Here is a 72,089-nt window from a genome sequence, read left to right as displayed (position 1 = left end):
AATGGCAGTTGTGTAGTAACATTGTGTGACTCTACTCACTGCCTGGCAGGTGAACTGGATTCTGTCTTGGTTGGCAGGTAAAGCAGAGGTAGCCCCTGGAACAAGGTGGTGGTTAAAATAGTAAAGTTCTAATGATCAGTGATGACCAGGAAAAATGACTCAGTGGAGGAGAATGCTGTGTATATGAAGGATGCAATTATAACAACTCAAACCTTGAAAAATTTTGGGAGCATAATTCCTATAAAGACAATGGATTTGGGTGGTCATTGTTAAGATGTACTGAATCACTGCAGAAGGATAATGAATGAGGGCTTTTAGTTCTGTGGCTAAGTATTAAAGCCAGAGTATCTCTCACAGTGGAAGAAAAAAAACACACTTGAGCAGCAGGCTGAAGGGCTAATTGTTAGAGTTCAAAAACTTCTGAGATATTTGAATGCTCACCGAGTTAAATTTGTTATGCAAAAGTTCTGATCCCCTGTCAGGGAAGACTGGGATATTGGAACACGAGACAAGTATACCTCGACAGATGTCGAGGGTGTTGACACCACAACTCCCCTGGATCCTCTGGGCTTGCAGAAGTATCTTGCTTTTTCCTAGTAATAGCTAGCACTTCCACTGTGTTGGAAGATATTGCAGAAGCCTCTATCCTGCAAGGCAACTGGTTTTCCCCGCTCAGGACTTGCTCCCACATCTTATTTTGGCTGCTGGGCTAATAGCTAATATTAAATTCCGGCATGGTCTGGCTAGATGTGCTAAGCCTGGTAAGGGAGGAAAGAGAATATACACCTAAGAATTGCAAGAATTAGCTTGCATTTACCAAGGACTGATAAACACTCCTGGCCTTGGATTTTGAAGGTTCTTTATCAAAGGAGACTAGAATATAAGATTAGATATACAGAATTCATTGGTTTGAGGGTACTTTCTCAGGACAAGGAACTCAACATCCTAGCAAGGACCCAGGAAATGGGATAAACTCACTGCTGCATAGATCTTAGAAGTATAAAGAAAATGTTAACATCCATGGGGATGATGGGTCTCTAAGTAATAGAAGCCAAGAGGCTACAATTGCCATAATGACCAGTAAAACTTATATGTATCCCTTGCATTTGGGGGCTGAGTAGACTGATGTCTTGCTCCTCATTGAAAAAGTCTAAATGACAAGAGAATGGCTGACTAGGATCCGATGAATAAGCTGAAGGAGAGGTGACTTAATTGGACAGGCTGCAAAACTAGATCTTGTCACAACAATAAAACATGGGTGTTTTCTGGGAACTAGATGAGGACCCCCTGTAAGAGACATAGCCAGAGCTTGCCTCAGGTCCTGGCCAACAGAGAACACGAGACTTCAGCGGACAGAAGCTGAAGTGCATTTCCACTTGTCCAAAGAATGTGGAAAGGAGAAGTGGTACTCCAGAAAAGAAAGGCATTCACCCAGGCCAAGGGAACTTTAGACTCCCAAGGATAAAAGGAAGTCTCTACAACACATACAATAGTGGCAATTCAGCTTTAGTATCTTCTAGAATTCTTACCTTCAGGAGGCCTGAGCTGGAAAAGAGGAAAGGCGTCAAAGTTCAGACAATCACAAGATTTCATATTCTAATTATTAAATTAAGATGAGGTTTTGTGACCCATACAGCCAAAAAACTCATGATGCTTGCCTAAACAGTTACTTAGGAGCAAGGAAATTACTTGCCCAAATGAGTAAAGTGAGAAACAAAATAAACTTGTTTTGAGGTTGCATCACACAAGATGTAATTGATTAATTTAATAATTAAACAAACTAGAGAAATTGTTGATGGAGGTCTTGCTCTGCTAAAGTAACTGGCTCCAAATCAACTAAGTAAAAATATCCTGTTACATAACTAAGGTACATAAACTTAGCTTAGACTTAGGCTTCTAATGATTAATGTTGCAATATGAGAATATCTAATGATTGATTCCAACTTAAAGTTTTTATAATATATTTCATTCATTTTATTATCTTCATACTTATTGTCATACCCCAAATTCTGTTTTGGCAGTTAAATGCTATTGTCTGCTTCTTTTGTCCTAAATATACCAATGTTTTACATCTTGATTATTTCTGTTTCCTTCTTTTAGTTCTTGTATCTTAATATTTTCTTATTCAGATAGTCTCTCTCTCTTTTTTTTTTTTTTTTTTTGTGAGTAGCATAAGTTTCCAAAACAATAGGAGCTTGAGAAATCAAATTGTCTGACAATTGTTACCATCATCTAATTCCTTTAACTTATCCCACAACCTCTTAAACTACCTTTTCTTGAAGTCAGAAATGGTAGAACTTGAGTAATGTGGCTTATGCTTTCCGTATCTTCGAAATACCATATTTTTATAGATCTTCTCCAAGATTACTTATAAACCTACTTGACTGATAATTTTTAACACTTTGTGTGAAAGTGGTTGACATACAATTAGTACTGGTAGTTCTCCACAGATCAGCAAGCGGTTTAGTACTTTCAGTCCAGCAGGTGATAAAAGCATTTTATTTATACAAATTTAATGATTTTAAAACATGAAGTTAATTTTATTTTCAGTAAAGTATATTGTTTTCTAAAAACTTTATCACATTGATTTCTAAAAAAAGATCACAGTTTTAAAGAAATGCATGATCTACAGGGATTGTGTTAGTCTGTTTGTCACAGCTACATAAATTTCATAGGGTATACTCTTACCTAATATTTCCACAATATTCTAATATAAATTTTTAGTTTCGTTATATTTGAATTTTATTTTTATTGAGTTATGTTATATCCTCATATATGATTATAAGTTAAATAAAAACAAGTATAACACATTTCATTGAAAATGAAATTAATTTTAGATATTACATATTATACACATGAAAGTACATTTTCATGCATATATGAAGCTTAAAATGAACATTGTATAAAATACTACAAGTCAGACATCATATATTCAAAAATGAACATAATTTCACTGTGATTACAATATGCTGATCTGAATCTGGGTGACCAAAAGACAAATGAATTTACAAATTTGATGATTTTATACAGCTAAAATGAAATAATAAAAAGGAATTACCATTATTAACAATGAAAATTTGAATGTTACTGAATTCATGATGCATTTACCCCAAATTTCCTGTCTATTATTTATAGCTCAATAATGGCATGAAGCCCTTGAAGTTTCATGACATTTTCAAACACCGTACAGTGACCTTTCTAATAAGCTGGGTTTTTTTTTTCACAATAAGCACAAAGTAATTCTTTTCATTATAAAGTTGGTAAAATGTATCACTAAACACAGAAAAGAACCTGAACTATAGGACATCATTCAATGTTTCCATCCTCATAGCAAAAACAAGTACTAATGCTGAGAAACATGCCAAATCAGCCAAAACAGTAAAAGACTAATGTGTTCAGAGAAAAAGCAAATGAAGCATTCCATACATTCCTTTAATGAAAGTTATTCTTTGTTGTGGCAGAGCTTTTAAGACATGCGGTGTGGAAAAGGCATCTACTCCCATGTCTGTGGACTAGATTTACAATTTAATAAAGTTGTTGAGTTTAGAGTGTGAATCGGTTCTTCGTGTATATGAGAAAGGAGCCCTCAAACACTTTGTCCGAATTGTGTTCCCCACAAAATGATCATGTTGAAGCCCTATCCCCAAAATAACTGTCTTTGGATGGTAATTAAGGTTAAATGAAGTCATAATGGTAGGGCCCTAATTGATATACTATGACCTTACCTGAAGAGGAAGAGAGAGAGAGCAGTTCTTTCCCTTCGCCATGTGAGGACACAATGAAAAGGCAGCCATCTGCAAGACAGAAAAGGAGCTCTCACCAGAACCCAAACACGCTGGTACCTGGAACTCAGACTTCCAGCCTCTAGAACCGTGAGAAAAATTTTTCTGTTGTTTAAGCCACCCAGTCTATGTTGTTATGTTATTACAGCCTGAACTAACACAATTAACAATCACCTTGAGATTTATAATGTAGCTTGGAAGAACTGGTATACGGAACACTGGCTTAAGAATGTGGACAGCCGTGAGAGAGTAAGAAATGTTATATCCGAAACCCAATACAATAACAGTTTTAGCTTCAGAGAATTGTTAGTAGCAATAATATTCCTCTCAACCTTGATTCAAGGTAGAGTCAAGAATGTAGATAGAAAAGATTGAAAGTGAAAATTGTGACATTAAAAATTACAACCATTAAACATAAATTGTTTAAAGCTAATTGCCAAAAAATGAATAGAAAACATAATATTTTGCGTTTTCACACTTAATATACTAACCAATGATGGGTTCAAAACTTCAAAAGCAATCATTTTTAAATTAAAAAATTAGATTTGAATGAATTTGTCATCATGAAAATAATAAGTTTAATTGTAAAATTCCAAGTGAATTTCCACAATGACATTTCTCAGCAATTTAGTCAATATTTCTACTAATGAAAACTTATTATGTTAGGGTCAAATATCATAAATTTTCAAGAAAATGAGAATCAAGCATCACGAATTTGAAAAAGGTATTTCCAAATGTCATATCTAATCAACTATTATTCAAAAACATATAAAACCCCTAAAACTCAACAATAAGGAAACAAACAACCTAATTAAAAACTGGGCCAAACACCTAATCAGATACCTCACCAAAGAAGGCATACATTTAAGAAATAGAAATAATAAAATATACTCAGTATCATATATTATTAGAGTATTCATTCTGAAATGTCTTGCCTCATCATTTCTCACTTAGCCCATGTCAATGTCCTACCATTCTACCCATCTACATGACTGGAATTGCCTGTCAGAATAAATCAAATCTTTCTTAAAGTGAAGGCTAGAAATTACAGTGAAATAGAGAAGAGTTTGTCCAAGGTTTCTATTCAAAGACTTTTGGAATGAGATTCATTACATTGCAAGGTAACTGAAAAGGCTACATACTTTATGATTCCAACTATATAACATGCTGTTAAAGGTAAAACTATAGAGACAGTAAAAAGATTAGTTGTTGTCAAGGGTTAAGGGAGGAAGAAGGATGAAAAAAAATCCACTTTCATTTTCATGTGCCTAAATCATCAGTTTCAATATGTTTATTACTCCTTCTAATGGGAATAAAAGGAACAAGAAGTATATCATGTGAAAGTGACTAGAAGATGAAAATAGAAGTTGGAACACTACCTGACAAGCTCAGTGGTTGGGTAAACAGTTAACTCTCATTTCACCTAAATGAAAAAGATTAAAATATGATTCTGTAACAGACTCTGGTTAAATGACATTTTTGTTTCATTTTAATGGCTGAAACTAATGTAGCTTCTTCTGCAATGAGACATTTTGTTAAGGAAAGTGATTAACAGTGTCACGTGGTGGACTAGCAGTGAGGGATTGAACAGAGAGCCACGCAAAATAAACAGAAGTTCCAGGGCCTTTGAATTGGGTTTGCCCATTTAATAACCAATTTCTTAGCCTGGAACATTCCTTCTTGTTGCAAACCATCAATTCTTAATATAAGATAAGGACATTTAAATAAAATAAATTTTCATGAATTATCTGCCATACAAGTCATTGTTTATAATTTAATATTATCTTACTATATATAAAACTTTTTCCTTTCTGTCAAAAGTAAAATTGTTAATTCAACTGTAAACATGTAAATTTCCTTATTAAAATGTCACTACAATTCCATAGTAACCTTATGAATTCATGATGAATCAAAATTTTCATTTTTAAGCAAAAAAGTCTTTAAATAGAACAGAGTTTGGATTGCTTCTTAATTTCTAGTTTAAGGTTATAATATACAGTCATCCAGATTGAACTCACCGTAACTCAATGGAGCTACCTTTATGACACTTCCTTCTGAATGTACCGTACATTTGTTGAGAATGTATAAAAACAGAAAGTTGCTAAATAACAAAATTTTTTGAGTTGAACATTCAATACTTCAACTTTAATCACTAAAGTTGTCATTAACACCTAAAATGATAATTATTAATAATAATAATAACTCAAGTTAACCTGTAAATAAATCACAAAGATTGTAAAAGTCCCATTAAGTTTATACCAAACATTATAAGGTACAGACGTCTTTAACTACATACTGTTACTGCTCGAATTAAATCAATTTCAGAGAAATAGAATATATTCCTGAAGTATCATTCTCTTTTGCCATTATATTCAGGCTATTTATTGCAATGTAATGAATCTCATTCTGGAAGTCTTTGAATAGAAAACTTGGACAAACTCTTCTCTATTTCATTATGATTTCTGACCTTCACTTTAAGAAAGATTTGATTTATTCTGACAGGCAATTCCAGTCATGTAGATAGGTAGAATGGTAGGACATTGACATGGGTTAATTGAGAAGAGATGAGGCAAGGCATTTCTTTCAAAAATATCTTCTTCTCCTAAAAGACTTACTACTGATAAATTCACTGGCACTATGGCACTGCACCCTTAATTATCTTGGACTCAGAGAATCATAAAACATTTTATATGAAGGAAAAGATTTCATTATTTTAACTCAATTCCCAGTTCAAAAGATGCGGAAACTAGGTCACGGGTCACGGAGATATTCAATTATTTGGTTAAAGTTACCCAGCCACACAAATAATACAAGACTAAATTCTGTCTTAATCTTATACCCCACCAGTACACTTTTGCTTCATTAAGCTGTTTTTAGTATTGATGCTGAACAAATTTGGAAGATTAATTTAGAAAATGAGAAAGAAGAAAGGAGAGAGAGATTTTAAAGGGGCACCAGAGAACATTTGCAGGATGATGGATATGTTTACTATTTTGATTGCGGTGATTATTATATGAATCATATGACATATGTCGAAACTTATTAAGTTGTAACAGTCATGTATATGCAGCTTACTCCATGTCAATTATATCCCATAAAGTTATTTTAAAAAATTATATCCCTAACTTCAGATATGTCATGGTGAAACTACATTGAAAATGCAGTTGAATCATGAAGCACCCGAAAAGCTCAATAAGTATTTCGTAATTGTTATTTCAATGTAGCTTCACTGATTTAAATATATCTTGATTTTAGAAAATACCTCCATTAGACTTCTTTATTTCCATAAAAGACTTTTTTTTTTTTAAAAAAAAATAGTTTTTCTTGTTTATATCTAGAAAGGTCGAGTTAAATTGAATTAAAACCAAAGGTTTCCATATCTCTCTTCAAACTCAGAATCTACCAGGTTATAATTGATCCCAGCCATTGTATTACAAGGAAGTTACTTAAATCTTTTTCTGAAGCCTACTGAGATGCGAATTACCAGCTATTTCCAAGAGAGCTGATTATACTGGCTCATCAACTGCAAGTGCTTTGTTAACAATTTCTTGGGCTGACCTTTCTTAGATTCCCAGAATCCAAGAAAAAAAATATAGAAATCACAAAAGGATTTTAAATTTCTCACATCTCAGCATCGACAGGAAAATGTCATAGTACTTAACTCTGGACCTTTTGAGAGGTCTTGTATAGATTTAGTATCAAAACAAATTATTAGTTAGAGAGTAAAGAAACTCATGGGGGGGGGGGGACATTGACAATTGTATTATGCTACTTCTGCACTACTCTTGTATTTTGTCCACTATTTCTCCATCTGGCCCTTTTTACACTATCCTACACAACCATATCCCTTTACACAATTATCTGCTGTGATCACAGTCATAGTACAAAACAATGAACTCCACTATCCTCCAAGGCATAGAGGGTCATTGTCACCTGAAAAATTTTTTTTTCAAAAGATAGTTCAAATTGTTAAATAAAGGATAAGGGAAATCAGGGCTTTTGTAATATTTGCTAAAATTTAGATAAAATGTAAGATTTATGTAAAGCACTATTTGCAACCAAATAGAAGATAGAATATAATAATCTATTCATACATTACTCAGGCATAATATTCACGGTAAACAAAGTCCTTTGCCCATATGAAACATAGGTTGAAAGAAAAACCAATGCTTATAATTCAGAATGTCTGTCCATGGGATCATTATATCATATTTTGTCTAATATTTTAAATCACTGTTTGTTTTTTCTGTACATTGAGATATTACATTTGATATGTCTCAATAGTCACACATCTATCTCATTGTACTGAAAGATCTCTACCTAGCTATTTGAAGTCCCTTTGCCTTAGGTTGACTTCCCTATGTGGCCTAAATTTAAATCAGACCATTTGAAGTATACTTTCTAAGTCTGATAAAAAATTATCCATATTTTCAAACATTTTAGTATAAAACAGACAAAAATTTTTTTAAAAAACTATTTTATTAAACACATTAGGTTGATAGCAAAATATGAGTAATGTAAGAATAATGTACCAGTTGGTCTCATGTATAGCCCCCCCTGCAACACTTTGATGAATAAAACAGCATGTAAATATGATTGACATCCTAGGAGATCTTGAGGGGCACAGTGCATATTCTAGAAAGAGAATATTCTTAGAGAAAAAAAGGAATTCCAAGCTTCCAACTTGTGACTTACCCTTTGGCTGAGCTTTCCTTATTCAGTTATCCTGTGTGTGAAGACATTCTATAGCCATTTATATTAATTTTCTAGGGTTGCTATGACAAAATAGCACAGGCTAGGTGGCTTAAATAACAGAAATTTACTTTCTTACAAATTCGAAACCATGGTGTCAGTAGGGTTGATTTCTTCCCAGGCCTGGTATCTATGGCTGCCTTCTCCCTACATCTTCACATGGTCTTTCCTCTGTACCTGTCTGTGTCCTAATCTCTTATTATTAGAATACCAGTCATACTGAATTAGGTCCCACCCTAACAGTCTTATTTTCCATTAATTACCTCTTTTTAAGGCCTATGACTAAAGGCAGTTGCATTCTGAGGTGCTGGGGGTCATAACTTCAACATATGAATCTGGGGGGTATCATTTAGCCCATAATGCCATTCAACATGTTAGCACATCTCACACACACACACACACACACACACACACACACACACTCACGCACACTTTCTATTTCTTTCTAGGATCTTCAGTTAAATCCCACTCCAACTTCTGCAGTATACATCTTGGTGTAAGAAAGAAATACAATGAAAATGTTAATGTTCATTGCTGGGCTCCAGATAGGCCAATAGTTTTCTTATTCCCACTTAAAAAGACTATCATCATGAGGTCTCTGTCTACCTCCTAGGAATTCCCTATCATATACTCTAATAATACTGTTCTATTATCTACTATATAAGGTTTGTTCTCTCTCCTTAGGGTCTTAGTCTTTAATCAGAGAAAACAGATTTACTATGTGTTTTCTCTGATCAGAAAGTATCAATGCTTAATTTTTTGTATGCCAGCATCCATATGCCATTTAAATCCTAACTTAAATATCACCTCCTCCAAGGGGCCTTTCCTATCTTAGTCTGAAGTAGCCTCCAAATCATCATCTATCTATTACCCTATTTCAATTATCTACACAACACTTAAAATTATATAACTTTTTCTTGTCTTTTCTTATTTGTATTTATTCTGTCTCTTCAATATGACTATGCATTCCATGAGAATTTGGACCTTGACTATCTTGATTAGTTCTATAACCCCACAATATACAATAATGCATGGTATAGAGTGATACTCAATAAATGTTTATTGAACAAATGAGTGGCCAGCTGCTGTTCAGAATGATAGCGTAAGATTCTTGAATTTATAAGATGATCATCCAAAATTATCCTACAATTTGTATTTGTAGCTGCCCTAAAGTTTCCTGACATCATTCAAAGAAATAAACAAGGCCAATTGTGTATATATCTCTATTTCTCTTTTACTTTGAGTCAATGCTTCGTAACAAACAAGAAGGCTATGTTTGATATGTCACCCTCAGGAGCATCGGATTGGAATCTGCTATCATATGATTCACTAACTTAGTCATTAATGACTTTTACTGTCTAAGTGATTAGACAAGAGTCCTAAAAAAATCAGGAAATTATCCCCATCACATTTGAATATTCATTAACTGCTCACGCAAGTAACTATTAACTGCTGAGCACCATGAAAAGAACTTTCTACACAAAACATAGACGACAACAATAACAATTACAAAATAGAATAAAAAGATTTACTATTCTGACTTCCTACAGCCATTTCTCCTAGAACTTTTTGACTATGTGACTATATTAAGTTTAAGGAGAATGAGGTGGGGAAAAACCCCAAACCTTCCAGTTACACTGAAATCTGTGCAGTTTCATAGGTTTACTCCTTTAGAAAACTACAAGGAATCAACAGACTCTTTTGCCCCTGGGAATAAAATATAACAAAGTTCACCAATTCAGGAAGTAACAGTCATGCTACTGTCTCTCACAATCACTGAGCTCTTCCCAAGGTATGCAGAATATAAGGAGCACTTTGAAGACCAGGGAAGAATTACTCATTAATGTATTTAAGCAACAAGATCTAAGGTTCTTCAAATTAGCAGGATATATCTTTTGAAGAATAGCTGTTTCTTAATTAATGTTTTGTTTAGAAATACAGAGTTGAATATACTTTAATCACAGTTTTACAGGTCCTTTTCCAATTGACAAGTCACTTTCTGTCTCTAGTCACTTTGCTTTGTCTTGACAAAGGACATCATGGTGTATTTTACTCCCAACGTAGCCACCAATCTCAAGGAATAAAAAATTCTAAGATCTTTATTTGTTTTTAGGCCCAAATTATGATCAAAAAGATTTTATACTTCCTAAGCCAGTCAATCATTATTCATTATACTGCTGACATTTTTGGTAATGAATCACTATCCACTTTGGTGTTTCCTGTTCTATTCTTAGTCACTCTCCACCTCTCCCTTCCAGAGTGACCTTCCTCCTTTCTCTAATTCTTCATTCTTCTCACCCACGGGTGCAGGTCTCCTTTTGAAAATCTATGTACTAAGAAACATTCATTATCACACAACTGCCAAGAGAAGAATAGAAGAAAGAAGGTTGAAGTATCAATTTCTTGGAGGTTCTTAGATGTGTAAGGAGAAGAAATTTGTTGTTAATAATAGTTAATCACAACTTTCTTAGACAAAGCAAGCAACATACAATTAGGGAAAGACGTTGCATTCTTTCAATCAATTATCTAGTTAGAAATTTGTTCCCCAAAAAGGACTCTTCAGGTTGCAAATACTAATTGGCTTTTGGTGAGTAACAGTGAGTATGCAGAGTTATAAATTTTAGGAAAAGAAGTGAGGCAGCTGGACTCCCTGCTATTTAACAATGGTCAGGGCCTGTGTCTCTAATTTGAAAGCACTACTTGACAGGAAAAGGCCATGTTGTCACAACTGCTCATGGTCAGTAGTGTTTTTCTAACAGAGTTAGCTTTTTACCTGAGGGCATCTTATTTTACATGAATAGCAATGATTCACAGGAAGTGGGAAGAAAAGGAAAACTAACAAATATCCTGAATACCTCTACCTATTGCTCATATAATTAGCATTCTACTATATACCTTACTTTATTTTTAAGTGACATTTTGTAAGCACTATTATATAATGTTGGGTGGCCAAAAGAAGATGGCCCTTAATCATACTAAGACCATAAAAATAAAATATAGTCTTTAGAGTCAGTTTGATTTGAAACCCAGCTCTGACATAATACAGTCTGTAAGTTTTAATATCTTTATTAGTAAAACATAGATAATATTGAGTGCTTACTCTATTGGGTTTTAAGAGAATAAAATGAAATAATCCATGTATGACACTTTGCAAAGTTTTTAAATAAATTATTATATCAATAAAAATTTTTAATTATTATTATCTCTAAGAATGTTTACTAATAGTTCAGCAAGGTACTTCATGATATAAAAAAGGAAACTATGACACAGGGTAATAAACAATTTGCACAGATCACATCTAGTTAGTAACCGTCAAGACTAGAGCCCACGTTTCTAAATTTCAGAGCTGTATTCTTTCCATACCTATGACTTTTCTTTTCTCACATTGCTTTAATAAAGACAGTTTTCTTTTAGAGTTAGAATCATCAGTTAACTCACAGACTATCTGATGCAGTTGATTAAGAGGGGTCAGCCTGAGGAAGAAAGAACATATGTATGTATTTCAATAAGAAAACATGGATGCATATTTTAATAATTAAAGGAACACAGTTTAAGAAAATCAAGATGTTTTTAGTGGTTGCTATTTCTTCTCTGCTATTGCTATTTATAAAGGAAGATCTGGAAATCGAAGGTGGTTGCTATTTGTAGCTGTAAGGGTCAGGTTATAAAACATAAGAGACTGAGAGTAAGCAGAAGTTTTGATAGAAAGCATCTAGCTAGCTAGCACTATAGCTATTAAGAATGTAATGTACATTTATTGCTAATACTATCCAAAACTAAAGGAATGTTTCTGCAATGGTGTTCAAAAAGTCAACTAAACACTATAAGAAATCTTACTGTGAGTGAGTTGATCTAAATGGGGGAACATCCTAAAATGAAAGTAGTGGCACCTCACAGACCTGGATATTTTTCATTGCTTTGTAGAAAACATCTTTTAAGTTAGTCTTTTCCTTTACCTCTCCTTCCCATCTCCAAAAAAGAGAGTATTTTTTAAAGAAAAGGAAAAGAGGAAAAGCACTCAAATTAGTATAAATAAATAGTTTGAGTATCACAGGCAAACGGGAAAAATAACTGAGGAAACAAGAGAAAAAGTAACCATCGGAAAGCAATTGCAAGCAACACAAAGAGAAAGACTTTGAGTTTAGTGGTAAATTAAAAAAAAAAAAAATCTTAGTAGAAAGCAAGGAAAACAGACCAAGGAAGCATGACAGTCTAGTGAAGAGAAAGTAAGGATAGTAGAGAAAACTGAGATGAAAGGTAATTATAGTGAGAGAAGAGCCTGGGTTGAAGGAAGCAGCAAAACACCCTCATCAGGAGTTCATTCACGAGCTCATTTTAACACATCTTAAACTTTATTTATGGTAACCCTCCTCCCTATACACAGCCTCTCTGCAAACACCTGAAATACAACATAGCTATAACCTGCTACCAAAACAAATATTTGACTTATAAGAAAAATTATATTAGGTTGACAAATTTCATGTAATGGTGAAATTTTTATTATTACTTAAAACCCTCTCTCTTTTTTTTTTTTTTTGACATAGTTAAGAAAGTAGAGGAGCAGATTGTTTCCATATTGTCAGCTAAATTATTCAGATCAACCATGTCATAAATACATGGTTACATAAATACATGGTTGTATGGTAAAAGCATTTTTACTTAATTTAAAAACTAATGTACATGCACACACACACACACACACACACACGCATGCATGCACACACAGATACACACATATCAACTTCATTAAAGCATTAAAGAAACGACAAGGCAGTCAGGAAGAGCCATGCTGAAAGTGAAGGGAAAAAAAGGGCCCAAACTGATAAGCAAGCATTAAAGCCATTTTTTGCCCTGATAGCATTTGCTGATACTATAATAGTAGATTCTTAATTTTCCCCATTTGATGAAGTGATAGAGGCATTACTTAGAGTTAGAATGAGTTTAACAGAAAACTATCTCTACAATAAGTTGAGGCTCCCAAAGTGCTGCACCCTCAAGGTACAGGAAAATTAGAAGTAAGGAGGTTGTTGCATGGAATTTGAGCCCAAGTTTGAGAGCCCAGGTTTGACTTTTTGGGATCAAGGAATCTCAAAACTTAAACTTGGTTCAAGTAGTTGCACACGGGTATTGCTTTCTGGTAACTGCCAGATGCAAAGGATATATTATATGGAGGAAAATAGCTTCATACTATATCTCAAATCATTCTTGTACTTTTTAACATGCAATATTTAATGTATATTTAAAAATAATGGAGGATAGAGGAAACTTCAGTCTGTAAGTTAAAAGTAGAGGAAAACTAAAAGACTTCAGATACTGGAATTATTAAATGCAGATAACAAAACAATCATGTGTAAAAAAGTGAATAGATATGTTTGACAGTCTCCAAATTCTAATTAATTTATATCTATAATTTGAGAGCTTTTTAAAATTCATATCTATCTATAGAGAGCTTTTGTTTACCAAATTTGGAAGGAAGAAAAAGTTAATAAAGCCAAAAGAGAAATTCATCTTCCCTGCGATAATCACATGCAAGTAGAATGTGTTAATATTAATGTTTCAATGATTTAAAAATACTCCCATTTCTAGACAAATATTGACACAACAACTCTCAACAAATTAATTAAAATATCCTACCAGGATAATTAACTCACCTCAACTAGTGCCCAAACACCAAAACCAACCAACCAAACAAAAAAGGTGGTAGAGGAAACTAGCTTTTTATAGAGCACTGTTTATTTTCAGACACTGCTACATACTCACTCCTACATATTTATATTTGATCCTCATAATATCCTTTGAAGATGATGACCTCTGGGCCTCAAAATTAAAATCGTTATCCCAAAGCCAAATACCTAAGAAATAGAGGCATTATTACTTATTCTATCTCTAAGGGCCAAGCTATACCCACTGTGATATGCTCTTGGCAAACAAAACATTGGGGGAGATAATGAAATAATGCCAGAATACAGAAGTGGCCAAAAATTTAGAAGAGAGAATTAAGATGGATCCAGTTCACTTACTCTATAGGTTATACCACATTATCAGCTGCATCTTAATATTGCACCTGGGCTCACATAGTCAATTACCCACTAGATTGTCCTGTATGGATGTGTCATAGGCATGCTGAACCCAAAATATGTAAAACTCAAACTGTCTTTCCCCTAAAACTTATTCCTTCTCTCTTAGGCTTTATTTTAATAAATGGTCACATCCTTTTACACGAGGCTGAAACCTGGGAGTCATCGTGACTCCCCCCTTCTCCCACAACACTATACCCATATCTGTCACTCATACCTTTCAACTCACGTTTCTTACTATGCCTTAAAACATCTATTACCCTCCATCACACTTCCTTCACCAGAGTTCAGAAGTAATTAACTACATTTCACCTTGAATGTTACAATATTTTGCTAACTGTTTCTAGTCTCACCTTCTTGCAGTCCTCCACAGTACTATCGGAATAGTTTCCAAAAAGACACGTGATCCCCTGACCCCGCCCTACTCACCCAAGATATCCCAAACAAATTCCAAACACCTTTTATAACATATTCATTAATTTCATGGTTCTATCCCTTCTTTTTTCTCAGCCTAGATTCTCTCCTCTCCACTACGCTTACCAAATCACACTAGTGTTATGAACACAACATGCTACTTTATGCTTCTACGCCTTGCCCAGGATGTCTGCAAGGAATACGATAGACATCTAGTTTATAGATTTTGGCCTGTAACCCAAGATAAATGGCCTGTTACCCTCTGGAATAAATGGACACTAATCAAATGCAACAAAAACCACTTGAAAGATTTCTTAAGAAAAATTTCAATTTCCAGATTGAAACCGTCGTCAGGAGTCCAAACAGAGGCTTCCAAAGTATTAGTTCCTTTGTTTATTTAGTTTTCTTTTTTCCTTTCTTCTTAATTAGAAAGGTATCTGCAGCTGTGTCCTCAGCCCTGGAACCAGTAGTAGGATTTCAATAGCTTAGAAGGTGCTGAAAACCTGTCAGGATAGAAAATAAACATAGATTAAGTGCCCACTATCAGCCAGGTTCTCTAAATGCATGAAATTTAAAGGTGTAATTTGCAAATTTTTATGTGCATATTAATCGCCTTTTATCAATCCATGGTGTGGCTGAGATTCGGCTTTTCTATGAATTCCCAGGTGATGTTATTGGTTTTGGTCCACAGAGTATAATTTGAGTAGCAAAGTTCTGGTCTATTACAACACATTTCCTGCGGATATGGCTTTGTGTTTAAAATTCCCACAATTATTACCCCTGTGCAAGAGCTGGTCTACAGCTGATGGCATATTATGTCTTCTTCAGAAGTGAATCACTTACCTATTCAGGCGCAGCAGTGTAAAGATTAAAGCAGCCATTGGAGGGAACCAGGTGATAGGATGGCAAAGTTGTACCTCAGAGACAGCAAGAAGGCTACAGGCGCTTCACCATGGGAGTCTGAGGAATGCAAGGAAAAATGGAAAAAGAGTACCGAAAATAAACACCATCATGGTCATCAGAACTATCACTTTATGAACATTTATGTGACCATGTATGCACTTTGCATGCAGTTAATAATGCACATAGTGTTTTAGAAAATCACTATGTTGTCTGTTTTGCAATGGGTGCAAGACAGGCTTCAACAAAAACATATATGATTTGTTTCCCTCTTCTTCTATTTGCCATGGAAAACATTTGCAATGTTATATTTATATTATAAAAACAAACAAAACCATTTCTGTCTACTGAGAATGAGCTACAGGCTTAAGATATCATTTTGCTTCAGGAATGCCTTTCATCTACCAGCCCGGGTTTGCGCCTGATATGCTTCTTCTCCGACTCACTAGTTCAGGCCTCCACAGCAGATGGGTTGGCTCTTTTTGCCCAAAGGTTAATATACTCTGATCCCAAGGAAACATGTTGTGCGTGGATGGCATTTCAGAGTGCCCTGAAGCTTAGTTCTTTTTTGGATGGCACTTTGTACTCATCTTTTTCAGTGAAAATAGATTAGCTGCAATGTTTTTGCCCCAATCTAACAAAGATCACTATAGAGATAAATACATCTTAGGCCCTGCTATTTTTAAAAAATCATATGCAGATATACCCAATACTTTTGTTAAGAGTTTCCAGAAAGCTTCCTGGAAAATCAAAGACCACTGGTAGGTACAAGGTCCTATGAAAAAGTAATAAGCTAAATAAATGAGTACTGAGAGTGTCTTCTAGATGCATTTTCTGTCCTTTCAGCTACTCAACAAATATTTACCAAGGTCTGGAGCTGAGTAACACACTGAATATTTATCTCCATATCTATTACACACACACACACACACACACACACGCACGCACGCACATATAGATATACATATTGATAACCACAAAGTCTACATTGATAACAATGCATGACTTTCTGTGTAGCATGTTTTATATTGAAAGACATAAGAATATCCTTTAAAATTGAATTATCCACTCAGCCATAAAAAATGAAATCTTGCCATCTGTAACAACATAGATGGACCTGGAGGGTGGGTATTGTGCTGAGTGAAGTAAGTCAGACAGAGAAAGACAAATGCCATATGATTTTATTTACATGTGGAATCCAAAGAACAAAATAAACAAAACCAAAATAAACTCATAGATACATAGAACATTGTGATGGTTGCCAGATGGGAGAGGGTTGAGAGGGTGAAAAAGGAGACAAGATTAAGAAGTACACATTGGTTGTTACAAAACAGCCATGGGGATATAAAGTACAGCATAGGGAATATAGTCAATAATACTGTAATAACTGTGGTGTCAGATTTATCGAGGGGATCACCTTGAAAGTTATATAAATGTCTAATCACTATGTTGTATACCTAAAACTAACATAATATCATATGTCAACTGTAATTGAAAAATAAAAAAAATATTTCTAAAAAGTTGAATTATCCAAAAACTACAAGATGAAAACCAGCATTTTAAATCTATGTTATATGGCTCTTTGCAATCTGACCCTGGCTTACCTGTCAGAACTTGTTTTGTGACTTTCATACTAACCCTTCCTAGAATGTTCCAGCAGCACTGAATGATCTGTTGTTCTTTGAGTGCTTCAGGAAGTTTTATACCTCTGGTTTTGTTGTGTGTGTGCAACTCATTCTGTTTGCTTGGAATGTTTTTCTCCATAATTTTTTTTCTAGTGAACTCTTATCCATCCTTCAAAGTCCAGTTCCAATATCACTTCATTCTGGTACCTGCTTCTCCTCCAAAATTAATCACTTTTTACTTGATCATAATCTACTTTGTATGAGTTTTTCTTATAATACTTACTATACATCACTTTATAGTTATTTATTTCCATGTCTATAAGCAGCCATGGGCAGCTTATTTCTTTTTATCCTTTTAAACTTTCATACCTAATATAGTACTCAACAATTGCAAACTCGAAGTTGAATTGAAAGACCTAGTGGAAACTTCAGCTGAATCTAGTTCACTGTTAAGAAAACATTTTTTTAAACAAATATTTTAGCAATCATGTAATTCATCAGTCTAATTATACAGATAAGGAAACCAAGGCCTGGGAAGTTTTGCCGACTTGCTAAATAAAACTAATTGTTGGCTAGAGGCATAGTCAAAATTAGAGTTTAATTCTAAGGTATCCCAACATTGAGCATTTAAGCAAATGCAGAACTATCTATCTATGAATCTATCTTATCAAGTGCCACACATTTTCATGGATTTGGTGCTGTGATTAGTATTTTTTCTTGCATGCAAGCAATGATGTCCAATGTTTTCCCCACATAACAAGAAGGTGGCAACATTGATTTTAGTTTTATCTGAATAAATATTGCCAGAAGGATATTCTATTATATACAATGCATGCCCTCCTCCCCCGCCCAATTTATAGCGGCAAACTCACAAACCCATGAATATATTCATTATGGGCAATATTTACCCTCTCATGTTCAGTGCTGTGTTATTTATCTATTCTATTTATCATAAGGTGATGAAAATTGTCCACATACTAATTCTTAAACTGTGGGAGTCTATAGTAATGTCTTACTCATAGTCACTGAATTAATATGGGCAGGACATAAAGAGATCGATGAAGCTAAAGGGCCAGAGTCAGCAAGGTTTCCCCTTTCTCTAAAGAACCAGGCACACAGAGAGAGTAAAATGAAAGGAAAAAAGCTGGCAGCACACTTTCGACTGTTGTACACCCGCCTTGAGCAAGGGCAATGAGGAAAAGTGATAAAGTACAACAGACCGATAACCTAGAGAAATTAGGAAATTGGTGCCCAGATCGAGAATCTCTAGTCATAAGGAAGCTCTCTGATTTTCAATTTTTCTCACGTATAAAATAGAAAAGTTAGACAACAATAGTTCTAAAAGGCGGTGGAGTACATAAGAGTCATTGTGCTAGGTGCTTATGCATATTATTTCATTTTACACTTGAAACTTATATAATTTTATTAACCAATGTCATCCCAATAAATTTTATACATATATACCAACTTCCAGAAGTTCATATTATTGTCTCCATTTTACCCGTATATGCTTAGGAAGTACAAGAGACAGGATTTGTCAAGTCCAAACCAGTATGCTACACTAGCTCCAAAAATGTAAGATTTAATGGAACTTTGTAATCAACTTGAGTGTATATTGTGAGTGAGATAGCAAAGATATTCATCAGCATTCTCTGGGGAGGTAGTCACTGAGTACACTGGTTTTATACAAATAATATCGGGCAAACATCTTAAGTACAATGCAGGAATATGTACAGCCTACATCTCCACTCAACAGCATCTGACTGTTTCTGAGACAAGGAAATGAGTTATCAGTCTCCAGCAGAAAGTTATGTGCTGCAAAAATGCAATCTTTACATGTTCACTTCACCTTTGTAAATCCCAATTTCATTTCAGAAATCAAGACCATCAACATCATTCTACTCCATTACCAAGAGGAAAGGATAAGCACAAATATAATCTCCTGCCATCCCCATATATAAGATGCAACATTTAAATGCCGGAGTATGGAGACAGAACATACGTTAGTAGTCATTGAGCCTAAGTTTTAGGGGAAAAAACGTACAAACTAAGATCGATTTGAGTTTGAAATGTTTATACGGACTAGTATCTGCTTCTTTTCTAGAATTTTTTAAATTATATATGTTGCCCATTATGTCATAGGTCAAAAGGAAGGGGTAAAAGAGAGAAAGAAAAGGGAAGGAAGGAAGGAAGGAAGGAAGGAAGGAAGGAAGGAAGGAAGGAAGGAAGGAAGGAAGGAGAGAGGGAGGGAGGGAGGGAGGGAGGGAGGGAGGGAGGGAGGAAGGAAGGAAAGACGGAGGGAGGGAGGGTGGGCGGGAAGAACCCTGAACTGGAAGCTGAGAATTTTTTTTCTCTATTTTTGCCTAGTTTCTGTGTAACCTTGGCTAAACCTGTTTATTTCTGTGGATCTAATTTTCATTTATAAAATGAGGGAGTTAGACTAGATTGTTTCTAAAACCTTTCTGATTTATGCTAAAAGTAGGTGCCACATTTATGTGCCGAACTAATGCACTGCTAAATCTGTGATACTGAAGGCTGCCCACATGCAGTGATTTATTGATTCATTCACTCAACAAATACTGAGAGCTTACAATGTTCCAGAAGCTGTTCTATATGATCAGAATACAACAGAGAACAAAACAAACAACCTATGCTTCACTTTATGTGACTGTAACCTTTACTGTCAAGTGGTGCACAGAACTAAGAATGCAGTACATTACTTTTGGGAATCAAAATGCATCGAGTAAATGAGATGCCTCTCAATGCATTTGAAACATCCTATCTCAGAAAACTGGTGTCTTCAGTCTTCTGCCAATGCCGCCATTAAGAGAGCTATGCTGTAATGTGTACCTTCCTCAGGAACAAAACTGTCTTCCAATCCCCCTAAGTCAGCAGTGCTTGAGCCAGTTTAACCCAGGCGCATTGTTTTGTTTGTAGTGGCTTCCTTCTTCATTGGCTGACACTGGGGTTATCTCTACTAGGTCACCTTATGTCCTTCCTTTGTCCACTGTTATGGCTTCGGTCAGAGGTTTCTCTACAACTTTGGCAGTTCTCCTTTAAAACACTCTCCTATCACTACTTCTTATCACATGGAAGGATCATTCACATCAGTCACAAGCTATTCCTAGGAAGAGGACCTTTAAAAGCAAAGAAATGATACATGCTCTTCCCAAGAGACCTTATTTTACTTGATTTGTAGAGATCTGCCATCAAGGATAGTCAGTAACTCACTTTAAAATTAGTGGTAGGCTAGGATGATAGAAAGAATGGCTGTGAGATGGCCACTTCCTCATTGTACGAACTTGGGCAGAGCGTTGCATCTGTGAGTCACAGAGTCTAGTGGGAAAATAATGTGCACCTCAGAGTGTTGTTATGAAGATTAAATCAGATGATATGTAATAGTAGCATTTAACATTGGGCATTACTTAGGCACTACATCCATCACCAATAGCCAGGAAGGACACCAAAATATGCACATAAATAGCCAGTCATCTTATATATTCGAATATTCAAATATGAGATTTAAATATGAGAAATAAAACCTGAGAAATAAACTGATGAATTTGCTAACCTAATATTTGTATCTATGGCCTCTAAGTTCCAATAACCACAAATATTCTACCTAAAGTTCTATAATGAAATCGGCTATTTCTCCAGATGCACGATTCTAATTTCCTAGATATTTAGATGATTTATCTCATTTACTGATTTGCTCACCAATAAATCAATAAAGCAATCTTGGTGAACAAAATGCCAAGAACTGAGTTCAAGTCATAGATTTACCACTTTACCATTTGCATTTCTTTAAGCGTATAGACCTTTTTAGACCTAAATCTTTTTAGGTGTAAAATGGCATTCTATAGCTACTTTACCAATCTCTGCAGGTTTTATGTAGATAAAAAACTAATACTCTTCAGCTTTATAAATTTGAGACTTTTATAAATATAAGTGACATTATTTTCTTAATATATTTAAATATGTTCAAATAAAATAAAATTAGTGTCTGAATATGTATATTCATCATTTGCTGAACTAAAAGTATGTTTTGTGAAGAAGACACCACTATCCCGCTCCCCTCAATAAAACATGAATTATCAAATTGGATGCACAAAACATTATTTTTGATATTAAATTTTATTTTTTCAACCATTTCATATATATAATTAAGTCATTATCTGTGGTACTTATGTCAACATTAAAATTCTTCAGTAACCTACAAGAGAGGTACGAATAATTTTTATTGTATATATTTATATAGATCTGACTTTTTATGTGAGGAGTGAGAACATTTAAGATTAACTTTCTTAGTAAACTCTAAATATAAAATATAATAGTATTAACTGTAATCACCATTCTACACATTAGATCTCTAGATTTATTCAATCTGCATAACTAAACTTTTCAACCCTTTGACCAACATCTTCCCATTCCCATTCCTTCTACTCTCCCAGGCCTTGGCACCAACATTCTACTCTCTACTTTTATGATATTAACTTTTTAAAATTTCACCTAAAAGTGATATTATTATGTCTTTTTGTGCTTGACTTATTTAACTTAGCATAATGTCCTTCAGATTTATCCACGTTGTGACAAATGACAAAATTTCCTTTTTTAAGGCTGCATAATATTCCACTGTGTGTATACATGCATGCATACATACATACATACATACATATATCCTATTCTTTATTCATTCATCTGTCGATGAACACTTAGATTGTTTCTATATCTTGGTATTATAACCAATGCTGCAAAAAACATGGTGTTACAGATATCTGCTGAAGATACTGCTTTTATTTCCTTTGGATATATACCCAGAAGTGGAAATGTTGAATCATATGATAGTTTTATTTTACATTTTTTGTGGAACCTCCATACTGTTTTCCATAGCACAATTTTGCATCTCCACCAACAGTGTATAGTGCATAAGGGTTCTCTTTTCTTCACATCCTCACCAACACTTGTTATCTTTACTCTTTTTGAAAATAACCATTCTAACAGGTGTGAGGTGGTATCTTCTTGTGGTTTTGATTTGCTTTTCCTTGATAATTAATGATGTTGTGCACCTTTTCATGTACCTGTTGGCCATTTGGATGTCTTCTTTTGAGAAATACCTATTCTGTTCCTTAGCTAACTTTTTAATCAACTTTTTTGTTATAAAGTTTTTTCAGTTAGTTATATATCTTAGATATTAATTCTTATTAGATAAATGGCTTGCATATATTTTCTCTTATTCTGTAGGTTGCCTTTTCATTTTCTTTGCCTTGCAGCTTTTTAGTTTAATGCAATCCCACTTGTCTATTTTTGGTTCTGTTGCCTGTATTTTTTGGGTGGGTCATATCTAAAAAACCATTGCCCAGACCAATGTTAAGAAGCTTTTCCCAAAGTTTTCTTCTAGTAGTTTTGCAATTTCCGGTATTACATTTAAGTCATTAATTCATTTCTAGTTTATTTTTGTTTATGGTGTTAGATAAGAGTTCAATTTCATTCTTCTGTATCTAGATATCTAGTTTTCCCAACACCATTTATTAAAGAGATTATCTTTTCTCCATTGTGTGTTCTTGGTAGCCTTGTCAAAAATCAGTTGACCATAGATGTGTGGATGTATATATGGCTCTCAATTTTGTTCCATTAGTCTATATATTTGTTTTTATGCCAGTATCATGCTGTATGCTGCTATAGGCAGCATACTGTTTGGTCTTGTTTTTTTTATCCATTCAGTCATTCTATGTCTTCTAACTGGAGAATTTAAACATTTTCATTTAAAGTAAAGGTAAGGACTTACTGTTGCTATTCCATTGATTGTTTTCTGACTCTGTTCCTTTCTTCCTCTCTTGATATCTCTGTTATCTGATGATTTTTTTGTAGTGATTTGTTGGATTCCTTACTCTTTATCTTATCTATAACTTCTAGAGATTTTTTCTTGTGGCTTCCATAGGGCTTTTACAAAACATAGCTGTATAAGCCTGTGTTAAGCTGATAATAAATTCAATTCCACACTTTTATTCTCCCCCATTTTATGTTGTTGATGTCATAATATATATCTTTTGATATATTGTAGATTCATTAACAAATTATTGTATCTATAGTTATTTTTAAAACTTTCATTTTTTAACGTTTTTATTAGAGTTATCAGTGATTTGCACACCACCATTATAATATTAGTGTATTCTGAATTTGAGTGCATACTTACTTTTACCAGTGAGTATATAATTTCATATGTTTTCATGTTATTAATTAATGTCCTTTTATTTTAACCCAAAGAACTCCCTTTAGGATTTCTTATAAAGCAGACCTATTGTTAATGGATGTCCTCTGCTTTTGATTGCCAAAGAAAGTCTTTATCCCTCCTTCATTTCTGAGGGACAATTTTGCTGGATATAGTATCTTTGATCCACAGTATTTTTCTTTTACAGAACCATAAGTTTAAAAATATAGTAATCTACTCCTCTTTAGTTTCTTCCACTTTCCACCTCAGCACTCTGTAATTGCTGTTTTTAATCACAACTGCAAAGTATCTTTATTCATGTAAGGTAACATAGTCACAGGTTTCAGGATTTAGGAAGTGGATATTTTGGATGAACCATAATTTTGCCTGTCACATTTGATATGCTATTCTGGAGAAAAAGGTATAAATTTATATCTTGAATCTATCACTTATTAACTGTAGGATTTCAAGTAGATTGCTAAAGTTATAAGCATCTGCTTTCCAAGCTATAAAATTGTTATCCTAGTTGAACATGTACACTTGATAGAGTGTTTGTAGGAATGAAATAGGCAAGATTCCTAAAACTTTGAGTAATGTTTGACACACTGACTACATATAATTTACTAGACTAATGTTTCTGAAATATGAGTGATTAATGATACTTTTTCAAGGAAAATATAGTTTCTTCAGTATTGATAAAACGTTTAAATTTCATTTTTATTTAAACAAGTGCATCATAAAACTAGGTAAACTCCTTTTGTCTTATAGCTTCTCTGCAAATATACAAAACAAATTTCCAAATTAAATAATCAATATAAAAATTTTATAATTCAATTTATTGATGCTAATTTAATATGGGAGCTAATGTTATTTTGATAGAAATTAATCACTGTTTGTAAACTGAATTACATACTTGCTACTACTATTCATTAGACCTTTTCAGTAAGGCATTCTTACTTTAATTTTGCAGTGCCTGAAACTCATTTGGGTTTCACGTGGTCAATATAAAATATAAAAACTACAGAAGTTAGTTCAAATGGCAGTGTTAAACTCCGACAGTGTCTAAACTTCTTCTTTCCAGACAGTAGCCACTAACTACATGTGAATCTTTACATTGTAATTTAAATCATTTTAAACAAAATTAAATTAAACAGTCTCAGTTCATCAATCACAGTAGCCCCATTTCAATACTTAATAACCATGTGTTTCTAGTGGCTACCACATTGAAGAACATAAGATCCAACATTTTCATTATCATAGAAAGTTCTGTTGGACAGCACTGGTTTAGAATATACTTATATTTACCTTTTATATTTTAGTTAAAATAAAACCCCCCAATTTTAAAATTTTTAAAGAAGACTTTGTACGTGCCCTTAGAAGACATGCACGATCCCTCAGGTATTGAAAGGCCCTATGGTAGGTAGTAAGAGACACTGAGTAGATGACGAAACATGAATAAAATAACTATTCCTATCTCTTTTGCTGCTTTCCCCCTAGTCTTAGTGCTTAAGAAAAATTTGTTAAAAGATTAAATCATTAATTTAAAAAGGAAGCTGTGGTCTATGGCTATTCGACCCTGAACAAGCCCGATCCCCTTTGATTTCAGAAGCTAAGCAGGGTCAGGCCCGCTTAGTACTCCACCCTTATTTGTGACATTGAACTTTACATTATTGTTAAAAGGGACTATACAAGAAATCACTACGTAAATTTGAAAGCAAATAAAATTTTAATTATCGGTATACCATGAATAATTAGTATCAATTTTTAGGCTACATTTATTTTTATTTATCACTTTTACGGAAAGAGTACTGTTACGATAACAAATTTCATGGCATCTAGGGTTCCAAACACATTTATTAATGCTGATGTCTTTATATATCTATTATGCTAACTGAATCAATGTGTTTCTGCAGTTATAGACAAATTAAAAATTTTAAAATTGAATCTTTCTTTAATTAAACCAGGATATAAAGGAACTCTAAATCTTTTTTGTTGTAGTTTTGATTTTACACAGTGAAATCATTACATAATTTGAAAATTTTTTCCCATGTTGTTTGTGTTTTAAACTCACATTAAAAAAAAAAAAACTTTACTGACAACAGTCTAAACATGTCACCTGTTATCTTATTGCATAAGCTTCACATACTGGCATTTTAAAACCCTCTTGTAGTAGAAACAACTCTAATAGATTACTAACGTCCTTGCTGGAAAAATGAAATAAGCTTATTAATGATGAAATAGATGAATGTATCCAACTTTATGGAAAATAAGGTATTTCATTATTTGGCTCTTTGATTTATAAAAATTACAGGTTTTATTAGAAGTCCCATGAATGTGTCTGGTGAAATATAATGGAACACTTATATTTCTCTTGAGAATACTCTAATATATTTGTATTTCTGTGAATTTGAAAGGAACAGCCTAAAACTGTGTGCTCTCAAAATTTAAATGTACATCATATTGCCCAGAGTCTACTCTCTCCAGCAGGAAATATAGAGCACAATAATTTAATTTATGCTGGAAAACTACACTTTCCATTATTACAGATTTGCTTACAAAACAGAATAAAGTGTTGACTTAGAAGTAATCTCAGTTCTCATCTTTTAAAAGATTCAACTTTTCTTTTTAGAGTGCAAGTACTTCTAAAACATATATAAGAAATAGATATATTTCTCCTACCCATGTTAACTTCAACCAGACCGTTTAGTGTGAATTAACTTGAAATATCAGTAAAGTGGGTGTGACTGTGGAATACATAAATACTTTGAGAATCGATGATTCTTAAAGAGTTGATACACCTCTCACTGATCTTGGAACCTGAAGTAATAATGTTCATGTCCTTGCACAAAGTGATATATTAAAGCAAATGACTGGCCGTATATTTATATTTCTCTATTTCATAGTTTTCTTCTGAAAACAGAACTTGAATGAACTTTTTCAAACCTTTTATGTTTTCATACATCCTTACTTTCTCACATGCCACTATGTCTAAATCGAATGCTCACCCCCTTCCATCTTTTTTTTTCTTAACATCTAATTAAATCATATTGTTCTTTATTCTAAGCCTGAGCATCTTTGAGAAGCTTTCTCTAACACAAGAAATAAATGAGTCTGGTTTATGAGTATTTTTCAAGTGCATCAATTTTCTCTAAAATATGTCAAACAAATATTTTTATCTTTTATAGTTAATATGTCAATCAACTATTTTATTGAACAACTATGTATTGAAGATTCTCAATGATTCACATGAAGCATTTTTTTTAACCAAATATGGCAAGTGGACTTTCCATAGCAAGGAAGTAAATAGTTAAAGGTTGGATGGTATGTTTTGTATTTACATTAATTTATTGTTTTAGAAAGCAAATATTGCAATATCATACTTTTTTAATTAATAGGTCAATCTAAAACTTCGGAAAACATTTTTTAAAAACAAAAGTACAGTTATACAGTCTTCTTATAATAATAATAGTTGGTCCAGTTTGGACTGACAAGTGTTTTTTTAGGTGTGGAACAGCTAAAGCATCTAGAAAAATCTTCTAAGATGTCATGCTACATTCTACTATTCTTCCAAAATTTTGTGCATGAAATAATTCACATGGTACTTGCCTAAAATACTGAAAAAGAGAAAATGGTAGTAGTCCCAAGGAGACTGATTTTACATCAACTTTAACTTCTGGTTGTAAATAACTCATCATATACACATAGTGTTTAAAGTTGCTAAGAGAGAAAGGCAGTTATTTGGACTAAGCTATTAGTGCTCCCATTTTCACTATGTGCTTTCAGATTTATCTTTATACATTGATATTAGTATTTCCCAAAGCAGAAATTTAATTACACTTTCCAAACAAGTCAATAAATTTGTAAGCATACTTAAAACTATCATAAATAATTAAAGCTAATTTTTTTTCTTCAAAATAAATGCATGAAGTAAATTTGTATTGCTGTGACCTTGATTGAGTCACATGGAATTTTTTAATTACTCATTTTCTAATCAAAGAAATATAATCTTTGATGGAGTATCCGTGGGTTCTAGTTTATTTCCTTATTTTAATAAGACAGTCTATATTTTTCAAAAAAATTTAATAACATTGCAATTAACAGATATTTATAAAATATTTACTGAGAGCATGTCAAGCACAAGACTCATTACTCAAGCTTCATCAAATTCTTTGTTTGCTAGACTGAATTAGTTATAGATTCTTCAGGCAAATGGCATTGCAACAGACTTGACAAATGATTTCATGATGATTCCTAGGACCCAATCTATTCTCATCTCCTCAAGTAATCCCTGATGATTTTATTTATTTGTTGACTGGGTACAGTGTACTTTATTGCTGGTACATGATAAGGTAGGGTGCCCTAAGTCCTTCCCCTTTTTCAGGGGGTCTGGGATGGAAACTGCAAAGGATGGAAAATTTTTAGCATAGTTGGGGATCTAGTTGGGCAAAGACTCTTCAGTAGCTGGGGCATCTCTCCCTCGCTTTTGCTGAGGCTGGTGGTCCAGGAGGCTTTTATTCCTTGGAGGCCATATCAACCATAAGGTACACCACTCTGATACTATAGCCAAATTCATTGTCATACCAGAAAGTGGGTTTGACAAAATGGCTGTTAAGGGCAATGCCGGCCCCAGCATGAAAGGGCCTTCGGATTGTCCTCCAATGCTTGCTGTACTACTTTTGACGTCATCATATTTAGCAGCTTTCTCCAGACAGGAGATTAGATCCGTGACTGACACATTTGGAGTGGGACACAGGAGACCATATCAGTGAGCTTTCTATTCAGCTCAGGGATAACCTTGCCCACAGCCTAGATAGCGCCAGTAGAAAAAGGGATGGTAGACTGGGCAGCCCCATGGCTATCATGCCACAGCTTCCCAGAGGGGCCATCCACAGCCTTCTGGGTGGCAGTGATGGTATGGACAGTGGTCATGCATTCCTCCACAATGCTAAAGTTATCACAGATGACCTTGACCAAGGGAGCCAAGCAGTTGGTGGTGCAGGAGGTATTGCTGACAATCTTAGGGTGGTTTCCATATTTATGGTTCATGCCCATTAGACACATGGGGACAACAGTAAAAGAGGCAGAGATGATAACTTTTTTGGCTCTACCCTTTAAGCGAGCTCCAGTCTTTTCCAAAGTAGTGAAGATACCAATGGACTCAACAATATATTCAGCATCATCAACTCCACCCCATTTGATGATGGCATGATCTTGCTCCTAGAAGATGGAGATGGGCTTTTCATTGATGACAAGCTTCCAGTTTCTCAGCCTTGACTGTGCTACTAAACTTACCATGGGGGGAATCGTTGTGAAACATGTAGAACATGTAGTTAAGGTCAATGAAGGGGTCATTAATGGCAACAATATCCACTTTTCCAGAATTGAAAGCAGCCCTGGTGACCTATACAGCCAAATTTATTTACTCTTACCTTCACCATCATGTCTCAGGGACTTGGCTTGCACTGCACAAGAAGATGCAGCTGACTGTTGAGCAGGGAGGAACAGAAAGCCCAATGACTTTAACTATTTTTCTCCTTCCCCAACAACGTTAAATGGTCTTATATCCTATCACATCTCCCTATTCTCTTTTATTTATCCATTCATTCATTTATTCATTAATTCAATGAGTATTGAGAGCTATTGTATGTTTGACACTATGTAAGTCATAGAACATGTTACTGGCTATCAAGTTTTTATGTGATAAATAATTTTTCACTGATCATTTTAGCAACATGATAAAGGCACTAATTAGGTAGCTTTATAGCAGTAACAACTTCAAACACTATTTATTTCTCATTTATGTTACATGTAGACAGCTGTGGGTTGGCTGTTGCGGCCTTATGTGTTTTCCTATTCTAGAACTCAGGCTTAAGAAACAGTCCCTATTTAAGACCTGAAATTCTCATGGCAGAAGGAAAAGAGCAGAAGCTAACTGGGGAGTGGATTTGAATGCTTCTGCTTGAATGTGATGTAGAGTTGATTCTCGTTATTCATGGTAGTTATGTTCTCTCTAGCCACCAGAAACGCTGAATTAGCAGATACTGAACTATTTTTTCAAGGGGAGCTGCAAGCCTTTGGTCACAATACTTTTGTCAATCAAATGCCATTTGAGTGATGTAGGTTTGTTTGCCAAAATCCTTCTAGAATAAACCAGTCTCATCATCCTTGAAAACCTGCTCTTCTACATAATCTTCTGTATAACACCTGGCAGGTATTTTTAAGAAATTTTTGCACATCCTTCTTATCTGCAGAACCTGCTTCACCTACATGTTTATTTTTCATGCTGTATCATCTCTGAAACACTATAAGCCAGACAGCACCAGCCAGAGAAGCGATTGACATTTTCTTGACCTTGGCTTTAACAAGTAGTCTCCAATGGGGGACAGTATTCCTACAGATAAATGAACTAGAAAGGGGTGGTGACCCAAAATCCCTATTTCTTACAGCAATAGCCCTCTCTTTCTCAGTTAAAAAAAAAAAAAAATCCAGAGATCTGGTGCCCTAGAGAAACTTCTCCAGTGCAGAAGTGTAGTTGAAGATTTATCAGAGTCCTTAAACTATCTCCCATTAGATTCACTGTCCTAAAGTAGGACAGTTTTAAAGCTCTGGCTGGGATGCAAGGAAGAATATATGTGTCTGTGTTACCCCTGGTTATCGATAGTAACTAATTTTAATTGAAATACTATTTGGTTGGTATTCACAAGATATCTAGGATTTTGAATGCTACTCTGGTAATCTATTCATTGTTAATATATCTTTTACAAAATTTTTTTGACATCTTAATATAAGCCACTAGTAAATTGGAAACTGTTAGGTTTATTAATGATTGCTTATACTAGAAACTGGAAAACTATAATCCATGAGGCAAATGCTGCCTTCCACTTTTTTTGCAAATAAATTTTTATTGGAATATAGCCATGCTTTTTTCTTTATTTATTGTCTATAACTGCTCTCTCATTACAACAGCAGGGTTAAGTAGTTTCAACAGAGACCAGATGGCCCACGATGCTGAAAATATTTACTGTCTAGATCTTTCCAGAAAATGTTCATCAACCTTGACCTTATACTTATGAAGGCATATTCAAAAAAGAGACAATTAATAGTGAAATTATGAACAACTAGGTTGGAAAATGAACATCCCTCTACAGAATTTCTCATATTTCTATAGCTTCTTGCCTAGGTCAGTGGCACTGAATATAAGCTGATTACCAAGCTGTGCAAGCAACTGGTACAAACACATTTGTGGTAATTGTACATTCTACCTTAAGAAAAGCATGTGATATTTTAGTAAAGCTGTTAAATTTTATGTCAGGTTGAGAAACAATATGTCTATGACTAGTTTAACTTGAATCAAAATATTTTGATCAGCCATTTAGCATATTAATTATCTTTGATTCAATCATTTGAGTTTGGCTAATTAGCACATGAAGAAACTATCTGGAAGACTTGCACTTAAGCTCATGAAGCATTATGTATAGAACTATACACTCAAAAAGAGTGAATTTTATTGTGCATAAATTATATCTCAATAAAACTAATTTATTTTCAAAAAAGATCCTGTATCTGTATAGACATTTTAAGGTATAGTAATTAACATAAGTTTTATAATACAGTTTTTTGATTGTAAGTATTATCGCTATTTAAGTTAAGTGAATAGTTGGGGATGGGATAACAGTACCCACTGATTAGAGGTCCAGATGCAAAAATTCAATTTCTCTTCACTTCAAAAAAAAAAAATCCTGCCTCAATAGCTGATTACAGGGTTTGCCAACTGTTCTGTAAAAATATTACCATAATCACTTGGGAATGAGACATACCTGAAAATAAGTACTGGCCAGGATACCTACCAAACAGCAGAAAGAAAGAATTCTTTCAACCTACAGACAGATTTAGGGCTGTTTCTGCCTCATTAGAACTAATAGATGTCCATTTTCTGAAGAATCTAGTCAGGTTTTGCTTTTATGCAAATGAACATGTGATAATGAGTTTGCAGTGGTAGAAAACTAGAACTCTCACCAGCTTCTTCCTACAATTGCAGAGTACTCACATTCATGGAAGAAAATATATTTCTGACACTCACCAAAAAACCATATTAGTTTAGGCTAGCTTGATAAATAATATGTCACTCACAGATAAAATAAATTTTAAATGTTTACAATTTTTTTTTTTTAATGGGTATTACCTACCTTTACCAATCTTGGATTTGTTTCCCTAATTTAACCATCTTCAACTCTTCAAGCTCTTCCTTCTGACATTTACCTCAATAAATTAAAATAGCATACTTATATGACTATTTCTTGATTTTTCAATATTAGACGTTCTCAAATGACTTCATACTATGAAATATAAAAATATAGTATATTTGCATCATCCATTTGCATATAATATTCTTCCCACGATTTCCATATAGAGGTCTATGAGAATTTTTGTTTAAATTTAAGGAATTGTTTTAAGTACAAGACCCAGACAGATGCACAAAAAAGAAAACAGGAATGACAAATAATCAATGTCAGAAATAAAAAGGATAACTGAAATATGGTAAATATTTCAATTCTTCCCTCAAATTATTGTATAGATTCAACACACTACACACAACTGGTTTTTTTGTGAGAATAAAACATAAATGATTATTAAATATCCAAAAATATCGAAGATACTCTCAAAGAAGAACATAATGGAAAGACATGCTCTAGCAGTTATCAAGATTTATTTTAAAAATATACTAAAACAGTGTAATATTGCATCAATGACAAAAAGATACAGCAATGGAATAGGAGAGAGGGTTTAGAAACAGACAAATGTGAACATGGAACCTTGATTTTTTGATCTTATACAAGTGGTACTGCAGAGCAATGTCAATACAATGGCCTTTTAAAAATGTTGTTAGGACAATTGTTTATTTTTATGCAAAACAATTAACTAGATTTATATGTCGCCTGATGCACCAGAATCAATTGTAGGTGGATCGTAGATCTAAATTTGAAGGGAAACAATTAGGAACCTACAAAATACTATAAAAAATATCTTCTTGACTTCAGGGTATATAAAAACTTCATAAACGGAATTTACCATAAAGAGAAAGACTGATAAATCTGAACACAAAAATTTAGTTTTGTGTTCACAATTTTTTTAAGTCACAGAGAATGGGAAAAGACATTTTCAAAACATCCAAACAACAAAGGGTTTATATCAGGAATATAGAAACAACTTCCATAGATCAAGAAGTAAAAGATCGACAACTTAATGGAAAATGGAAATTGACTTAAATAAAAGCTTCATAAATGAGAATATTCAAATGACCAGTAAATATATAAAAACATGCTTACTTTCATTTGTCATCAGGGATATGCAGATTAAAGCTATAATGAGATACCATTACATATGCACAAGAATGAGTAAAATAAAAAACTAACAATACCAAGTGTTGACAAAAATATGAAATAAGAAATATACTCATACACTTGAAGAACTCTAAGTGGGTACAACCACTTTGGAAAACTCTTTTCAATATTTAAACTAGAAAATTCACAGATTTATGAGAAAGCAATTGCTATCCTAGGTACATACTATATAGAAGTGTATGCTTAGTTTATATAATCAAGATACACACACGCACACACATACACGCGTGCACACGCCAGGTGCATTATGGACTTCAAATTCCAGTAAAGGTCTGCTTGTACTTTGTGCTAAATATTGGACCATGGATGCCAAAGGTTTTCCCTCAGTGTACTGGCTCCACCGTCGACTTTCAGCAGTTCTTCTAAGCCTGCACCTCAGAAGCTTCTCTCTCCATGCTTTTGCCTCATCGTAGCAATAGACGGCTTGTCACTCAGTGCCAGGATCATAGTGGGAAGTGAGAAGGGAGTTTCGGTTCTCCTGGTCCATCATCTGTCTCAGGAAGACCCTGTATGCCCAGGCCTCAGAGGCGGGTTTTCACATTATTCCTGTTCCTCCCTATTGTATTAGGCAAGCCCTGCCCTGAGTTTGTGGCAGCTCTTGAGTGAGGAGGTTTCCTGACTCTCTGCAGGTGGCAGCAGAACTCTGCTTTGAACTGGTGCAGGACCCTGGCCCTGAAAGCCTTCTTGTCCCTCCATTAGGGCCAGGTTTTTACTTTTCTCCTTCCTCCTGAATCAATGAGTCTTGGGGTGGAAATATATCACCTTTCCTAGATTACTAAGGCTTTCATATCACTTGATTGAAGGGTCCAGAAAGTGTGCAGTGTTTTTTTGTTTGTCCTCCAGTGGCCGCCAGCCACCCTCTCAAATCTGCATCTCTGTCAGGCTCTCTTTAGTCTCTCACCTGCCCCCAACATTTCTTGCATGATGATATGACTATTATGAGACATCTTCAATACAAAAAATAATAATAGTAATGAATTATTAGTATTGAAAATAATAACCTTTTAAAACTACAAACACAGCCATCCTCAATGCCAGTCTTGTTAAGCAGATATTTGAGTGCCAATCAATAAACAGGGCTAACACATTACTGAAATCAATTTAGGAAAGGTAACAAAGTTAACCTGCTAAAGGTGTCAGCACCCTCTAGTGGAAATAAGTTTTTGAAAATCTACTTCCTTAATAACATAGCCCTGTCTCAAATTTTTTTGCACAGATGTATTTAGTCATCGAATCTTGGCTGCAATAGAACTGAAATTTTGAGACAGTAATAAACAATGTAGTATTTCATTTTATTGCATTAAATAATTGTAAATCCTTTAATATAGTTTGTAGTCTCACTCAGGAAAGCAATACAGAATGAAACAAGAAGTACAGGAAACCTGAAAGGGAGGCAGGGCCCACAGAACAGAGACTAACTCTACTACAATGTCTCTGCTTTGCCTGGTGAAAATAAAACCTAATGAGGGTTTCTGCATTGAAATTTTTTTTTTCATAAAAATTCAGATTATCTATGTTCTCATTAAATTAATATCATAGAAATAATTAAAGAATAATATTTTGAGTGTATGTCAAACTTTTCATTGGTGCAAGTCCCCAGACGACCAGCCCAGGGGGGGTCCTCATGTCTTCTCCTGGATCTGCCTCTCAAACCAAAACAGAAATGAGCAAACTGAAACTCTCTGTAATACATTACATTAACTTGGATGTGCATCTCTTTAGTAACGACAATTCCATCATAAATCTCAGTCGAAACGCTGAAAATTTTAAATTAGTAAAATCATATTACTGTGTTTATTAAAAATGTAAAATTATAAATTGTCGATATCTTCCTTTCTAACATTTCATTGGTTGACTTACTTGTACTGCAAATTCATCAGTATATTTCACCGATTCATTCAATAATCAAATTTTGATTCTCTTAAATTTCCATATAGAGTAAGGCCAAAGGCCTTTGTGAAGTTTCTTATCCATGGGATTTTTCTCATTTAACTGGCAGCAATAACTTTAGAATTATTGTTCTAGCTACTCATTTTTTTCAAAAGGCACTATTCTTCCTCACATAAAGATTTCTTAAAAGAGAAATTAGATGTGTCTGAATACAAAGGAGTTTCTATGTTGCTTGGTATCGAATTTTGTGTTTTTCAGCAGGGTAAAGCCTGGAGATGAAGAATTGAAGAAGCCAAATATTCCTCCATGAGAAAAAAAAAAGATGAAAAATACAAAGGAAACATTTTAGAGAAGGGACAAAGCAGCACGGGTGGCCAGGAAAAACGAGGGCAATGTAGGGATTGAGGTATTGTCATACTTGAACATGCATCAGGTTTGCTTGGGAATTTAAGAGAATCCTAAATCGTTATTAAATTAATGTTAAAACAGATTTGTTTAGCTTCACCCCCAGAGTTTCTGTTTCAGTAAGTGTAAGGTGTGCTTAATAATTTGCATTTCTAACAGGTTACCAAGTAATGCTAATGGTGGTCCAGAGACCACACTTTAAGAACCAGTTATAAAGGATACTTAGGAAGTTTTGCTTCAGGTAATATGGTATAACTTATCAGAAGATCAACCATCTTTGTTTGTCTGGAAATAGGGATTTACTGGAACTCGCAAGGTTGTAACTGGAAAGTTTCCAGCAAATCAGGAAGATTTGTCATCATTCTATAGCATATGGCCAAGATATTCAGTAAAGAACTAAAATATTTGTTAATGCTTTTGTACCAAAATTGTGTGTGTGTTTTAACTAACTGGTTAATTAATTCACTGATTAATTTTAAACTTGATTTTTTTTCCCCATTGGTATGTTCAGATTGACCTCAAGGCTACAGTTACATTTTATCACCTACGATTCTGGCCCAACGTACAGTATCCAGAACTAAATGTCACCAAGAACTGAATAAACCATCACTATATTGATCAAGTGGCCAGTGTTTTGGTTCAGCAGTAAGTGAAAAGCGGCTCTATAAGAGGAAGGACTGTACTTGGACTTCAAAGTAAGAGAATACTTACACAAATTTCTCAGTTATGAAGGGAACTAAAATTTTGCCACTCTGAAGTTTCCTTTTGAAATATTAATTTTAAGCTGTTTATTAAGAGAAAAAAAAGACTCAGAAAGAACCTTTGACCCTACCTTCTTTCCTGCCCAAGAGATTCAGATGGTAAAACCTGCTTTAGAAAAAGAGTATTGGCTTAATCATCTTAAGAATCTCCATGTTGGCATTAGCCAGGAAGATGCAAGCAAGCCTATTAGCTAGATACCTGCTGTGTCCTGTTGTTTCTAAGTTGCCTAGCAAAAATTTTCCCATCACGTGCATTCTGCAATACCTCAACTACCTGCAAATCATCAATTCTCACTTTTAAAATCTTATACCCCCCACTCTTCTCCTTTGTCCAAAAAATCACGTACACTCAACGTTGCCTGTCTTTGAAATTTTCATCCCCATGTGAATTCCCCACGTGCATATATTAACATTTTGATTTTCTCCTGTTAACTTATCTCTGTCAATTTGATTATTGGCCCAGCTAGAAGAACTTAGACGGTAGGAGGAAAAGCAGTACTTTTTTTAGGCCCCATAGTTATCAGAATTCGACCTTTGGGAAAACTCACTGTTTGAGAATGAGTATTTCACATAGTTTTATATATACACTGTTACGTGAGTTCATCAAATTAAGAATGTCAAGATTGATCAAGATTGGCTAAATTTTACAGCAGCAATAAATGCAAAACCTTGATGGCTTAAACCAATGAAGATTTATTTTTTGTACACACTACCTACTCTTAGAACTCCAGCAGAAATTGTCCATTTTCCCCATAACTTCTTATATCATAATTCAAGTAGACAGCACAAAAAAGAACTTAATTGTTCAGTGATGATAGAATTGCCCATCCCAGTGATAAAACTTTTCTCCAAAATAAACATCTGTGGAAAATTGGGTTGAAATCTTTAACAGAAAATATAAGGTGAATATTAATGGTGATCCAGTTTTAGAAGATAGGCCTTATAAAAATATAACTTATTTCGTTAAAATCCTTAGAATAGCTATTTTACCATGAGGTCTCAACTTAGTGGCAGACCTTGGAAAACTTTTATTGGAGACATGACAATCCTAAAGTGGATAAGTGACAACAACCTCATAAATTTGTAGATAGTAAATGTAATTCACCAACAAACTAGTGGAGTATTCTGTGAAAACCTCTATTGGGTTGATAGGGCTTCTTAGCATTTAAAGATAACATGTTTTATATTGTTGGTTTCCAAATCTGAAGACTATCATTCAGTGGTTTGAGCTGGTCCCTGCAATTTAGTTTTTGATAAAGCTCCCCAGCAAATTTTGATACAATTAGTCTGCAATGTGGACAATTAAAAAACAAAACTTGTTATTTTCAATTTGGTGGATGAAAACATGAAGGAGTAAAATGTTAATATAAAGTTATGGGACTAATGAAACATTCAGTTCAGTATAAATTGAAGGTTATTTTAAACTATAAGGCTATGAGGTTACTGTATTACTCTCGGTCTGATGTTCCAATTTCTACCCATAACTCTGTCACTAATTTCCTATGTGATTTCAAGTAAAACATGTTTACCTTCACCTTCTGAGAAATAAAATCAAGTAGAATATTAATGAAGATCTCTAGCAGTACTAAAACCTCATATTTCCTTGAAACTTTCCAATTACCATAAACGGGCTGTGGGACATATAGAGGTCAAATGTTCAAGGTAAGCTCTTGGTGGCAATTATTATAGAGAGAATTGTGTAGAGAAATGTCTGGCCTTGTTACTACCTTCAAAAATGCCCATTATTTCTACAGAAGTTCAACAGGTTGCAAGGTATTGACAAGGAGTGTTCAGGACGTGCTAGCCCAAAATATAGCACCTTGGCATATTAAATATTTGAAGTTGAAAAAATTTAAGAAATGTCATGTGCAGGAAGGATTTTCTGATCTTCTGAAGTAAGTCATATAACTTTTAAATAGGAAGTGCTCTCTTGATGCCCAAAGGAAAGAAACACCCTTATTTCTGAAGTCGAAGGGACACAGAAGAATCTGAACAGGGCTTGCTAAGTTTCCTCCAGTTTATAACACTTACCTTACACCTTCGTCCTATGATATCTTTCTACAAGTTTCCACTCTTTGTTAAACTTAGCATAAAAACACTCAGGTTTCACTATTTCTTTGGGTCTTTACTTCCTTATGAAGTCTTCTGTGTCACATAAAACTTCTATTAAGTAAGTCTGTACACTTTTGTTGACTTGTCTTTGTTACCAAGGTCCCAGGTGAGAATTTAGAAGGGTAGAGGAAAAAGATATTTTTCCTCTCCTACAATGTGTATATCACAACTGAGCAAGTCATGGGATCTGCAGCCAATTATTCAGAGATCCTATTAATCTCGCAAATACTGGGTCATCTGGACATTACCTGAAATAGATTAGTACAGCATATACTCAATAATAAAATGGGAGATAAAAAGTAAAACAAAGCTAAGAGCCACATCAAAGTAGGATCCTGACATGATTTTATCCCAATGGTTGAAATAAATTCCTATTCCACCCCTTATCCACCTCGTACCCCCTTTATTATGAGGAAATAGAAGAAACTGAATAGGGAGACAGTCCGTTTAACTTGACAAATTTGTCTAATTTGGAAGAGTCTGAATTAGCTTTGACCCAGACAAAGAGCTGAAGTTTGCAACACTAAACAAATTCTGACTCCTTTCTGGTGTATTCTCTGCAAACACAGCTTGATTGAGGTTACCCAAGAGATCACTTTCCTACAAAACATTGCCAACTATGCTCAAGGCATAATTCCAAGACATAATGTATCTTCAACATCCTTCAAATATTTTCTCACTTTCTGCCCCCAAGCCTCAATAACAAATGTGTAAAGTCTACACAGCCTGTAAAAGTTTACAAATTTAAATGCATAATACGTGAAAGCCATTTTGAGGACTACACATGTAAGCGATACATAGTGCCACCCATTAGGCTGCTTATGATTTAGTAGGGAAAATAGAACGGAGAATAACAAGAACAGTCAAATTCACGGGTAACAGAAAAGCCTTCCTTACCTAACACATCCCAAATTCTAAAATAATTGCTTTCCCCAACTCCCATAGAGTACTGTGATCTGGCTGTCAGACTGCGCTTCGAATGTAGATTTAATTAAACCCCTTTGAAAGTATCGACATTTTGAAAGACCTCTTTTAACCTAAAAAAAAATCCTCTAATTGTTGGAGTTCATTCAGCAGTGAAGGACCTTTAGATTAGCTTCCACAATCGACCCTCCCCTACAACCCTCCAAAGTTGATGAAATCAAATCCCTTGGAATCGCAGGTTTTAGTAAATCGGATCACTGAGAAAATACAGAAATAACCGCCCTGGTGTGCGCAAATTTTTTAGCTTGGGGATTGCAAACGTGGGGAAACGGCGCCACCTCCTAGTAAGAGATGGGAATGAGCAGGAAAAAAGCCAGCTGATTTACAGACTAAGCAATTGCTTTCCTTTCAAAGCTTGGAGCCGCTCATATCCCGCGCTCGCAGACGCCCCCGACACTAGCCCCTCCCGGCAGCTCTGACCACTCAGAGAGCCCCTACGCAACGTGATTGACAGGGCAACAGGCCGGTCCGTTACCTAAATTTGTCACTCCGGAAACAGTGACCGGATTTTTCCGGAAGCTGAGGGTCCTCTCTTTCCCAGCATCCTTTGCTTTCCGGCTATGTTCGGTCCTGTCCGGCCAGTCCCGCCTTGCGCGCCCATTTCGAGCCAGAGTTTCAAGCTCGACTTTGCAAGCTCGGGAACCCGGCACACATTTTCTAAGACTGGGTTCTTGGCCTGTGGCTATTGAGACAGGAATGGCACAGCTGGAGGGCTACTACTTCTCGGCTGCCCTGAGCTGCACCTTTTTAGTATCCTGCCTCCTCTTCTCCGCCTTCAGCCGGGCGCTTCGGGAACCCTACATGGACGAGATCTTCCACCTGCCGCAGGCGCAGCGCTACTGTGAGGGCCATTTCTCCCTCTCACAGGTGGGGTCCCCACCCTGTCCTCACCCCAAGACAGGCCAAGGAGTTTGGCCCCAGCGCTAGTTTCTCTTCACCCTCAGTTTTAACTCCCTGAGCACCACCCTCCCAGCCTCAAACATGAAAGGAACTGGGTAATCTTTTGTTCTTGTTTCTGAGATCTGTGAAATATTTGTTAATAAGTGAATAAACAGCAGATCTGTCTCTTAGGAAGTAATGTTCTGGGAGAGTAACAGGGAACCAAGTTACTGTCCCTCTTCTTAGCAACTGATGATAGGTTATCTCCTTACCCAATCCCAGGCTAAGGCATTTGGTTGCTCCTGGGAAACATCAGAACATTTCACTTTGGCTCACCTGTCAGGCACCTCATTATGTATTTTGGGGATGAAACAAGGTGGGGAAGGGATATTGTGAGTCACTAAGAAATAAAAAATTATTTAATTCTGCTCCTGGTGTTTTTAGGACCATTTTGTTAACTGGATAAACTGGCAACTGGTGAAGTGGTATCATGTTTGAATATATAATTGACTACATATAGATATAGATAAAAATATCAAGTACAGCAGGCCCAGGAGTAACTTGCTTTGTTCAGCATACTTATAACCTTGGTGAGATGTGGTAGAAACTTTGTTTATGGCAATTAATCTATGGTAAAGTTGGTTTCATTGTAATTTAGCATAAAGTAGCAGAGCCTATTATGGATGTTAAGTGAGGATTTACAGTAGCCACATTATTCTTCCTCTTCTGGTGAGGCAATATAGCGTAGTGTTTAGAAATTTAAAATCTAGTTAGAGAAAGACTTGATTTTAAATTTTGGAGCATATTTACTAGTTATGTGACCTTGTAAATTTCTGAGTTTCAGGTTATTCATCTGAAAATGACAAATAATAGTATCTACTCTAGGGCATATTGCAGGATTAAATGCAGAGAGTTTAACACAATTCCTGGCTCAGTACATGTCAGTTGTCATTATGGAGCCTATGGTTTAATCTCTTTTAATCTCTAACACTTTTTTCTCTCCAAACTTATCAGTTCCTGCTGGTATTTCCACACTTTTAAAAACTGGAGCATTTGCAAGTTAATCGCCAAAATGCATCTTTTCTGAAGAATAAGTCTTTCTAAAGAGTAGAAACAGAATAACTTCTAAAATTGCCTGATTGTTGGTGAAGATGTTTTTGAGCTTGATGCCTTTGTGTTGGTTCTATTATTCTTCCTTCATTGTTGCCCTTTCATTTTTAAGTGGGACCCCATGATTACTACATTACCTGGCCTATACCTGCTGTCTGTTGGAGTGGTCAAACCTGCCAGTTGGATCTTTGGATTGTCTGAGCACGTTGTGTGCTCCATTGGAATGCTCAGATTTGTGAATCTTCTCTTCAGCGTTGGCAACTTCTATTTACTATATTTGCTTTTTCGCAAGGTACAGCCCAGACACAAGGTATGTTTTCAAAATAATTTGTTATAAATTTATATGCATTCAGGGCCACAATTATGATAAATTGGTTCTGAGATTTGGTGAAAAATGTCTTCAACACTTAGTATTTGTGGATATTTTCTGAAGATAAAGCAAATCCCCCACTTCCATTTTAGAAGAAAATTATATTTAAGTACTTGAATAACTTTATTTGTAAAATGTAAAGTAAATGTTCATGAGTCAAACCAGTTCAGTTAGTATTTACTGACCAGTTCAGTTAGTATTCCATGTGCTAAGCGTTGGAACTATAGAGGTAAATAAGGCATTCTTTTTTATAATGAAAGTTCTATCTTCATTATGAGAAACAAACATTACCTGAGGAATTTTTATGAGTTAAGAATGCAGGCCTTGGAGGTGAATTGCCTGGGTTTGAATGCTATTCACTTTCTGTGTTAATTTAGGAGAGTTACTACCCCTTAGTGACTTCATGTCTTCATCTGTTAAATGAGACTAGTATAGAATCTACCTCATAAGATGGTTATAAAGTAAAGGAGATTAATAAAAAGTGCTTAGCATAGTGCCTGATATAATAGTAAGGATTCAATAAATAACTATAATAATTAAACTTAAAGAGATGATTTCAATAGTGTAAATTATGACAGAGAGATAGGTATAAGACATTATGCAGATACAGAGGAAGAGCAGAGACCTTATGACAGCAGACTGGCGGGGGCGGGGACAAGTATCAGTGGCATTGGGTAAGGCTTCATGGAGATGTTATCTGAGCTGAATCTTGATAAACAGATAAGGCTGTATGGTGGGGAATGAATCCTGGCAGGAGAAGCATAAGCAAAAGTATAAAGTCATCTTGAGCAACAAGATGCAGGGAAGTGGTGTTCAGAATTAGAGGATTATAATAGTACAGGGTGTGAACTGGAGAAGCAGGTAGGGATGAAGTCATGAATGTCTTTAGTGTTAGGAAAGGATTTTGAACTTTCATAGGTGATGGACAGCCCTTAGTTTTAATGAAGCCAATGGCACGGTTTGATCTGATGATTTAGATTAAATAGAGGCTGCAATTCAAGGAGATGAGAACACTTTCAAATTCTGAAAAACTATGTCACAAAGGCTAAGAAAAGATATTTACTTTAGACTGGGCCTAGTATTTTCAAGAAAATCCCTGTAATTTCATCATGAAATAGTAAGATCATTGCGTATGGTAGTATACATGCTATGTACATATTTACATTCTCTCTAGTTGCAGAGTTGTTAAGAGATATCCTTAAAATAAATTGGTGACTATGGCTAAGTGAATGCTTATTGAAGGTAGTAAGATTTAAGCTCAGGGAAATGGGACCACCTGCACTGTGTTTCATTTATCTCCAAGTTCCATGTAAAATTTAGTTTTGTGTCTTATACACAATAATTCCTTAACTATTTGTTGGATGATTCAAAACATTTTAGTCCATAAAAGCTTTGGCACTCACATTTATTGTCTTACCAGCTTCCAAACTGATAGGTGTAATTAAAAAGTGCCAGGGTGTTCTTATAAATATTTATTGTGTTTTTGCAAAGCCAGAAATAAGGTTAATATTGAATAATTTTATTTAAATAAATTCATATAGTTTTTTTATTTGTTTTTAAATAAATATCTTTGTTCAACAGAGAGAGCCTATTTGTTTTATCATAAAATAATTTTAACTGCGTTTTCTCTTCTTCCTAGGCAGGTTCAAGTATCCAGAGAATCTTGTCAACATTAACCCTAGCAGTATTTCCCACACTCTATTTTTTTAACTTCCTTTATTATACAGAAGCAGGATCCATGTTTTTTACTCTTTTTGCCTATTTGATGTGTCTTTATGGAAATCATAAAACGTCAGCCTTGCTTGGATTTTGTGGCTTCATGTTTCGTCAAACAAACATTGTTTGGGCTGTCTTCTGCGCAGGAAACATCATTGCACAAAAGTTAACTGAAGCCTGGAAAACTGAGCTACACAAGAAGAAGGAAGAGAGGCTTCCCCCTATTAAAGGACCATTTTCAGAATTCAGGAAAATTCTTCAGTTCCTTTTGGCTTATTCCATGTCATTTAAGAACCTGAGTATGCTTTTTCTTCTCACTTGGCCATACATCCTTCTAATGTCTCTGTTTTGTGTTTTTGTAGCAGTTAATGGTGGAATTGTTGTTGGTGATCGAAGCAGTCATGAAGCCTGTCTACATTTTCCTCAGCTGTTCTACTTCTGTTCATTCACTCTCTTTTTTTCCTTTCCTCACCTACTGTCTCCTAGCAAAATTAAAGCTTTTTTTTGCTTAGCTTGGAAACGTAGAATTCAGTTTTTTGTGATTACCTTAGTCTCTGTATTTCTAGTTTGGAAATTCACATATGCTCATAAATACCTGCTAGCAGATAATAGACATTATACATTCTATGTGTGGAAAAGAGTTTTTCAAAGATATGAAATTGTGAAATATTTGTTAGTTCCAGTCTATATATTTGCTGGTTGGAGTATAACTGACTCACTGAAATCGAAGTCCATTTTCTGGAATTTAATGTTTTTCGTATGCTTATTTACTGTTACAGTACCTCAGAAACTGCTAGAATTTCGTTACTTCATTTTACCTTATGTTATTTATAGGCTTAACATACCTCTGCCACCCATATCCAGACTTGTTTGTGAACTGAGTTGTTATGCAGTTGTTAATTTCCTCACTTTTTATATCTTTCTGAACAAGACTTTTCAGTGGCCAAATAGTCAGGACATTCAGAGGTTTATGTGGTAATATCACAGACATCTTGAACTCTAAAAATAGACTTCTTATTTAGACTATTTCTACAATGAGCAGCTGAACAGGTAAAAATTATAGATTTTCTTTTGGGTACAATGGTGATCCTCAGATCACATCAGATTTTGTTTTAAACATCAGATGTATGCGTTTTAAACATATAAAAAAAATCTAAGGGAGTTAAGTGGTAAAGGACTTAGAAAAGTTTAAGACTTGCTCCCTAAGTCTGAGTAATAATGGGAAGATAAAATTGTTTACAGTTATCTCATGATATGTCTTTGATACAGCTAGCCATTAGAAAGCTTGGAAACTTTATAGATACAAGTTTAAGAAAACTGGGCATGCTTTATGATACTGGAACTTATTTATTCTTTTCAATAGCAGACAAAATATTTGAAAAACATAAATAATCAGGTAATAGTCTTGATTGAAAAGTTGCTTAACATTTCAGTAAATTTAATTTTAATCAGACAAACTCATAGTGTTATAAATTAGAGGCTCATCTATGTTTATCTAGGATTAAAATTGTTGATTTTTGCTAAAAATCTAGAAATGATGCTCTTTCACTAATTTCCTGGTATGAAATATAATAGCCAAAGATAAATTGTGTTGATAATATCTTTCAAAAGGAATTTTCTTCTTGAAATACATTGCTGTAAGTTTTGTTTGGCTGCCATAACAAGTTAACACAAACTGGATGGCTTAAAAAAATTCTCTCACAGTTCTAGGGGCCATAAATCTAAAATTAAGGTGTCTCTTATGCTTGGTCACTTCTGGAAGCTCTGAGGGAGAATCATTACCATCCTTCCTAACTTCTGGTGGCTGACTGCAGTCCATGGTGTTCCTTGGTTTGTAGATGCATCCACTCCAGTCTCTGCCCTTGCCTTCACATGGCTTATGCTCTCTCCTCTTTATCCTACGAGGACAATGTCACTGGATTTAGGGCTCATTCTAATCCAGGATGGTCTCATAGTGACATTAATTATATCTACAAAGACCCTTTTTCCAAACAAGGTCACATTTACAGGTTCCAAGTAGACCTATCTTTTTGTGGGATACTTTTTCTAAATCACTAAAGTTACCAAAGGAAATTGGTAAACCTCATAAAAGTTGTAGGAAATAATTTCTTTGCTGAGATATTTTAAATCAAATTTTATCTTTACTGAGAGATTAGAAACAAGTGACTTCTGAGGTCACATAAATATAAAACTAAAGGTAACTGGTATATGATTTCATTGTACAAAAAGAGAATTGAAAGGAGGTTTAGAAGTCATTTGATCCAGTCTTATTTTGTAGAGTATAGAACAACAGCTCGAGTAAGATTTGTGTGTTGGCTTTTGGATTCTGTGTCTACTATTTTGAGTACATTCATTGGGTTTTCATTTCATTACCGAAAAGTATTATTTTGACATGTTAACTTTGACATATAAACTTAAAACTGTGAATGGAATTCATCTTTTGCTCTCATTTTGTTTGTTTGTAAACTTTTAAAAATAGCTGTATGGACAAATTTATTTTAAATGTTAGATAATACTTTCTCTGGGTTTTAAATAATGAATAGACTTGGAAAGTATTCTGCATTCATAAATATAAAATTGTGCAGGTGAAAATTACAGGTATAGCTTTGAGTAATAAATACAGAGCAGTCTTGTACTCTGTTCAGTCCCTAGAATGTAGATTGACTCTTTAATTATAACAGTGATTGCAGGACAAACTTTTAAATTAGACAAGAAAGAACACCCAAAGATCTCATTATTTGTAATGGAGAACTGAGTTTCAGGAAGTCAAAATTGGAAAAGAAAATGTGTAATTTAAGAAAAACAGCTTTCTTGTCTGATACTATATATTTTGTGGTCAGGAATATTTCTGAGACAAAAATCTTTTTCTCTGGCAAAAATGAGGAAACCATTTTACCCCATGGATTGGAGGAATCACTGTTTCAGTTAATTTTTCAGTGATGAGTCCTTGCTACGTTAGAGATGTTTTGGAGAAAATTTACATTCAGAGAAAACAGGTTAATCTTATGTGTTTTCTATAAAGTACATAAAATAGAGTACAGAACGTTTCAGAAAAGAATGTTGTGAATTAAAAGGTGCTATAAACCGTTGCTTTTAGAAACATCCCATTATCTTTGTGTTTGAACATTTTTCAAATTATCAAATATTTTTAGCATGAAGTTTAAAAAATTTGACTTAATTGAATCTTGCTTAAAAGGTGATTATAAAAAAGTATTGATAAAATAGAGAGCCTTTAGATCCTTGCAATTATTGTCATTAAAGTGTGTAAGTAGGATAATATTAAGGAATGTAAAAAATCTAGTCCATAATATGTTTAGGCCCAGTAATAAATCTTTTTGAAATTTTTCTACCTTATGTGAAATTCTGTTAATAATTACCTTTGTATTAGTAAGTTTTATTTTTGTATTAGTAAGAGCATTAGTAAGTTTTCAGTGTGCTGTGTGTTTCCTTGGATATTATTTATGTCTTCTCTTAGTGGATACCCAGAAATTGTTTCTAATGCATCTGAGTATGTATTTAAATTATTTTGAAATGCAGTGTTCCTGAGGTTAAACAGAACATGTCATTTTGGCAAGAGAAATGACCTTATCTCTTTGACCTCCTCCTCTTCTTTAAGTTGTTTGTGGAATGTGCTTAGTCTGTCATATAAATAGGTTAGTGCAATTTGATTTCTAATAAATAGCTTAATGTAGTATATTTCTAGTTTGAGTTTAACTGCCGTTCAGTGGCAAACTGCCACTTTACACATTTTTTCCTTTATAATTGAAGACAAGAGAAAAAGAAAAGAGAGCCTCAATTTTTATTTATACCCTCTAAATAGTAGACTATTATATTAGACTCACATTTAAATAAAATGTTCAGATAAATAAATTCATGTTCATTAGGTTAGAGAGTGTTTATTATTTTTGAAGCAATTAGAATTTCATTAAAAAGTAAAACAAGTATGCAAATATGAAAACATTTTTCTAGTGGAAATTAGACATGACTTAAGAACCATGGGCTTGTGAAAAAGTATTTACACAAGAATTAAGATTTCTGTATTCGATCGTGACTTAGAATCAATACGGCAAATGTTTTAATCGTTGGTCCTCATTTCAAATGAGAATAGTGTTTGTCCTAACTCTAGGAAGTACCTGGCACATGTCTATCCTTATTTCAAAAAGAATTCAATCCCCTGCCATATATCCATAAATTATATAATATTGTATACTGAATGAAGTTTTTAATACAGGAAGAAGTAAATATCTTAGAAAAAATATGCTATATAACCATTAGCTAATTATAGGAAATCAGATTTTATAATGAGAGCCATCCTTTTTCTGCCTAAATTTTCTGACCCAACTTTAAAAATTATTTAATTTACTATAGTGTTTAATACTTATATTTACTATTAAATATGTTTTTATAATAAGATGTGACTTCAAAATTGTTGGTGTTTATTTAAAATAAGAAAAGTAACTTTCAAGCAATAAATTATAGCAGTAGATTTCTTGATAGTTATTAGACTTTTAAGGGAAAAGAGATTTCAACCAATTACAAATATTTTATGTTCTAGTTAGGCTGTATTTTACTACTTTAAGGATAACTTAATTATCTTTTATTTAGGTACTTTTTATGTATTTGGCGTATGACAACAAGACAAACATTTTCAATATACTAAAACTTGTGTAGGTGAGAAAATTATAATAAAAATGGATAAATTGTGGTTATATTTTTAAAATATGTATCTATAAATGCAACATTGAATTCTTTAACATTTGGAAATTATTTCTAGGATGAGAAGTTTTGTCACGGTGAAGTAATCCAGTAATGTATTTATACTGTGCTTTTTTAAAAAATGAGCATTTAACTAATTTAATGTTAATTTAATTTGAAGTCAGTGCATCACCATCAGACCAAAAGAGATATGGTATTTTTCTGACAAGAAAAATATTAAACACCATATTGATTTTTCACACTGATTGAAACTATGTCAATTCAGTTCAGTTGAGTGTATACGGCACATCCAAAGTCAGGAAGAGAAGGAAGAAAAGGAATAGTAAGAATAATCATTGCCATCATTTATTGAGCACCTATAATATTCTAGGTGTTATACCGGCTGATTTACAATCATTGTCAGTTGACTCTGCTCATATTTGTATGGGGCAGTTGTTAATTTCTGTTTGGGAAACTAAAAGTCAAACAGATAAGGAAATTTGCCTGAAGTCAATGCTGTCACTTAAAGATTATAGATTGGTTTGATTCCCAAGACTGAGTTTTTGGCTGCTACTTTGCCTCACCGTGAAAGTTGTTCATTAAAGAGAGAGGTAGGATATGAAGAGTGAGGTGATAATCTGTCTTTACTCTGCCTTAGCCAGACCATGTATAGTATATTACTTTTTGTATTGGATGTAGTAATTTTTGGAAATGCTAGAAACTGTTTAAAGAAGTATGAACAGATGATGAATGTTTATAAGAGAAATGCCTACATGAATATATGAGATGTTTAACTTGGAGAAGCAGAGATCCTGTAACTTGATAAGCTCAATTGAAGAATTATTTGGAAGAAGGATTGGAATATCCTATATTTCCTAAAGTGTAAATCATGAACCAGCAGATTTCAACTCATGAAAAATATGTTTTCTAATTGTTTTGTCTCTGCAGGGCAAAGAACTCAGAAAAAAAGTTAGCTTGCCTGCTCAACTAATTTAATATTAATTTAATTTGAAGTCAGTGCATCACCATCAGACCAAGATTTCTATTTACCAGCAATGCTTCAGAAGAGATTCAGATAGCAATTGGTATAGTATTGGCTTTTTAAGATGCCTCACAACCCTGTGATTTGAAATTTGTAAGTTTGTTACAGCTAATACTTTTCGAATTAATTAGTAAGTCATTGTGAAGCATCTAGTGAAGTATCATGCTGTCTTCCCTATACTTTAAATTCTTAACAAAAACTTTAACTCTGTAACCGTGTTTTAGAAACATGGTAGATACACACTTAGAAGATGTTTTTAATCGTGGTGTTTGAGATTACTGCTAATATAGTATTCATTTCCTATTTTTTAAATCTACAGTAGTGAAGAGAATGCTTTTTTTTTTAAATTGGAGATCTCAACTTTTTAAAAATTATTTTTAATTTTGGTTGGCATACAATATTAGTTTCAGGTGTACAACATAGTAATTAGACATTTATATAACTTAGGAAATGATCACCTCAATAAATCTAGTACCTGTCTGACACCACATAGTTATTACAATATTATTGACTATATTCCTTATGCTGTACTTTACATCCCCATGACTATCTTTACCTATTTGTTCTACTTAATCCCTTCCCCTTTTTCACTCCACCCCCAAAACTTCCCCTCCCATCTGGCTACCAATCAAATTGTTCTATCTCTGAGTTTGTTTCTGTTAATTTTTTTCTATAGATTCCACTTGTAAGTGGAATCATACAGCTTTTGTCTTTCTCTGTCTGAGGTACTCCACTCAGCACAATACCGTCTAGGTCCATTCAAATGTGCTTTTCGAAAATGTTTTTCCCTCCAAGATAAAAAGGATATGTACAGTCTACAAAAGTATCCACTAGGTGGTGGTATTGTGCTACATTTCCAAGTGTTCCTGTAATTAAACTTCATTATTTTTATAGTTTTAAGTGCTAAACCACAAAGTAATTTATAGCAACCATATCTATTTATTATAATGTTATTTGAAATGTTTTCTGAATTGTATTAAGCTAAGGTAAATGTTTAAAAAATCATTTTGATGTTTTGTAATCGCACTGGATAATTTAACCTAATATATCTTTCCATACGACATTCTTTATATAGCATAGTTAAGATCTTTTACCACATACAGCGAGTGATGATGATGACAAAGTTGAAAACTCATGACATTGTATTGGTCGCGGTTCTAAGTGCTTTATCCACATTGGTTATACCTTGCAACAACCCTGTGGTATCAGTACTGTTGTTGATATCTTTATACATGAGTATACTGAGTATAAAGAGATTAAGTGCTTGGCCCAAGATTACAAAATAATTGTATGAGCTGGAATTCAAACCTAAGCAGGCTAACTCCAGAATCCATATTAACTACTACCAGTTTGGCGAGGGCAGGCAAGATGGGCACAAAGTCTACCTTCAAATGTGTAACGCTTTAGAAAGAAAAATATTTGTGGAGAATGTGGTTATATTCCCTATTTGTAAAGATCAGGAAAATGAGGCCCGCACTAATTTTGGTTCTTTCAGAAGCGGAGAATCTTCCATTTGCCTTTGTGTCTTCCATTTCCGTTTTCGTGTTGGTGCACCAAGTGACACGTGTGTACATGTTGCAAGTAAGGGAGAAACAAAAAAACAGGATTGGAGTTTTTTGCTATATTTACATTGAAATAAAAACTTCTGGGTTTTATGGTAAAAATATTTATGTTTTTTATATTGTGTGTATATGTATAGTAATTTGTAGAGGAATAGTGTGTGAAAAGGGCTTATTACAACATTGTAGAGGCTTCTATTACTGAGTAAATGAATAAATATAATAGTGGTGACAACTATAGTAAAAACCTCTTTTAATGAGAAAGATTCCAGCTACCAAATGGAAGAGCATAGTTGTTTGAAATTAGTACTTAGTTTCTCCAAAGAGACTCCTTATGGAAGCAAATTGTCAGTTAAACATGACATACTTTGGAATTTTTTTAAATTTTAACTGGAAAAGCTTAATCTTTTAAAAATAAAAATAAATGTTCTGAATGCTTTTAAGTTTTTTATTAAATACTGTTCTGGAAAATAGGTTTATTTGACTTCTAAAATTGTATTGTGGGTTCATAATATTTAAAACTGATTTTTAAGTAAATCTATTCTTAATAAAAGATTTTTTTCTTATTAAAAAATTTGTTCAAATATCATGGTTTCATTTTATTTGTAAATAAATTCATGTTTTATAATATTTTATAATTTGTTATTCTGAACTGCGTACTAGTAACTGTTTCAGTCACTGTACTAGTAGCCATTTTTCCATCTACTACCCACAAATCCCATACTTTATTAGTCTTCTTGAAATAATAGAACTGAATATTTTTAAGTTCCCATTACTACTAGCCTGGATGACTAGTCTCATAATAGTGGAAGGCAGTTAAATTACTGGCTGATCATTTTGAACTTGTGGAGGCTTTGGTTTCTTTGTTAGCCCAGGTCTGTAAAAAGCCCGAAGTACTTTCCAAACACCTTTAACTTGGCAAGACTCAAACCCCAAAGAGGTCCCTGCTTTGTGTTTTCAGACTTTCAGTCCTTGCTTTCTTCTGGGCTAAAGTTCAGAGGTCAGCCGTGGACTTACACACAGATTTGGGGCTTCCTCCTCTATGACCCTCTTCTGGGATTTCTTTTCTTCTTTATAGCCAGTCTGAGATCCTAAACTTGATCCTCTTATACCTCAAGCCAAAGATTGCAGCCTTCTGACTAGGGCGTGTCCTCAGGGAAAAGTCACACAAAGATCGATCTCACCCAGTGAGATCTTTCAATGATCAAATCCTGTCTAGTTCCTGCCTGCTTTAGTTCGGTTTTCAGCGCTTCAAACATTATCTGTGTGTGTGTGTGTGTGTGTGTGTGTGTGTGTGTGTGTGTTTCTTTTTAAGTTAGTCAATCTGTAGAAGAGTTAATACAATTAAAGTTCCTCTGCCATTTTTGCCCAGGAGCCTTGTCTTTAGTATAGTGTCACTTATATTTACGTGTTAGGAAGTTGGAGTTATTACTTTTGCTTTGAAAAATAGAAGAGTTCTGAAAATAATTTAGGTGGGATCAGTAAGTTTTGGAGTATTGATTTCTAATATGGTTGCATACTTTAATTACAAGTATAATATCCTAATGTAGGATATTATGATACTTGTAATTAAATCTAATGATTATTAAGGGTCTCATGTGAAAATATTACTGAGAAACAAAAGTGACTATAACCTCCAGGCAAGAGGAACTTACCTTCTAATTGGGGGGCTAACTAATGCAAAGTGTAATATGATGACTACTAAGGAGCTAGGTAGGTTTACATGGAAATAGAACTTACATTGGGCTAAAGCAACAAAGAAATATTTCATGGGAAAATTGACATCTGAGATTGTACTTGATGGAGATTTGTGAAGACATTATGAAGAACATACTAGGCAAAATAAAGGGGTGTGAACAGAAATTGCACAGTAAAACTCATACACGTAAACAGTAGGTGACAATAATAGTGGCTAATAGTGTGGAGTACTTGCTATGTGCTTAAATGTGGATTAATTTATTTGTGCTTCATAATAACCACCAGGGAAATACTATTATTATTCCCATTGTATTGATTAGGAAAGTGAGGCACAGGGAATTGAGGCATTTGCAAACTTAGGAAGTATGTCTCTAGGACTGGCCCTCTTAAGCGGGGTGCTATACTGATGTTCTCTAAACTTGTGTGCGGCAGCCTGTGCTTCGATGGAGCTGAGGTTATTTTTAGGTAGAAAACAGGTTAAACAACAACAGCAATGTTCTGCTACATGCAGTGAGGAACAAAGATAACACATCACACACAGAAACCTACAATAAGTGCGGTTGGAGAAGAACAGCTATTATTTGAGAGGGGCTAGCCAGGTTTCCATTAAAACAATAAGATGAAGGGACTTGCTCTGTGTGCCTCAACGCATTTGGTCTTGTGACTGGATGACCAAACATATTGCAAAGTTTCAGAGGTATAAGGAGGCCCTGGAGTAGGGAGAGTCAGGAAGCAGAGAGCTTCCTGATCTGAGAGTAATTTGAATCAACCCCACCTCAGAATCTGTCTCAGTCATAGGATTTTTGTCCCTTTTGAAATGTAGGGAAAAGGAACACATTAAAATTAATTAGACATGAGCATTCTAGTACCTCATGAGAAAATCTCTGTGTTGCCTCCCATCCTCCAACTGCTGCCTCTTGCCCACATCGCCATCCCTGTTGCCGCCTGCCTACGTAAGTGCAAGTACTACCGGAGGTGAGGAGGATGACAGCTTTAGAAACTGTTAGGAAAGAAAGGAGGAAAGTGAAGTTGCAAGACTGAAGACAAAGGGACAAAGAGAAAGGTAGCCCAGAGAAGAAACATTTATGTATTGAAGACTCTTAGATTCTTTCTTCATTAGAATATTTCGTTCAGGACACTCATTTCTTATGGAATGTGTACAGAATATGGATATGAAAAGAAAGAGAAATGTAATAGGATGTGGGTTGAAAAACTACGCCAATCTCTCTGCTTGCACAATAAAATTCAAAGTGATGTTAATTCCTTAGTGAGTATAACCACTGAGCAACTTGTAACTCCTTTTTGTTAATCTTGTTTTAAAAATGCATTATCCTCAATTTCACTCAAGGTGGCACTCTTGGACATCTTGTTCTCAGTCTGACAAGAACTTTACACCATTTTATTTATCCTCGTTATGTTATGAATACTAATGATTTTCTTCATTTTTTTTTTGAAAGACATTTTTAGAATGTTTACTTAGAGCAAATATATTTGCTTATTTTGGTCATTGATCATTTTCAAAACCTTCGACCAGTGGACACTTCAATAAGATATTTACAACTGCATTCCATTACCCATTATTAAGAATACGTGGAAACCCTCACTCATATTTTCTACTTTTTTTTTCCTATTTAAATACCAATCATACCTGGAATTTATAAATTCAGTTTTAATTCACGTAGATATATACATGTGCATATATAGGTGTGCATATATATACTTATATGTATATATGTGCGTATATACATATATGTATGTGTGTGTATGCATGTGTGTGTGTGTGTGTGTGTGTGTAGTGGTATTTATTAAAAAAGGCTGTGTTGCCCCTAGATCTTTTAGAGAAGACAATCTGTTCCAAGCAGATGCTTTGGAAAACACCTTTCAAGAAGTCCAGCTTAGCTCTGACCCAGTGGGGGGGACATGTAGGCCCTGTTGAGACACCAGAGTCCATGAAGGCATTGTTACTCTGCAAAAGTAAGAGTGTGGTAAAGAGGCTATGGACAAGGCACTTGCCAAGAGTCACACAGTTTGTTAGAAGCCTGCTTCTACTTCCATCCCCACTGCCCAATAAGCCTTGCTTTGAGCTGGACCTCCAAGGGCCTCACTGGCAGACCAGAGAAGGACAGCAATCTGGTCTGACAACCGAGGGCTATGAGATACACCTGATCCTTCCATCACTCCACTCAAGTTACCCTCTGAACTGCACACCGCCTATCCGGAGTGTGGACCGACGGGGTTCCAGAGCCACAATTCAACATGGTCCTGTCTCAGCTCAGAGGCCCAGGACTTTTTCCTGAGGCCTTAGCTCCTTCCTGCCTTCTTAATCTGAAATCAGACTTCTGGACTGTGGCTGACACCTCCTTCTTCCTCCAGTTTTGCCTGGGTTGGTCGTGGTGGTCCTTTTATACTCATTCAAAATGGAAAGTACTGAGGCTCAGATAGGAGATCGCAGGGCTAAGTAGTGACAGTGTCAGAATTCAGACCACAGTTGACCGAAGTCTCTTGAAACTGACGTCTTCCCACCAGTTGAAGGCGGCAATTTTGACTTCTTTCTTGACAAAGATGGATGTGCAGGTGAGACGTTGGAAGTGTAGGCCAAATAATCCCTGGGCACACTGTCTGTGGGTGTCCATGAATATATATAACTCTATGGACTGTTGATCATCCAGTGATGTTTTCTGAGATAAATAATTCAGTTCAGAAGATCATAAATGTATTAGCATGCAATCTATGAATCTCTAGATGTACTACATTATTTTCTTCATAAATTCCCAGTTAAATGTTTATCATTAAAATGTAAGAGATTAATATAATTTTACTTTCTTCCTAATCTAGTTTTCCTACATCAGGAGTGAATTCTTATCAAATTGAAACAATAATTTTAGAGGAAAAGTAGATCATTATGAGAAAAAATTGGCAAGCATCTAAAACAAAGTTCTGATAAAATTTGCCCTTCACATTTCTTAATGGTTTGGTAATTTGGGCTTAACAGTTGATAAAGATAAATTAACCATAATCAAAACTAAACTTAAAAGTGTTCTAGTTTATAATTCTATTTTGTAATTATTGAAATAACCTCCTCAAATAAGGGAGAAAGGAATTGAATAAAATAAAAATAAACCAACTTCCTACTTATTAGACTGTCTTTTGTCTAACGTAATAAGACAACTTTGAAGTATAGAACACATGAGTAGGAATCAGAAGACCTGGGTTCAAGTCCTAGCTCTGCCATTGTGTGATCCTAGTAAGTGAACCTGTCAAGATCGAATGAGAAACAAAAATACAAACGAAAATGATCTGATAGCTGTAATTACACACCATGTAAGGGATATGCACAGATGTTTCAATTTGACATTGTAAACAAATGTTACTTTTGGTACACTATTGAGAATCACATTAATTTGGCTTTTTAAATGATTTGAGGAAGAAATAAGGAGAGTTATTGAAAACAGACAAAGAAACATTAGTTAGGAGAGAATATTGTCTCTCCGTCTATATTATCTGTCACTATGAGTCCCAGTGCTTAGAAGATTGGAATGTATAGCAAACCTCATGGAGAAGTGAAACAATAGATCAGTGTTACTGGAGATAAAACCTAAGTTCAAAATATTCACCTTCTCTTAGGTCTTCTATCCTCTTTCCTACACCCAAACTCACAGAGGTTCTAACTGGATCAGTTCACTGCTGCTCCCACTCACAATGAACACAGTAGGTAGGCTTCTACTCTGAGCCACACTAGAACTCATTCAATATAATCCATTAATAGTCTCTTTTGACTAAGATACCAATTGTTGGTACGGTTATGGCTAACACAGTAGTGTTATTTACACTGAGAACATAAGTTGCATGTTGTACCAACTTTATTCAAAATCAATCCTCTTAGAGCTGCTTTCATAGAACATCTGTGGATTCATCCGATATTGGAACATATCATTTTTTAAAAATAATAAACAGCACATTGTATTAAAATTATCAAAAAGCAACGACAAAGACAGAATTCTCAGGGCAGTCAGGGAGAAGAAAACAGTAACTTATAAAGGAAAACCCATTAGATTATCATCGGACTTCTCAGCACAAACCTTACAAGCCAGAAAGGAATGGAATCAAATATTCAAACTATTAAGTGAAAGGAACTATCAGCCTAAAATAATGCCTCCAGCTAGATATGAAGAAGAAATTAAGACATTTCCAGACATACAAAAACTGAGAGAATTCTCCTCTATGAGGCCTGCACTACAGGAAATACTGCGAGGGGTTAGCTCACACAAAAGAAAATGACATACACACACATAAAAAAATTAGGAGTAAGGTGACTATCAGGCAAATAGAAGCAGAGGAGTGTAACCCTTACTAAAAACAGGGCATCATAAGTTTAAACGATAAGATGAGAATTGCTAAAGCTAGATAGTAATGAATGTTAACATACATAGGGACAAATTGAGACAACAATGCCCAAGATCCAAATTCACAAAGAGGAACAGAGATAAGGCATGCACAGAAGAAAATGGGTGACTGCATATATAGAAAACTATCCATACATAGCCATAATGGTAACCACACACCAAAGATTCAGAACTGCAGTATATAATATAAAACAAGAAGAATCAGAGGCAAAATCCACAAAAGCAAACCGAAATAAAGAAAACAGAAACACAAGGACAAGGAAGCAATGGAAACACCGAGCTACCAGAAGTCAAAAGAAAAAATGATTATAAGAATGACTATCACCCTCAATGTAAATGGACTGAACTCACGAGTAAAAAGGCACAGAGCTGCAGAATGGATCAAAAAACAAAACTCAACGACATGCTATCTCTAGGACACACATTTCAACTCCAAAGACAAAGTGAAAGGGTGGAAAATGATATTTCAAGCAAATGGCATCCAGAGAAAAGTGAGAATAGTGGTACTAATAGATGAAATAGACTTTGAAATAATAAAGGTAGAGAAAGATACTGAGGGACACTTTATAATGATAAAGGGAATCATGCACCAAGAAGACATAATACTTATTAATATCTATGCTCCCAATCAGGGAGCTCCAAAATATGTAAAAAAATTACTAATAGAATGAAAGGGAGAAACAGACCAAAACACTATCATAGTAGGAGACCTAAATACCCCACTCTCAGAAATGGACAGATTATCCAAACAGAAAATCAATAAGGAAATAACCTCCTTAAATGACACATTAGACCAACTGGACATAATTGACATTTATAGAGCTTTCCATCCCAAAATAGCTGCTTATACATTCTCTCTAAAGCATTCTCAAGGATTGACCACATACTGGGGCACAGAGATAACCTTAACAAATATAAGAGCGTTGAAATCATACCAACCATATTCTCTGATCATAATGCTTTGAAACTAGAGATCAACTGCAAAAAGAAAGCAGGAAGAATCATAAATACATGGAGATTAAACAACATGCTACTGAAGAATAACTGGGTCAGAGAAGAAATAAAAAGAGAGATCAAGGGATACATAAAAATGAATAATAATAACAGTACAACATATCAAAACTTTTGGGACATGGCAAAAGCACTCATAAGAGGAAAGTTCATATCATTACAGGCCTATCTCCAAAAACAAGAACAAGCCCAAATAAACAACCTAAGGCTTCATCTTCAAAAACTAGAAAAGGAAGAACAAATGAAGCCTAAAGTCAACAACAACAAAAAAAAGAAATCATCAAAATTAGAGTGGAAATAAATGAAATTGAATAAAAAAGAACAATAGAAAAAATAAATGCAACAAAGAGCTGGTTCTTTGAGTAGGTTAATAAAATTGACAAATCCCTGGCTAGCCTCACTAAAGAAAAAAGAGAAAGGACACAAATAAACGAAATCAAGGATGAAAGAGGGGAAACTACAATTGACATTGAAGAAATACAAAGGATCATACAAGAATACTATGAAAAAGTATATAACACCAAATTTAATAATCTAGAAGAAATGGACCAGTACTTAAAAAAATAAAGCCTTCCTAGACTGAATTAAGAAGAACTGGAAAATCTAAATAGACTGATCAGCAGTATGGAAATGGAAACAATCATCAAAAACCTACCAAAAAGTCAAAGTCCCGGACCAGATGGCTTCACCAGTGAATTCTACCAAACATTCAAAGAAGGTTTAATATTTATCCTCCTCAAACTCTTCCAAAAAACTGAAGAGGAGGCAATACTTCCCAACTCATTTTATGAGGCTTATATCACACTGATATTAAAACCTGGTCAAGATAACACGCAAAAAAAAAGAAAAATACAGACCAGTATCTCTCATGAATACAGATGCAAAAATCCTAAATAAGATACTAGAGAACCAAATACGGCAACATATTAAAAAGATTATATACCACAATCAAGTGGGCTTCATCCCAGAGGCACAAGGATGATTCGACATATGCAAATCAATTAATGTGATTCACCATATAAACAAATTAAAAAATAAGAAACATATGATCATATCAATAGACACAGAAAAAGCCTCAACAAGATACAGCACCCATTAGTGATCAAAGCACTTAACAAAATCATTATAGAAGGAAAATACCTTAAGATAATAAAGGCCATATATAACAAACTCTCGGCCAACATTATACTAAAAATCTTCTTTCTTAAGATCAGGAACCAGGCAAGGCTGTCCACTATCGCCACTGTTATTCAGTATAACATTGGAGGTCCTAGCGAGTGCAATCAGGCAAGAGAAAGATATAAAAGGTATCCAAATAAGAAATAAAGAAGTCAGACTGTCCCAATTTGCAGATGACATGATTCTCTATATAGAAAACCCTAAAGACTCCACAAGAACCCTACTAGAAACAATAAGCAAATGCAATAAAGTTTCTGGATATAAAACCAATGTTCAAAAATCCGTAACATTCCTATACTCTAATAATGAAGTGTCAGAAAAGAAGTAGAAAAAATAATTCCTATGCAATTGCAACAAAAAGAACAAAATACCTAGGAATAAATCCAACAAAACATGTGAAAGATCTATATAATAAAAATTATAAGATCCTATTAAAAGAAACAGAAGATACAAGGAAATGGAAAGATATTTCATGTTCTTGGATTGGAAGAATCAACATAGTTAAAATGACCATATTACCTAAAGCATTATACAGATTTAATGCAATCTCCATCAAAATCCCATCAGCATTTTTTAAAGGAATAGAAAAAAAGTCATCAGATTTGTATGGAAGCACAAAAGACCTCGAATTGCCAAAGCCATTCTGAGAAAAAAGAACGAGGCTGGAGGCATCACTCTGCCTGACTTCAAATTATACTACAAAGTCACAGTAATCAAAACAGCATGATACTGGTAGCAAAACAGACACATAGACCAGTGGAACAGAATTGAGATTCCAGAAGTAAATCCATATATACATGGGCAAATAATTTTTGACAAAAAAGCCAAAAACGTACAGTGCAGAAAGGAAAGCCTCTTCAATAAATGGTTCTGGGAAAACTGGAAAACCACCTGCAAAAGAATGAAACTAGACTGTTGTCTATTACTGCACACCAAAATTAACTCAAAATGGATTAAGGACCTGAATATAAAATCTGAAACAATAAATTGCATAAAAGAAAACACAGGAACTAAATTTAAGGACCTTGGACTTAAAGAGGATTTTATGAATTTGACCTCAAAGGCAAGGGGAGTAAAAGCAAAAATAAATGAATGGGACTACACCAGATTTAGAAGCTTCTGCACAGCAAAAGAAACCATCAACAAAGTAAAGAGACAATTATCAAATGGGAAAATATATTTGCAAGCAATGCCTCCAATAAGGCCTACTATCCAAAATATTCAAAGAACTCATACAACTCAAAAGTAACAACAACGATAACAAAATACAATAAAAAAATGGGCAGAGGACCTGAATAGACACTTCTCCCAGGAAGACATACGAATGATCAAAAATATTTGAAAAGAAGTTCAACATCACTATTAGGGAAATGCAAATCAAAACCACAATGAGATACCATCTCACACTTGTTAGATAGCTGTTATCAATAGGACAAGTAAAAATAAATGTTGGAGAGGATGCAGAGGAAAAGGAACCCTCATAGACTGCTGGTGGGACTGCAAATTGGTACAACCAATATGGAAAACAGTGTGGAGGTTCCTCAAAAAACTTAGATCGACATATGATCCAGCAATCCCCTACTGGGTATATACTCGAAAGGCTTGAAAACTCATATCCAAAAAGATATTTTCACACCGATATTCATAGAAGCATTATTCACAGTAGCCAGGACATGGAAGCAACTGAAGTGTCCTACAATAGATGACTGGCTAAAGAAGCTGTGGTACATATATACAATGGAATATTATTCAGCCATAAGAAATAAAATACTGCCATTTGTGACAAAATGGATGGACCTTGAGATAAACATACTAAGAGAAATAAGCCAAACAGAAAAAGTTGAAAATCACATGATATCACTTACATGTGGAATATAAACCTAAAAGCAACAAATGAACAGGACAAACAAACAGAGACTCATGGGCATGGACTATAGACTAGTGATTACCAAAGGGTAGAGGGTGAGATGGGGGAGACAGATGGGGTAAAGGCGGTCAAATATGTGGTGACAGAAAGAAATCTATCTATGGGAGATAAACACACAGTGTAAATATATACATATATATATATATGCCTTATTGTTACAGCGTATAGCTGAAACTTATTGGATTTTGTTAACCAGTGTCATCATAATAAATAAATAAATAAATAAAAATTAAAAATTAAAAAAAAATTTTAAATAAAAATAAAAATAACAAACAGAAACTTTTAACATGCTACATTTAGTTATGTATATGTGAATTTATTTTCCAAGTCTTTATCTTTGAAAAAATATGATTACTGGATCAATCGGTAGTTATTTGCTAAGTACTTAAAACTCTTCATTTGCTATGAAAGTATGTATAATTTAACGTTAAATGAGAAGATAACATATAAGGGTATAAATTCAAGAAGACTTCCATGACATTGCTTTTCTCAAAAGTATTTTTCTACACTCATAGCTATTAATGTGCCATGAAAATTGCCGGCTTACTTGTCTGTGTTCCTTGCTAGATTATAACTTCATATAGCCAAGGATTGTGTCTGTTTTATTCACAAATGTCAGGCACATAAACAGCAAATATGCAATAAATAGGTTTTGACTGCTTGAAAGAGTATGAATAGCTAGATGCTTAAGGGTGACAAACTAGAATAACTTTATATCCTTCAAATACAGAGCTCTAGTCAAATTTAAATCTAGCAACAGTCTATGGATGTTCTTTCATCTGAGATTCAACTACCTTAATGTTCAGGGGTCAATATATTTTTCAAATAAAATGCAGCCCTAGTTTGAAATTAAAATAACATATCATTTTCTCTAACAGAAATTCAATTTATAGCAATATTTATGTTGTTAACAGCTAGAATATTTGTATAAATATGTTGAAATACTTATTTAGAAATAAATATCTATATATTATTTAGCAACATATTTAACATTTATAAATAAGTGATATTCTAAATAAACATTTACTTAGAAATATGTGTGTTTATGTGTGTTTGTAGTAACTATAAAAAAAATTCTCTATATTTTTGATAATTAGAATTAGTTACAGTGTCAGTTTGTTGATTCACTATGCTATGAAGCATTTAACATATATCTTAAACTATTAAAATATTCTTGCAGGTAAATCAATATATATAGGAAAATCAAGACACTGGTCCATAGAAAAGGAATTGAGATAAATACAAAAAGGCATTGCTCTTTGCAACACCAACAATGGTTTTTACAGCTCATTTCTCTTTTGCCATTTTTTTCCATTTCAAAACAATATTCTTTGACTTGCAATTACATTGATAAATTGTTTAGGTAGCTAATTTCACGGCTGTTCTCTGAAGATATGTTGCAGCTCTGAGTCATTAAGATTTAGTTTGAATCTTAATATTTCATGTTACTTTAATACTTTTCAAATAGTAGACCATCATATCAAAATTTTTCTCTTTACAAATCCAGGTATGTCAAATAAAGATAAAAATATAGCATTAATTTTATTTACATAATAAACTTATATTGCCTAAATGTGAACGTGATCTGTTGCTGTTTTGCTTTTTATCCACATAAATAAATAGGGTTGTTATCCGATGCCATCTTCCCATAGTCAGGTTTTGGCTAAATTAAAATTTAATAATATAGTCGACTCACTCATCTTTGAGTGTGCAATTTTTTATTCATGTCTACCTTACCAATTAAAATAGACAGTTCTTATATTTAAAGAGAAAGTTCTTGTGCTTTCTGGAAAAGGTGATTTAAGTTGCAACAATTTAACTCATACATGATTTTATATAATAAGTTATAATTCTTACTGAGCAATTCTATAGAATTTTATACTTATAATCAGTACCTTTTTTATTCTTCTAGATCACAGCATAAAATGTATATCAATAAAGTTCTAATGTCAAAGTTAATATCAATAAAATCATGATAGTTCAAACAATTTATTTAGCCCATTATTCTAATGGGTCAGCAATGTAGGCTAGGCTCAACCTAGGCAATTTCTGCTGATCTCAGCTGGACTCACAAGTTTAGTTAAACCATTTCAACAAGGAAGGTAGCTACACTAAACTATAGATTTAGTGGGGTGGTCGGGATGACTGGGCTATATGTCTTCAGCAGGCTAACGTGAGCTCTTTCACACAGTGGCATTATTAGGGCTCTCAAGATCAGCAAGAGAGGGCAAGCCATAGTGCATAAGCAATGAACAAGCTACTGCTTTTTAAAAAATTTTTGCTACTGTTTTATTGGACAAAGTGAATCACAGAGCCGAGCTGTGGAAGGGTGCTACCGAACAGCCTAAATGAAGCAGAGAAAAGAATCTGTGGTAACTTTGAAAATCAATCACAGATATATTTTTGCAAAACTGATTTTTAAACACACATTTCTCAGAGATATGGTGAGTTTATTTCCAGACCACTGTAATAAAGTGAATATCACGATAAAGTGAGTTCCACAAATTTTTAAATTTTCCACTGCATATAAAAGTTAAGTTTAACTATACTGTAGTCTATTAAGTATGTAATATCATTATGTATAAAGCAATGTATATACCTTAATTAAAAATACTTTATTGCTAAAACATGCTAACCATCATCTGTGCCTTCACTGAGTTGTAATTTTTTGGCTGATGGAGGGTCTTGCCTTGATGTTGATGCAGCTGACTGATCCGCATGGTAGTGGTTGAAGGTTGGGGTAGCTGTGACAATTTCTTAAAATAAGACAGCAATGAATTTTGATTGACACCTACTTTCATGAAAGACTTCTCTGTCTCACATGATGTTATGTGATAGCATTTTACCCTCAGTAGAACTTCTTTCAAAATTAAAGTCAATCCTCTCAAACCCCGCTTTTGCTTTATCAACTAATTTATCCAATATTCTAAATCCTTTCTTGTCATTTCAACAATCTTCATAGCACCTTCACCAGGAATAGACTTAATCTCAAGAAATCAGTCTTTGTTCATCCATAAGAAGTAACTCCTCATCTGTTAGTTTTTCATTAGATTGCAATTCCAGTCACATCTTTAGGCTCCACTTCTAATTCTAGTTCTTTTGCTGTTTCCACCACATCTGAAGTTACTTCCCCCTCTGAAGTCTTGAGCCCTCCAAGTCAACCATGAGGGTGGAATTAACTTCTTCCAGACTCCCATTAATGTTGATATTTTGACCTCTTCCTATGAACATGAATATTCTTATTGACATCTAGAATAGTGAATCCTTTTTGGGATTTTAATTTTTCTTTGCCCAGATTCATCAGAGGAATCACTATCTATGGCAGCTATAGCCTTAACAAATGTATTTCTTAAATAATAAGACTTAAAAGTTGAGAATACTTCTTGATCCATGTGCTGTATGGATGTTTTGTTAGCAGGCATGAAAACCACATGAATCTCTTTGTACATCTCCATCAGACCTCTGAGTGACCAGATGCGTTGTCAACAAGCTGTAATATTTTGAAAGGAATCTTTTCTTTTTTCAAAGGAGGACTTAAAATATTCAGTAAACCATGTTGTAAACAGATATGCTGTCATCCTTGTTTTGTTGTTCCATTTACAGAACACAGGCAGAGTAGATTCAGCTAATTCTTAAGGGCCCTCGGATTTTCAGAATGATAAATGAGTATTGGCTTCAACTTAAAGTTATCAGCCACATTAGCCTCTAGCAGGAGAGTCAGCCTATCCTTTGAAGTGTTGAAGGCAGGCATTTCCTTCTCCTCTCTAGCTACATAAGTCCTAGATGGTTTTTTCTTCCAATATGAGGTTTTTTCTCTATATTTAAAATCTATAGTTTAGTGTAGCCACCTTTATTAATTATCTTAGTATCTCTTCTGGATAACTTGCTGCAGCTTCTACATCAACGCTTGCTCCTTCATCTTGTACTTATATCTTACAGAGATGGTTTATTTCCTTAAACCTCATGAACCAACTTCTGCTATCTTTACACTTGTCTTCTGGAGCTTCCTCAAACCTCTCAGCTCTCATAGAATTGAAGAGAGTTAGGGCCTTGCTCTGGATTAGGCTTAAGGAAATGTTGTGACTGGTTTGATATTTACCCAGACCACTAAAACTATCTCCATGTCAGCAATCAGACTGTTTTGCTTTCTTATCATTCGTGTGTTCACTTGAATGGACTTTTCATTTCCTTCAAGAATTTTTTCTTTTCATTCACAACTTGACTGATTCAAGAGGCTTAGCTTTTGGCCTATCTTAGCTTTTGGTATGTATGCCTTTATCACTAAGCTTAATCATTTGTAGCTTTTGATTTAAAGTTAGAGATATGTGACTCTCTCTTTCACTTGAACTTAGAAGCCAAAGTTAAGTTATATATTGTCCTAATTTCCATATTGTTGTGTCTCAAGGGGTAGGGAGACTCAAGGACAGGGAAGGAGACAAAGGAGCACCTGGTCAGTGGAGCAGTCGGAAGACACACAACCTTTATCTTTTAAGTTCTCAGTTTTGGAAGGGCACTGTTTGTGGACTCTGAAAACAATTACAATGGTAACATCAAAGATCACTGATCAGAGACTACCATAACACATATAATAATAATGTAAAAGTTTGAAATACTGCGAGAATCACCAAAATATGACATAAAGACACAAAGAGAGAAAATGCTGTTGAAAAAAATGGTGCTAATAGACTTATTGAATGCAGGGTGCCACATAAAGTGAAGCACAATAAAACAAGGTATGTCTGCACTCCTACACTGCTGCCATCTTTTCAAAAGTATTAATTAATTTATAACTACAATTGTTATTGAAGGTCAAGTTGTTGGTGGGTTAAACAATAAATATTTCTGCTCTCTTGGTTCCAAATCTGACTATTTAGCTCACCTCTCTAATGTTAAATACTTTATTAAACTTACTTATTCTAAACTTTTTAGTATCAGTTTATGCATTATTTTTGGGTTCACAGACCAATAACTCATGAGACATTCTTTGACATCTGGCTTAGATGGTGCTATGTAACCTTGAATTATGTGATTTTAAATCCCTTAAGTATATGAAAAGTAATAATATCAACAAGAATTCTTGAACTTTGTTCTAAAAGAATAGATTGCAATTGTCACCAAAATACCACCCATTTTCCTACTGGGATTTTTTGAATGATTTATTACACTGATCTTCTTAGTAACCAGATAATGTTAAATATATCCAGAAATAGTCCCCTTGTGGGTCTACCTTTATTGAAATAATTAATCTGTGTTTTAAATATTTTGGGGTCCCCTTCTTTGGAATTGTTTTCATAATTCTGAAGTCACGCATTTAAAAAGAGAGGAGAGAGAGAGAGAAGAGTTGTTTCTCTGTCATAGAACCATAGATGACCTATTCATTTTTCTGTGGCTTCTTTCTTCACTTTTCTGAGCTCATCAATACTGTCCTGTCCTTGAAGCCCAGTGTCAAAGGGTCCTCAGCCAAGCCCTGGTGGAAATGGACTCTGGTCCTGGAATAACGCCCAGGAGCCTGACAAGTTTTGATTGAGTACATGGTCTTGCTGCGCACTACATCTGGTGTCATTAACTTAGTCCCAGGACTCAGGAAGAGCCTATTAGTTGTAAAATACAGAAAAACAACCTAAATTTAAGCAAAACCAAAATAAAACAAAAAGAAATTTATTGGAAGATCAAAGAAAGAGCTATAAGAATCTGAACCCTTTCAAGAATGTCAGAGTTACAACTAGCCCTCAAAATTTCCAAATTTTGGAAATGTTGTCTCTTGTCTCGTCTCTGTTTCCCTCACTCAATGACTTGTTTTCTTCTATTGCAGCCATATTTTTCCACTTAGTCAGGAAGAATGACCAACAGGAGCAATAAGCTTAGCAATCATAGAGGAAAGAAGCATTTGGACTAAGATTTCTTTCATCCATTATCCTTGATTACTCTGGCTCCAGAGCTAAAGAAGCTTATTACCATCATTAAATACAAATTATTGAATTTTACTGCATTCCAATTACTTTTCTATGAGCCCTCCATGATTAACTAATTTAATCCTCATAAAACTATTGGAGGCAATTGCATGAAGTAGGTATAACTCTATAAAATGTGCATTTTATGGGTGAAGAAATCGAAGAACAAAAAAATTGAGTAACCTTTCCAAAGTTACACAGCTAGTAAGTGGCAGAGCCATGATTCAATACAAGGAAGGCTGCTCCTGGGAGGATGTTTTACTCAATCTGCCATGGTTTAAATGTTTTGAGTGAACAGTGGTTGCATGTTTCCCAAATTATGATACGGACTCCTCCCAGGAAATGACAATTTATGTATTAAAATGGTCCTATATTACCAACAATGAATCCTCTTTTAAAAGATTGAATTTGAAATACATTTACAGGTTTTGTTTTGTTTTGTTTTGGGAGGGAGTACAAAATGCATTTCGGGACTCTTAGAGTTAAAGTAAATTAACCTCAGCTATATCTGGATAGCTGGGGAATAAAATGACTGAAATAATTTTGACTAAAGAGTAAATGATTATGTAAAGAAAAGATCTGTTACGAAATCTCCTATTGAATTTATTCCACCTTTATTATAATTAGCCCTGTTTGAGCTTTGCATTATTTCTTGTCCTTTATGTGGGCACTAGCTATCAACTTTATAAAGAATATTTATTTAACAGTAATTTTATGAAGAAATAGCACAAATACTTTGTACTACTTGGTATAAATAAAACATTTATAAGCAATGAAATAACTTATGGTAATTTATAAATCAAAGTTTCTCATTGTAGAAATAATTCTTTGACTTATAGAGCAATTGAGATTCTGTACATTTTGAAATATGGTGCTATGGAGCAAGCCAGATTTCCATAAACAAGGGAATTTTTCTGTCAACTCTTTTTTACCTTTGATTTTTTTGTCAACTAATATAGGTTCTTAATTTTATTTGAGCAGAACAGAACATCCCAATTTTCTTGCTCTGAAAACTTGTATTATCAGTGAAAAGGCTGGAAAGAAGTATGCAGGTGAAGGCCTTCGTCTGCTCACCTTCTGGGTTATTTCATGAAGTCTCAGAGCAATTCTTTTTCTTGTCTTTTTTTTTTTTTCACCACTGTCTTCAGTAAAAGGGAAAAGAAAAGAAAAGCCCTTTAGAAATCTGCCATTGCTCTTAAGATACCGTGAACAAAGATAAAGAAGCAAATTGATCATTTTGAGGTGAATTTTTGGCTGAGGTGAATCATTCATGCATCTAACTTCTAGAGACATTATTATCCAACTTTACATAGAGATGGTATTGGGAGTGCCAGATGGGTTCACATTCAGAAAAAAAAAAAAACTTTTTGTGTGTGTTCGTGAACTAAAAGAGATACACATATGGGTTTGCGCAAATCAAAGTTAATACAAAATGTCGAAGGACATGTTTTTAGAATGTGTCTAAAGGTTTTCACAGTATAGAAACTTTTTCTGTATTTTCCTAAATTATTGACCATATGCAATATTCTCTGAACTATCTTAAACACTGGCCTTGCTTTCAGGAAGAGGGAAGAAACTAGCATTTCATAAATTACGGTGAACTAGTAGTTATCATTCATTCATTCATTCAACACATTTACATTTCAGGGCAGGGTACAGAGCAGTAGTCTAAGTAACAAGATCCCTGGTTACGAGAAGCTTACATTCTAATAGAAGAGGCGATCATAATCAAGGAAATAAAATGATTTCAGATAATAGTAAGTGCTATGAAGAAAAATTTTAAAGGGTGACAAGCTAGAGGAGGTTAAGGTAGGGGACTTTTGAAATAGATGAAGGAATTTCTTTAAAAAAATTTTTTTTATTATTAAAGATATGGAATGCTTCACAAAGCTGCATGTCATCCTTTGCGCAGGGGCCATGCCAATCTGTATTGTTCCAACTTTAGTATATGTGCTGCCGAAGCGAGCAAAGACAAAGGCATTTCTGAGAAGGAACTATTTGTGTTGAACCTGAATATTAAGAAGGAAACAACTAAAGGAAGTATAAAAAGAGTACTCTAATAAGAGAGAACAGTGAATGCAAAAGCTCTGAGCTCCATACACATACTATCATCTTTAATCCTCATTCAGTTTTTGTTAGGCAAGTAGTATTAGCTCAATTTTGTAGACAGCAAAGAAGCACAGAAGTAACTTATGCAAGGTCACTCACTCCACTGCTAAGTAGGGTGCTGTGACATGAGCTCAGGATTATCTTGCTCTTTCTACTATCCATTGCATCTTACTCTTTCTACTATCCGTTGCTTCATTGCATCTAATGCACAAACACATGTTAATGGCAAGAAATTCCAAAGAAAGAGAGAGCTCTGTTCTAAACACAGAAAAATATCCTAGCTGTTCCTGATGGTTTTTTTTGTTTGTTTGTTTTTTTGGTATGTGGTAACATTGGTTAACAAAACCCAATAATTTTCAGGTGTACAATTTAGCAGTAAGGCACATAAACATGTTGCATTGTGTGTTCACCACCCATAGTTAGATTTCTTTCTGTCACCACATATTTGACTCCTTTTACCCCATCTACTTCCCTCCTTCTCTCTCCTCCTTCTGATAACCACTAGTCTATTATCCATGTCCATATCTCTGTTTGTCCTATTTGTTTGTTACTTTCAGGTTTATATTCCACACATAAGTGATATCGTGATTTTCAACCTTTTCTGTCTGGCTTATTTCACTTAGCATGATTATTCAGGGCATCCACATTGTTGCAAATGGCAGTATTTCATCTCTTCTTACGGCTGAGTAATATTCCATTGTATATGTGTACTGCAGCTTCTTTATCCAATTATCTATCGTAGGACTCTTCAGTTGCTTCCATGTTCTGGCCACTGTGAGTAGTGTTTCTATGAACATCGGTGTGCAAATATATTTTTGGGTATGAGTATTCAAACCTTTGGGGTATATATGGTAGGATCATATGGTAGATTGCTGGATCATATGGTAGATCGATTCTTAGTTTTTTGAGGAACCTCCACACTGTTTTCTATAGTGGCTGTACCAATTTGCAATCCCGTCAGCAGCAGTGTATGAGGGAGTTCTTTTTTTTCCTTATCCTCTCCAACATTTATTATTACTTGTCCTGTTGATAACAGCTATCTAACAGGTGTGAGATGGTATCTCACTGTGGTTTTGATTTGCATTTTTCTAATAGCTAGCAATAATGAGCATCTTTTCAAATATTTGCTGGCTATTTGTACGTCTTCTTGGGAAAAGTGTCTGTTTAGGTTCCTTGCCCATTTTTTGATTAGATATTTTTTTTTGTTGTTATTTTTGAGTTGTATGAATTCTTTGTATATTTTGAATATTAAGCCTTATTGGAGGCATTGCTTGCAAATATATTTTCCCATTTTATAGTTGTCTCTTTACTTTGTTGATAGTTTCTTTTGCTGTGCAGAAGCCTTTAAGTTTGATGTAGTCCATTCATTTATTTTTGCTTTTACTCCTCCTGCCTTTGGATGGATTAATAGATGAGAAAACAGACATTCATTTTTTTGGCTTCCATTCTTCTCCTCAACTGTTTATTATTTAGTTTTAAGATCTAAACTACTTTCCTTATCCTTTCATTTAAAACATTAAAGTAAAAGAGAAACAAAAACAAAGTAGCCAAGTTTCTTCTTAAATTTATTGAATTAGACAAGTTTTTCTTTTTAAGTAGTTTTGTGTGATGACTTCTTTTGAATATTAAGGACATCAAATGCCAACAGAATGTTCCAAGACAGTGAGATGAGATTATTGCTTAGAGTCAGTCAGGGCTATGCCACAGAAACAGATTTACTTTAAAATTAAAATTGTGACATAGGATTTAATTTCCTCTTCAGAAGGGCAATAACCTTTCAGTAAATCAGACTTGACTTTTCTGCTTTCCTATAAGTGGGACCATGCAACATAACATTACAAAGTGGCTAAATGGCAGACTATATTAGAAAAGTTTGGGCACAAGAGGCACAAGAGTGTATTTAGTGTGCAATTTTTTTGTGTGTAAAGAAGCAGAGAAATAATAAGACACATGCACTCACAGAGAATTGTTTGGATATACACAAGGAAATACTCAATGGATACAGAAAAACTAATGCCTGGTTGTCTGTTAGATGACAGAGTATAAATTGGATAGATAGAAGCAAGCTTTTTAATACATAACTTTTATATCATTTTGGTAATAAATCATGTGAATTATTACCTATTCGATGAATAAATAAGTAAATAAAAATCATCTTTTAAAAAAACCTTCAGGAAGAAGAGCTTAGGGAAAGATGAAGTAAAACAGAAAACTGACTCAAAAGTGTTCATTTTGTCACTTTCCCAGATTTCATAAACGGTATTTGAGCTCCAAATTCTGAGATGATAATTTGTATGTGTGAGAAGATTAGTAAATAATAACTGATCATGTCATGTTTATCTATTTTCCTTAAAGAATGAAGACATTCTGGTCTACGAAACTGCTGATGCTTAAAGGGTTAAGAAAGGCCAGGTGTAGAAAGCCAATCTGTGAGGATGTTTGCGAGTTCTTTGGTCTTTTCAGAGGCTAAAGAAAGTAAAATGCTTCTATGGAAATTGTCTGTTTTCAAGAATGAGTCACAAGAATCTGAGGTTTTGCCACATCACTGTCTCGCCGTGTGTGTGCTGCTGAAAAGATTCACGGGCATCAAGGTCATATCCGTGCTGTGCCTCCTAGCAGTCACTGAGTGGGAAGTTCCTCACACCTTGGAGACTCAGCCGGAAACAGCATGTACCCATGCTACAGCTACGTACAGACTCTCCGCATTTGTCCACAGCAGTGATGAAATCTGCCTCTGGCCTCCTCCTTAGGTAAGAAATTTCATCAATCGAAATAATACCCAACTCTTGCATAGAGTTTTATACTTTTCAAAATAATTTCACCTGTTATTTCAGCTTATAGATTTATAGAATCTGAAAGCTAGAAGAGATGTCAGATGCTATGACCCCCATGTTAAAGAGGGAGAAATTGAATGCAAGAAAAGTGACCACTTTGCCTAAAATCAAATAGCTTTTTAGCAGCAGAGCTGAAACCAGTACTTAGTTGTGCTGGCCCCTCACCTAGCAACTATTCCCTTACATGGCAACCTCAGGTGTTTCCCTCTGTCTCCTCCATCTTTTTATTATTTTATTCTTTTTTTGGACCCATTTATCTTAATATTTTTATGCATTGAAAGTGACCTATTTATAT

General features: G+C 34.4%; 1 protein-coding gene, 1 non-coding gene and 1 pseudogene across 4 annotated transcripts; 1 reads left to right on the top strand and 2 right to left on the bottom strand.

Moving 5' to 3' along the window:
- Positions 1-28,269: 28,269 nt before the first annotated feature.
- On the bottom strand, positions 28,270-29,196 carry LOC107498421 (annotated as a pseudogene).
- Positions 29,197-39,855: 10,659 nt separating this feature from the next.
- Positions 39,856-48,097, top strand: LOC107498428 (dol-P-Glc:Glc(2)Man(9)GlcNAc(2)-PP-Dol alpha-1,2-glucosyltransferase). Of its 3 annotated transcripts, none has more exons than XM_016121533.2 (3): positions 39,856-40,178; positions 41,413-41,610; positions 43,310-48,097. In XM_016121533.2, the coding sequence occupies exons 1-3, from the start codon at positions 40,008-40,010 to the stop codon at positions 44,363-44,365; spliced, it is 1,425 nt and encodes a 474-aa protein (XP_015977019.2). In that variant the 5' UTR covers positions 39,856-40,007; the 3' UTR covers positions 44,366-48,097. The 3 variants fall into 3 exon arrangements, with proteins under 3 accessions (XP_015977019.2, XP_015977021.1, XP_015977020.2); XM_016121535.2 differs by having other exon boundaries at positions 39,880-40,178; positions 43,314-43,482; XM_016121534.2 differs by lacking the exon at positions 39,856-40,178 and having other exon boundaries at positions 41,473-41,610; positions 43,314-48,097.
- Positions 48,098-68,717: 20,620 nt separating this feature from the next.
- LOC118614466 lies at positions 68,718-68,820 on the bottom strand. The gene has a single exon (XR_004956065.1). It is a non-coding gene; the product is annotated as a U6 spliceosomal RNA (small nuclear RNA).
- Positions 68,821-72,089: the final 3,269 nt, after the last annotated feature.

The sequence above is a fragment of the Rousettus aegyptiacus genome, unplaced genomic scaffold (assembly GCF_014176215.1).
Source record: "Rousettus aegyptiacus isolate mRouAeg1 unplaced genomic scaffold, mRouAeg1.p scaffold_m13_p_2, whole genome shotgun sequence".
NCBI classification, from domain to species: Eukaryota; Metazoa; Chordata; class Mammalia; order Chiroptera; family Pteropodidae; genus Rousettus; species Rousettus aegyptiacus.
This window is presented reverse-complemented; position numbering and strand designations above follow the sequence as displayed.

Bases quoted from the DNA above. Each gene is read 5' to 3' on its own strand.
- LOC107498428 (XM_016121533.2), top strand. From the start codon at position 40,008: ATGGCACAGCTGGAGGGCTACTACTTCTCGGCTGCCCTGAGCTGCACC. The intron at 40,179-41,412 runs GTGGGGTCCCCA...TTCATTTTTAAG, and splicing joins GCCATTTCTCCCTCTCACAG to TGGGACCCCATGATTACTAC. The intron at 41,611-43,309 runs GTATGTTTTCAA...TCTTCTTCCTAG, and splicing joins AGGTACAGCCCAGACACAAG to GCAGGTTCAAGTATCCAGAG.